This window comes from Astatotilapia calliptera, chromosome 3, assembly GCF_964374335.1.
Source record: "Astatotilapia calliptera chromosome 3, fAstCal68.1, whole genome shotgun sequence".
Classification (NCBI taxonomy): Eukaryota; Metazoa; Chordata; class Actinopteri; order Cichliformes; family Cichlidae; genus Astatotilapia; species Astatotilapia calliptera.
This window is the reverse complement of record NC_137424.1, coordinates 31,658,585-31,730,673: the sequence shown is the minus strand read 5'-3', so window position 1 is coordinate 31,730,673 and position 72,089 is coordinate 31,658,585. Positions and strand designations below refer to the sequence as shown.

At 41.6% G+C, this 72,089-nt stretch overlaps 4 protein-coding genes across 8 annotated transcripts; 1 reads left to right on the top strand and 3 right to left on the bottom strand.

Moving 5' to 3' along the window:
- Positions 1-1,659: 1,659 nt before the first annotated feature.
- Positions 1,660-6,090, bottom strand: LOC145426247 (uncharacterized). Of its 3 annotated transcripts, XR_013906969.1 has the most exons (5): positions 5,804-6,090; positions 5,513-5,647; positions 5,078-5,369; positions 2,809-2,962; positions 1,660-2,017 (listed from the first exon to the last, which is right to left on the bottom strand). XR_013906969.1 is itself a non-coding variant. In XM_080299846.1 (3 exons), exons 1-3 carry the CDS (start codon positions 5,887-5,889, stop codon positions 5,167-5,169), a joined length of 351 nt encoding a protein of 116 aa, XP_080155972.1. In that variant the 5' UTR covers positions 5,890-6,090; the 3' UTR covers positions 4,153-5,166. The 3 variants fall into 3 exon arrangements, 1 of the variants encoding a protein (XP_080155972.1); XR_013906968.1 differs by lacking the exons at positions 1,660-2,017; positions 2,809-2,962 and having other exon boundaries at positions 4,153-5,369; XM_080299846.1 differs by lacking the exons at positions 1,660-2,017; positions 2,809-2,962 and having other exon boundaries at positions 4,153-5,369; positions 5,877-6,090.
- Positions 6,091-20,988: 14,898 nt separating this feature from the next.
- On the top strand, positions 20,989-22,413 carry LOC113012018 (uncharacterized). The gene has a single exon (XM_080299838.1). It carries the CDS (start codon positions 21,082-21,084, stop codon positions 22,168-22,170), a length of 1,089 nt encoding a protein of 362 aa, XP_080155964.1. The 5' UTR covers positions 20,989-21,081; the 3' UTR covers positions 22,171-22,413.
- A 9,323-nt stretch (positions 22,414-31,736) lies between these two features.
- Positions 31,737-36,072, bottom strand: LOC145426238 (uncharacterized). 3 transcript variants are annotated; one of them, XR_013906965.1, is made up of 5 exons: positions 35,786-36,072; positions 35,495-35,629; positions 35,044-35,335; positions 32,780-32,933; positions 31,737-31,990 (listed from the first exon to the last, which is right to left on the bottom strand). XR_013906965.1 is itself a non-coding variant. In XM_080299832.1 (3 exons), the coding sequence occupies exons 1-3, from the start codon at positions 35,869-35,871 to the stop codon at positions 35,133-35,135; spliced, it is 351 nt and encodes a 116-aa protein (XP_080155958.1). In that variant the 5' UTR covers positions 35,872-36,072; the 3' UTR covers positions 34,119-35,132. The 3 variants fall into 3 exon arrangements, 1 of the variants encoding a protein (XP_080155958.1); XR_013906964.1 differs by lacking the exons at positions 31,737-31,990; positions 32,780-32,933 and having other exon boundaries at positions 34,119-35,335; XM_080299832.1 differs by lacking the exons at positions 31,737-31,990; positions 32,780-32,933 and having other exon boundaries at positions 34,119-35,335; positions 35,859-36,072.
- A 10,568-nt stretch (positions 36,073-46,640) lies between these two features.
- LOC145426245 (neuroligin-2-like) lies at positions 46,641-56,748 on the bottom strand (the record flags this gene model as incomplete). Its single annotated transcript, XM_080299839.1, has 4 exons — positions 46,641-51,473; positions 51,779-52,145; positions 52,934-53,087; positions 56,584-56,748. Coding segments are annotated over 4 exons (1,515 nt in total), but the record flags the coding sequence as incomplete, so codon positions are not given.
- Between the last annotated feature and the right edge of the window lie 15,341 nt (positions 56,749-72,089).

Sequence of the window (72,089 nt, the reverse complement as noted above, 5' to 3'; positions counted from 1 at the left end):
TGATGCAGATGTGATATCACACTCACACAGCGACTGCCACTCCCACACACACACACACACACACACACACACACACACACACACACACACACACACACACAAGGGGGTCAGACAGGAGCAGCATCAGTCTCTGCTCTGTTTTGTTAATAACGTAGAAAAATAATTTTGTACAGTCAAGCTACATCGACGGACGCTTTACCTCACGTACCCTAAAATGAAAAAGTAGTGACAGTAAGATGAAGGCTGCACATGACACCATGACTGAGTTCACAGCTGTTGCTTTGATTCTAACGTTTAAGACTTTTGGCATCGACTCCGTTTTAATAAATGAGTGCTGGGAGGCGTCGTTTGACTTCAGGAGCTCCTGCGATGCTCTTACTCTGCGGGAGAAAACCAAAAACCAAAAGTAGCAAACATGGAGCGATATGACTCGTTTAGATTTTGGGAAACGTGCATCGACAGGTACAGTGTCCTTTTCCCCGCGTCTTTAAAAATAATTCATGCATAGATCCCCCACTGAGAAAACCCTTTTATATACTTTCTCCTTTGTACACATTTTATATAGAACTATATATAATATCATTTCTCTATATCTATATTTTCAGAAAAATTATTTCCACACAATAAAAAACAACAATTAAACAAATGCTTCAAACAAAACAACAAAAAAAGAAGATGAAAGAAAGAAAAACACAACTGAGGCCAGTTTGGCACTTTGTCACGAGAACATGACAGAACTCTGTTAGTTGACGGTAAATAGCGATACTTTATTTTTCTTTCGTTTTTCTTCTCCCTCGATGAGAAATGAAACACAGCAGTACTTACTTGGCACCTAAAAATGCTGGTAGAATGAAAGATATCAGTGTTTTCATGGTTATATGTTTAGTATACGCCTCCCGCCTCCAAACTGCTCAGCAGATCGGGAATTTTTAGAGAAGAACAGGAGGGAGGCGTGTCAAATGAGAGTGGAGTAGTCGCGGGTGTCTCCGGGAAAGAGGTCCTGGGGCGGGCGCTCTGAGCCCTCGGGCTCGGGATCTGACGGGAAGGTAGGGTAAGGATGACGAGTGGTTCGAGGAACGTTGTTCCTGGGCCTCGTGGTGCCGGGGTCACGACCTGCAGGGGAGCGCGTAGTGGTGGGAAAGAGCACGTCGTGCAGGCTGTGAAGATGAGGGACTAATTCCAGCCAAAAGGCCACTTTGTTAGCTCTGTAGTTGTCTCTGACACGAGGTTTCAAACCGATGTGAAGGTACTGCTTGTCCTTCGAGTTGAACTTGGTCCAGATGACCTCCTCGAAGCGGTTGGGCTTGGTATGAATGAACTTGGTGTCCTGAGGGACGGGCAGGTTGGGGTCCCTGGTGGAGCATAAAGGTTAAACGTTTCAGTTCAAAGTTATATTCAGTCTCCATTATAAGTAACATGTGGCATCAATACACTGAATACAGACAGGAGGCCCATTCTCTGTGCAACCTTTCAACTATCTAAGACCAACCGGCTGCTCTGGGATCTGGATGCTTTTGGTGAACCAGTATGTTCAATTCTTCAAAGCCACACGAGAATTAAACTAGCAACCTAGATTCAAGTATTCAAGATGACTAGAAGGCTGTCAGAGAACATACAGTAACGTGTAGAGTTTACACTACGACATGAGGCCTACCCAGTCTTTGCGAAGTTAGTCCAGTAAGTCATGACCACTGCGCTCAGCATCACATCGTTCTTGGAGAAGTTGCACGGGAACAGGTCCGTGGCACCGATCATCGGTACGCCGAACACGTAAGGTATCTCGTCTCCGCGGCGTCGGCCCACTCGGGCCGCGTCTCCGTCTGGCAGTGGTGGTAGAACGTGTAAAAGTAAACTGGGGACTGAAACTCAGCATGGAGTTTGGCAGTGGCCACAGCTGGTGCCACCCACTGGTGGTCCGTAAACAGGGCCAACAGAGTCTTCCGCCGCATGTCGCCATTGTCCCTGTCCGCCCAGTCTGTGTACATGAACTTAATGGTCTCCCTCAGGATGTCTTTGCCTGGTGAAGAAGCACAGGAGGAGACAAAAGGAGGGGGAAGAAAGATAAAAGTGAAAAACTGCTAAGAGTAAAGTAACAGCAGTGCGAGACATTTTTTAAGAGATCGGTCTGATGAAAAGATATGAAACCAAAGCAAATGTTGGTGAGATGAACCAAGAGCCAGGAAGCGAGTGAAAAATCTAGAGAGGAAAAAAAAGTCTTTCAGATAACAGAAGGAGTGACAGGCACAGAGAGGAAGCATGACTGCATTATCCAAACATGTCTGTACTGTGACTGTGGTCCGGCTGTGACGGGTTCGCAGGCCGATCTGTCAGAAACACAGACACTGAGACTGGGAGCCGACTACCTGGGGGATGATAGCATTACTGCCCACAGAGCCTCAAAGGTTAAGGCGCAGACACGCCGTGATGTGGATGAGTGGCTCTCTTTAGCACGCTTGTCTTGTTTGATGCACTTCACTGGGCTCACATGTTACTGATTCCATTCTTTACTCGCATGTTTTAAACGCTTAAAGCACTTTCACAGGTCTTTATATTCTTTTGAAAATTCATGTGAACTCAAGCTGTCAGAACTGTAATGTAAGCTTTGATAATTGTCCACATTTGTCATTTTGATGATTATCCGTTTATTTTAATCCATTTATTACAGTAAACAGAAAAAAACTAACAGATCAACAAACGCGGCTCCTAATAAGACAAAACCTGATGATGCTGCAAAATGCAGTTAAGTGAGAGGAGGCTGTAAAATGGAATAACTGAAAAAGTGGCAGTGTACAGAGGTGGCGTCCTCACCCTCTGGGTATCCGTAGAGGTTGTCAACAAAGTTGGAGATGGTGTAGTCGAACGCCGCAGCTGAGATGCCGTCGTTGTCCTCACTGTCGTCCACAAACTTCAGCCCCTCTCCCTGGTTCACTCCTATCAGGATGTCATAGTTGAGGAACTCCCCCTGGTGGAGAAAATGAGGAAGAACATGCTGAGTGCTGGAACAGAGCCTGTGTGCATCACAAGTCTATAACAGGAAGTGCGGCTGAAACACAGCTTTGTGAATTGGCAGCATTTCATTTCCCAGTAAACAAAATAAAGATTAGCTGTTGCCATGAAAGTCCTGCTATAAACTGTAATAATAACTGTAAGCACTTTTTAAGCACATTCAAGGTCGATTTTCAAGCTTTTCCAGCACATTACCAAAAACAGATGAAAGCATGTTTCACTTTCACTAACAGAGGCGAGGCTGCCGGATACTGATGCCACCAGGCCCTCTGACCACCACCAGTAGGCAACGGGTGAAGTGTCTTACCCAAGGACACAACGACCAAGACTGTCCAAGCCGGGGCTCAAACCAGGAACCTTCCGATTACAAGGTGAACCCCTAACTCTTGAGCCACGATCGCCCAGTGGGGACATTTCATTTTCCAGCAGGAAGCTTTTTGTTAAACCCTTTAGATCAGGGGTCGGCAACCGCACGCGGCTCTTTAGTCCTTATGGTGCGGCTCTGCGTGGTTTATGAAAATAAATTTTTTTTACTTGTAGTTCTAAATTGGAAGATTATTGTGATTTTGCAATATACAAATATACAAATAAAACACTGAAATTTTAAGTTAAGTTTGAAAACAGTTTAAAAAAAATAGGGCTTTGGAGTTGACATCACGCCGCAGTGCATTGTGGGATCACGGCGCCATGTCAGTAGGCCAGAAAGCAAAACAAGCACACGGTGTTGGAGTGTTGGATTCGGGACTGCCAGAACCATGCTCAAAATCAGCGCAAAAGACAAAGGGCTGTATCGCGACCGATTGTGCAAGACGCCAAGAGACGGTACTTTGAAAAAATTGTTACGGGCGCCAACCACTGTGACCTCGTTGTGTGGACACAGAGAGACCTTGCCGTCTTCCCTGCTGTGGATTTCTGGAAACCGCGCTTAAAGCAAGCACAAGACTTCTTTCGTAAAGTGTGCCTTCCTGAACTTGTTGGGAAATACTTCTCGAAACAACGTGCTGCTCTAAATAGCCTGTAATGTTTCATGTTGTGGTTAAAGATTGATGACAGCTGTGTGGTGCGATGTAAAGAGTTTGCATTTCATTTTTATGTGATTGCTGTGTACATGTGAATAGATCTATAATAAAGAAAAACAAACAAATATACTATTCTTTTTTGTTTTATTAAAACAACTTCACACAAAGTACAACTATTTACAATGTACTGTACATCCAAAAAAACAGCTTTAAGAATACTCAACAGGAGCAAGTGTCATTTGGCCCTGGTTTGACAACAACACTGGGGCACATATTAACAAAAACACAGCAAACCTTAACGATCTTATCAATCGTCACATGATAAGAGTAATCGGATTGGCATTGTAGTGTGTAACATTTTGAACTTGTTGCGCAAACTACCTGTTACTCGCTCAACATGAATTCTCAGGTGGGCACGTCGTAGCCTTTTGTGAAAGCTGGAATCTTGACCTGTGCACACATCATTCCTGCAGCATCTCTGATGTCAAAGCCTCTGTCAGCCAATACTACGTCCCCTGGTAACAGCTTTTGAAGAATGCCACATCTCTCTGTGATGTGTTTATCTGATGCACGACCCCCCCATCCCCTGGAAATGAAAGAAATAGCTCCATGGGGTGTAATCCCGATGAGGTATTTTATGGTGTGTGTACCCTTGTAATGAGAGTATGTTTGTGCGCGTGCCTTTAAATTAGATGGTCTTTCTGTTCGAATCTCAAAACAGTCAACAATGATGGCTACTCCTTTTCCAAAAGTTTCAGTAAACTGTGGAGGCATTGTCGCCTGCAGACAGTGCCTCTCAGGCCAGTGCACCAGTGCTCCTAAGCGGGCATACAAAACATCAATGGTATCGGTGAAGACAGAAGACAGTGTTTTGTGGGACACATCGAATAGATGAAAAGATGCTGGACTGGAAGATCAAGTCTCAGACGCATTAGTGTGAGTAAGAGCATTTGGAAACCTGTCAGTTTCTTTGATATTGGCAGGAAATCTTTGACAGTGTTGAAGAGGGACATTAAGACAGCATAACAATGTAGTCCAGTGTAATATCTTACTTTTTCGGTATCGTCCTTTAAGAAAGTTTCATTCAGCTCTGTCTTTTGCAACTGTGCTCGAAGCAGTCTGTTCTCCTCCAACAGCCGGTTTATTTCTGCTCTGCCCTGTTGACTGCACACACAATCCTTCGTCTGCCCTTCAGCTTCCGTGACGCTGTCACTCCATCACCACTGTCCACATTTGCAGCTGGTACGTCAACCTCCACTTGTCCAACACAATTGCTGTCCACTGCCTCCATGACATGTTTATTTTGTTGTTGTTCTTCTGTCAGACCTTCATCGATCATCAAGCCTGTAAGATAAAAATAGTGCATAGACAAAAAGTTAATGTACACCAATATTCCAATGACAGGTGTGTGATTCATCTTTAAGTTATGTGTGGATTAGTGTACCATAAGAGCAATTTAGTATGTTTTTGGAGGGGGGGGTGTTTACCTGCAATGGGTGCTCTTTTTCGCTTCTGTTGCATACGCCTTGCGTGCCGGTCCGAGTCTGACACAGGTTTGTCGTCGTGCCCCAGTGTTGGTGCCCAGTCTGGATTTGTTACATCCATTTCATATGCTGGTTTGCCTGAAATAATGCCAAATCAAAAGCTACTCAGTCGACATGACGTGGTTGTGCAGCATCACACGTTAGCATGTTTTATCTCATTATCTATGACCGCAGCGCATTGAGAAAAAACACTAAAAGCCTTTTAATAGTGATATGAATTAATTTAGAACTCACCGGAGAGAAAATGCCGCGAGCAAACCAACAAAAAGCTGGAGATTGCACGTAACTCGATATCCGCTCGTCTCACCGCTGCAATCCATGCCTGGCGTCTTTGTTTGGTGATATCGGATACATGGGATCCCTCACGTCGCCGCCAGGATGGAAAACGATGAAAAGAGCCCATTATCCAGTTTCTTGCCTTCACGATCGTGAGATCTAACGTTGCAACCGACTACACAACACGTACGAACCATAGCTGAAGCTGTCATGGCGGCGGGGGGCGTGGCCCGCCTCCTGTGACATCACGCTCCAGAGCGACAATCTCATTGGCTTAGGGAGTGATGATGTCATAGATCTTAAGAATCCTTTGGTGTTTTTCTATAAATAGGGGTGAGCAACAGCAAGTTTCAGTTCGTTTCAGCAGCAGCATCAGAAACCATCCACGAGCTGAGAAATCATCCTGGAGAAGAAAAGCGCTCCTGGAAAAGTAAGAAAGTACGTAAAGAAGAAATGGTTCCACTTGTTCCAGAGGAGAGACGCTACGGCTTCCTCACCTGATGTAGCCTCGTCTTGCTCCACCTCTGTTAACCCCACCAACCAGTCCCGGCAGTTGACTGTCCCCTCCTGAGCCTGGTTCTACCGGAGGTTTGTCCTCGTTTACAGGCAGTTTTTCCTCCCCACTGTCACCAAGTGGAGAGGAAACCAGTCCAACGCTGGTCTCTCAATCTCCCGTTGGAGAGCCAAAGATGCATGCTGACGTGAGGAGTCCTGCGTAAAACGACGAATTTTGCCCATTTTACATTTAAACGCAACCAAAGATGTTTTAAATGGATGAGGAATCATCCATTTAAAACATCTTTGCGAGTCATTTTTTTGTGATCGTCTAACCAAGCCTGCTGACGTGAGGAGTCACGATCGTGAGGAATTTTGCGCATTTTACATTTAAACGCAACCAAAGATGTTTTAAATGGATGAGGAATCATCCATGTAAAACATCTTTGCGAGTCATTTTTTTGTGATCGTCTAACCATGCATGCTGACGTGAGGAGTCACGATCGCGAGGAACTTTGCGCATTTTACATTTAAACGCAACCAAAGATGTTTTAAATGGATGATTCCTCATCCATTTAAAACATCTTTGCGAGTCATTTTTTTGTGATCGTCTAACCAAGCATGCTTGAGGAGTCACGATCGTGAAGAATTTTGCGCATTTTACATTTAAACGCAACCAAAGATGTTTTAAATGGATGAGGAATCATCCACTTAAAACATCTTTGCGAGTCATTTTTTTGTGATTGTCTAACCAAGCATGCTGACGTGAGGAGTCCTGCGTAAAATGAGGAATTTTGCGCATTTTACATTTAAACTCCACCAAAGATGTTTTAAATGGATGAGGAATCATCCATGTAAAACATCTTTGCGAGTCATTTTTTTGTGATCGTCTAACCAAGCCTGCTGACGTGAGGAGTCACGATCGCGAGGAACTTTGCGCATTTTACATTTAAACGCAACCAAAGATGTTTTAAATGGATGATTCCTCATCCATTTAAAACATCTTTGCGAGTCGTTTTGTTGTGATCGTCTAACCAAGCCTGCTGACGTGAGGAGTCACGATCGTGAAGAATTTTGCGCATTTTACATTTAAACGCAACCAAAGATGTTTTAAATGGATGAGGAATCATCCACTTAAAACATCTTTGCGAGTCATTTTTTTGTGATCGTCTAACCAAGCCTGCTGACGTGAGGAGTCACGATCGCGAGGAATTTTGCGCATTTTACATTTAAACGCAACCAAAGATGTTTTAAATGGATGAGGAATCATCCATTTAAACATATTTGCGAGTCATTTTTTTGTGATCGTCTAACCAAGCCTGCTGACGTGAGGAGTCACGATCGCGAGGTATTTTGCGCATTTTACATTTAAACGCCACCAAAGATGTTTTAAATGGATGAGGAATCATCCATTTAAAACATCTCTGCGAGTCATTTTTTTGTGATCGTCTAACCAAGCCTGCTGACATGAGGAGTCACGATCGTGAAGAATTTTGCACATTTTACATTTAAATGACTCACAAAGATGTTTTAAATGGATGATTCCTCATCCACTTAAAACATCTTTGTGAGTCATTTTTTTGTGATCGTCTAACCAAGCCTGCTGACGTGAGGAGTCACGATCGCGAGGAATTTTGCTCATTTTACATTTAAACGCAACCAAAGATGTTTTAAATGGATGAGGAATCATCCACTTAAAACATCTTTGCGAGTCGTTGTTTTGTGATCGTCTAACCAAGCCTGCTGACGTGAGGAGTCACGATCGCGAGGAATTTTGCACATTTTACATTTAAACGCAACCAAAGATGTTTTAAATGGATGAGGAATCATCCATTTAAACATATTTGCGAGTCATTTTTTTGTGATCGTCTAACCAAGCCTGCTGACGTGAGGAGTCACGATCGCGAGGAATTTTGTGCATTTTACATTTAAACCCAACCAAAGATGTTTTAAATGGATGATTCCTCATCCATTTAAAACATCTTTGCGAGTCATTTTTTTGTGATCGTCTAACCAAGCATGCTGACGTGAGGAGTCACGATCGCGAGGAATTTTGCGCATTTTACATTTAAACCCAACCAAAGATGTTTTAAATGGATGAGGAATCATCCACTTAAAACATCTTTGCGAGTCATTTTTTTGTGATCGTCTAACCAAGCCTGCTGACGTGAGGAGTCACGATCGCGAGGAATTTTGCGCATTTTACATTTAAACTCCACCAAAGATGTTTTAAATGGATGATTCCTCATTCATGTAAAACATCTTTGCGAGTCATTTTTTTGTGATCGTCTAACCAAGCCTGCTGACGTGAGGAGTCATGATCGCGAGGAACTTTGCGCATTTTACATTTAAACGCAACCAAAGATGTTTTAAATGGATGATTCCTCATCCATTTAAAACATCTTTGCGAGTCATTTTTTTGTGATCGTCTAACCAAGCATGCTTGAGGAGTCACGATCGTGAAGAATTTTGCGCATTTTACATTTAAACGCAACCAAAGATGTTTTAAATGGATGAGGAATCATCCACTTAAAACATCTTTGCGAGTCATTTTTTTGTGATCGTCTAACCAAGCCTGCTGACGTGAGGAGTCACGATCGTGAGGAATTTTGCGCATTTTACATTTAAACGCAACCAAAGATGCTTTAAATGGATGAGGAATCATCCACTTAAAACATCTTTGCGAGTCATTTTTTTGTGATCGTCTAACCAAGCCTGCTGATGTGAGGAGTCACGATCGCGAGGAATTTTGCGCATTTTACATTTAAACGCAACCAAAGATGTTTTAAATGGATGAGGAATCATCCACTTAAAACATCTTTGCGAGTCATTTTTTTGTGATCGTCTAACCAAGCCTGCTGATGTGAGGAGTCACGATCGCGAGGAATTTTGCGCATTTTACATTTAAATGCAACCAAAGATGTTTTAAATGGATGAGGAATCATCCATTTAAAACATCTTTGCGAGTCATTTTTTTGTGATCGTCTAACCAAGCCTGCTGACGTGAGGAGTCACGATCGCGAGGAATTTTGTGCATTTTACATTTAAACGCAACCAAAGATGTTTTAAATGGATGAGGAATCATCCACTTAAAACATCTTTGCGAGTCATTTTTTTGTGATCGTCTAACCAAGCCTGCTGACGTGAGGAGTCACGATCGCGAGGAATTTTGTGCATTTTACATTTAAACGCAACCAAAGATGTTTTAAATGGATGAGGAATCATCCATTTAAAACATCTCTGCGAGTCATTTTTTTGTGATCGTCTAACCAAGCCTGCTGACATGAGGAGTCACGATCGTGAGGAATTTTGCACATTTTACATTTAAACGCAACCAAAGATGTTTTAAATGGATGAGGAATCATCCATTTAAAACATATTTGCAAGTCGTTTTAATGTTGTCGGGTAACCAAGCATGCTGATGTGAGGAGTCACGATCACGATGAATTTTGCCCATTTTACATTTAAACTCCACCAAAGATGTGTTAAATGGATGAGGAATCATCCATTTAAAACCCCCAACCAGTCCCGGCAGTTGACTGTCCCTCCTGAGCCTGGTTCTGCCGGAGGTTTCTGCCCGTTTAAAGGCAGTTTTTCCTCCCCAATGTCGCCAAGTGCTTGCTCAGAGGGGATTGTTGGGGTTTTCTCTCCTCTGCCTTTTTTCTTCATTTATTTGTTTGTTTAACTTTTTTCACCTTATCTAAATAATAAACCAATTAAATTTATCCTTTGAGTATTTTTCATCTCATCTTTACATTTTCAAACATTCAGATCTGTCTTTTATTTTCTTCTTGAAACCTCATAAATGGTGAACTAAAGACCCAGAATATGGTTTGAAACATAGTTTCAGCTGAAACTGGCATAACATTGTGCGTGTGCGTGTGTGTGTGTGTGTGTGTGTGTGTGTGTGTGTGTGTGTGTGTGTGTGTGTGTGTGTGTCACTAGTTTGGTCATCATGTTTAGACTCATTCACTCCAACGTTATTTAGGCCAAATCTTTAAAACTGTATGATTGCATACACATTTTCAATTCACTTCAATCGCACAAATAATTATTTGCAGTATCTTATTTATTATGAGAATGTCATGCCTGATCATTTGTGCCTACACCACCAAAAATGGGGGCAAAAGGGAGGAGATCATGTTTAATCGGCTATAAGAAAAGGTCAGAAATATAAGTGCCGACATGAGCAGTGTCCACAGAAACCTCTGAATCTCAGCTCAAAGCTCAAATAAACCATTTCTACAACCAGCAAACAAAGCAAAGACACCAAACAGTTAAAAGAGCAGTGACATCACCACGAATCTGTGGTCAGGTAATATCCATGTTTTGATTGATGATTTTCTGGAGTTAAATGTGAACCGAAGCATATTTTGGGTGTTATATGCTATTAAATACTTTTAAATAAATTAGGTGTGGAAATAAAAAAATCTAAATTTCCTCTGTTTGAGTCACAGAAACTTTGACATAGTAACATTTGCAGTAAGTCCTAAATGTTCACCTTTAAAGTGTTTGTGCTAATAACACCATGTGCAGTAAGACAGGCATGGAGAACAGCACTGACTGGGAGAGGCTTTGAACAGCTGACACACTCAGTTCAGTTCAACATATCAGACTTTAAGAATGCACAAGCACCTAAAATCTATTCATTTAGTCTATCATCTGTGATATTATCATGTAAAATGATGATGTATCGTTCACCTCCATTATTTAAACAAGTAGCCCTTAAGTATTTAATATTCATATGTTAAAACACTTAAATTTGTCTGTTGTCTCACTGGCTGATAGTGCCCCACAGGCCTCAGTGTGAGCTTGATGCCATTATAATGTTACAGTTGTTTAATGTGTAGGTGCTCATGATATAGACCACAGGGTCTGTGTAGATACAGGTGGGACACAACACAGAAACTTGTCACTAACATATGTTCCTCTCTCGTGATCAGTAACATCAGTTTTCACTGCAGTGATACAAACCATGAATTACACCCGTATAAAATCCTCCCAAATCAAAACAGCTCACTGATGCAGATCCTCTGCAGTGCCTCTCTTGGTTCTTTTAAAAATTCCTGCATGTGTGAGTTGCTGAAGCACACCCCGCCGTTCCCCCTTTTTGAAAACAAAGGAACGGTGGGACTGAGGCAATTTTACCTCAGGATGGCCAGTCACCACATACCAGTGATTCAGCAAAACTCACCTGAGGAATCCAGCCTGACAACGCCAAATTGTTGAGGAAAATTTAACAATAACCTGCACCCAGTGAGCTTGATTTGAAGCGGGTTTAATAAACACATTACAATGTGGAGAGAGCTTCCCAGTGAAACACCAGGACCATCTCTGAATTGTGGCCACCGCCCTTACATCTTATATACAGACACACAGACAAAGAACATTCCACAAACTCTTACATGTTATTTTGAATCAGCAGTGATACATCCTACACTTCCTCTATTCAACTGTAACTACACAAAGCAGCCATGAATGTCCAGCACACACGTGTGTGCGTGTGTAGAGAGAGAGAGCTCACAAAATTAGGTGGTGTTCTTCATTGTAATAGTAAAGGTAACATGGGTCCCCACCGTTTCTCAAAGACTTGTTTCTGTAGTCTGAGTATGTAATTTGTTCCATCAGACAGACACTCACTGGATCCATAGATTATATCTGGTTTTAACCATCTGATAGTTATGCATTTTAGGGCTGCAGTGAGTCATATATTTAGCAAGTAAGTTTTGGCTTTGCAGTCAATATGTTCTGCAATCCTTCCCAACACTGCTACTGTAGGACTTAGTGGAATATTTACCTTGGAAAATGTCTTTGAGAGCATCAAATATCTGCCTCCAGAATACACAGAGTTTAGGGCAGAGCCAGAATATATGAGTGTGGTTGGCAGAGTGTGTCCCACAGTTCCTCCAGCATGAACTCAGATGTGTTGGACCCATCTTAGCAGTTATTTCTGGAGTTCTGTTGAATCTGGTACATTAATGCCCCCTTTATTTTGGGCAAGTGCAGGGTTTTGAGTCTAATTCTAGGCCGCTGTTTAGCCTACATGAAGTTAGAAATTCTTCAATACAGCTTGGACTCTCCACCATTTGACCCTTAGAACTGAAGAAGCTTCTCGGATGAGAGGTGAAACGTCTTCAAGTAACTCAAAGAAGTCCAGACGCTTTTCTTTCCAAGCTCCTTAGACTACGATGACCTGGATGACTGAGAACCTTCACAGACTTCTCCACACTTTAAATGCGCTCTAATGATGGGAACGTGTGGTAACATTCAGTCTTAACTGAAATAACATATTGCATCTATAAATGGGATTAAAATGTTTACCAAAGACTAACGTTTTTCATTCAGAACAAACAGCAGATTTCAGGTTAGGGCTGCACAACTAGTTTGTCCAATATTAAAATGACAGTTGTTTGTCACAATTATTCACAGATTGTTGTGGCAAAATGTGTTTTGATTGCACTGTCATGTCAGAATACTGCTTTCACCTTTACTTTGTGCTACACTCATGTTAATTAATCTTCATAAATTAATGTTTGCAAACACAAAATATAAAGTTTTCCACTCTGCTATTTGTACCTGCACAATAGATGTGAATAAAACTCAAACCTATACGAGCTCCTTCTCCGTTTCCCTGCAACATTTTGTATAGATCTAACTTTTTGCCACATAAATAACCTTCTGATGTGTTTACAGAAAATGTATTTGATAGTAGCTTATTTTGTAACTTTTAGTGGGCCTATGCAATGTTCCCTCTAAGCTGCGCACGTGCGCAATTGCGCACTGCTGGCACAGTCTCTGCGCACAGAAATTCTGCGTTGCGCACCAAAAAAATTCTAACCTGAATTGAAATTAAAATTAATACTTTAACAATTCTGTTTTGCAGTGTTGGTCAGTAAGTGACTGGCTGCTCCCATATGGGAACGATGCCACCTTATCCCATAGTCCAGCCAATAATGCGTATATGCGCAGCTAATCAACGTTGTTGGCAGGCTATGACAGCGTCCTTATGTGCAGACACCAGTGTTTTAGCTGGCAAAGCGGCGTGGCTGATGTGGAGTGAAGCCATGTTAATGACAACGTGTACAACCATTGGAGATGTGAGCAGGACAGACGGAACAATTGACGGAAAAATTGGGGACTTTACACCAGTTTTTAAATTGTGTTGCTAGACCACGTAAAACCAGAGTTGTGATAAAAACATCTGCAATGTTTTGTTTTCTTTCTGAATACTATCGTTGTTTATATTTACTGCAGGAAGAAACGGTAAAAACGGCGTTTTATAAGGAAAACACTCGAAAGCGCTCTCCACCTGTGAGCAAAAACAAACCCCACCCCCCTCTGCCTTTCCTATTCGTCCAAAAAAGTACCATGTCGACCAATCAAAGAATGATATGGCAACGTGGCGTCTAGTTGTTAAGAAACGGGGGGAAGTTTTAGGAGTGACGGCGGTGCTTTGAGATGTGAGAGATTTGCAACGTTTAGCGCAAATCTTGTGTAGTTAGTGTGTAGTGTAGTCAATAGTTTTGTTGTGTGTGTCAGAACAATGAGGCGACTGCTGAATGTTACAGGTGTTACAGGAGTGATGCATCTCCTGCTGTCAGGCCTGCAGGTATCAGGCTGTTGTTCTTTTCCTTTATCTCATAGTGGACAGAAATTATTTTTTGGAGGGGAACAAATAATTTGTGTGGCATCAGATTTGATGCAGAACAGCTGATTGTTCTGTAAATAGTTTGAAATGTTTATTTAAAAACGCCTTGGCTGCATTTAAAAAAATAGCTGCAAAAAACTTTGTTTGCCAAACTGAGTTACTTTTTTGAAGAAGTAACTATATAATTAATTGCTCAGCATTGGTCATTATTTACTATATTTTGTAGACAGAGAGTTACAGACTCTCTCCCAGACCACAGACTCATGATACAAGTCAGAGCTGTATAAAAGAAAAAAGAAAGTTGTGTTTTCGAAATTGGAGTTCAAGTTATTTTTACTTCCAATAGTGTTAACATACTGCACAGGTCATGAACAAGATTTTTTTTACATTTTCATTGTAAATGGGCTAAAGCAGTTAATTAAAAGTAGTCTAACATAAATGTAAACGCTGTAATTTGATTCTTTTAATAAACCATGTAACTTGGATGGATTCGATGCCGGCGTGACCACAGTGCACACGTCTGATGTCGCTCATTGGTCCAAGGGATCGCTCAGGGAGTTTGTGTGTTCGCTCAGACACGTGAAAAATTAGAGGGAACATTGGGCCTATGACATTCAGTACCCAGTTATTAAAATGTTAAGTGTAAATCATCCCCAGCCCACAATAGCAGCTGAATTTACTACGATTTCAGATCTTTTTACATGTCAATAAGAAACCACCGATGTGTAAAACAGGCTGACAACAGAATGACGTAAACCACACTGCTGCAACTGTGCAGCTCTCAGGTTTGATCTATTGTTTCTCTCTATTTTTATGACATTTTTCACTGTGGATTACAACAACATCAACATTAGAAAATACATTTATAGTAGGTGATCATTAATCACTATTATTGGCACTATTAAAGGGCCCCAAAAATCAAACTTTGCTTAGGGCACCACGGAGGGCCAACCCTTTTTACACTTCAACAATTGTACACAAAATACAATCATCCATCCTTCTATCTATTTAGCTGCCGACCTCCCAGCAATACATGTAAAAGCTTTATTTTACACTGACTCTGGTCATCTTTATCTATCATAAAAATTTGCTTCACGATCTGAAACATGTAAGTGTGTCAAATATGCAAACAGCTAAGAAATCAGGATGGGCTAAATCGTTTCTTACTGCACTTCTGTTAGGCGACTGAATAAAAACACAAAGTCAGCAGTCTGGCTATGAATGTCTTTAATGTTTCCCAGATCAGAATCACAGCATACAGTGTATAATAACTTCTAAAGTAAACAGAAATATCATCACCTCATTTATTTATATAATTTTACTTTACTTTTTTTAATAATCATCTTTTTTTTATTCCATTATTTAACATTTTTCTTCATCTCAAGTCTCGAGTTTCTGAGTTCAACAAAGAAAGTAGAAAGAAGACAACAGGTGCAGATTTGCAATGGACACCAAGCTGAGGGTTTCTCTGTGGGTGTCACTGTCTCTGTGCACGTTTGACACTGTGGACGTGACACAGGATCATCCAATCATGAAGTTTTGCTTTGCTGACAGTTTCTAAGTGTTGGAATAAAATAAATCCAGCAGTTATACCACAGAAAGGACAAAGTGTGGCTCTAACAGCTGTTGAACACACACAGACTGTGATGTTCTCCACACGTCACCCATCGCTCTGCACTTTTCCAGCATCCAACTGTTTTTCTGCTACATAACATCACTGCAGGAGAAAAACAACGGACAGACAGACAGACAGCACAGTGTGACACGAGCAGGTCAGACCACCTGTGTGATCTCATGAGTCTGTGAGGATATGAGGCATCTTATGGTATCAAAGCCCTGGAGTCTGTCAAACATGGCTACATGTAAACACTGCTACATGTTAGGTGAGCTAACATTTAACTGACTGCACTTTTTTCAGTCTCAGTTTAGGTCATTTATGTCCTTACTGCGAATCACTGAAAGGCAAAGCTGGCTTTTATCGCTCTGATGTTACGCACATCATGCAGCACAGATTCATCTCTGATCACAAGACTCATATTTCAAAATAAAAGCGAGCTAAGGCTTGAAAAGAGGACGACGATTTTATGATAATAGCAGAGAAAAGAGCAACGAAAGGATTTAAAACTTGATGAAAATGTTTTTTCTCACTGAAAACTAGCAAATGCTAATAAACAGCATGACTGGCCCTCTGCTGTGAGGGGGCTTCAGTGGAGATGACTTCTGCTACAGCGACCTTCCTGCTACAGGATGGTCACATGATAACGATCAACGTTATGACAAAAATAAAATAAATGTTGAAGAAACAAAGACAAAACTGATCGGTGGTAAGGATGAACTCATTTGAAACCTCAAGCTAACGGCCATTTTTTTTCTTCTCATTACAAACTGCACCTGTTGTCTTTTGTCATCACAAAATAAGCATATCATTCATTCACTCCAAAAAACCCCAAAAAAACAAAACATAAAATAAACAAGAAACTTAATATTTACAAATATTTTGTCTGTTTTTTTTCTTACACTTAAAAATGTACAGTTCTGATCTTCCAGATGTTTCGTCTCCATCCGTCTCCCAGTTTGGTATTTTCTTCTCTGTCCAGTGACCTCAGAGTGAGCGCTGAATGTGCCACAATGGCGCCCTCTAGTGTTAGCTTATAAAACAGACAAGGAGAAAGAACAGAGCCGAATGAAAGGACTCGTTTGTGTTCTCTCCTCTGCTGTAGCTGTGTGGTGCTGAGGTTAACTACACAACCCCTCGCCGCCTCCTTATACACAGGAGTGAGTACAAAAGGGTTCGTACGGACGCATCAGCCGGCCGTCCTTCTGCTCGACACTGTTAGCTGAAAGATGATCGGATCATCCTCTGTCCTGTATTTAAGGCTGAGAGTCTTTGTCCAGTCTCTTTTCCACAGCTACTGTCCACAGCACTGATCTACCTGCAGCACAGCCCCAGTCAGTTGTTTTATGATTTACATTGTGCACGTTTCCCTTCCAGTGAGCTTACAAAACCTCTGACAGGAGAAGTCAGGCATGTGTTTCCCCCACCTCCCCTTTTAGGCAGTAATAAAATAGAAAACAAACAATCAAACAGGCTAAAGCTAGAGCACAAGCAAAGACAGCACCGGTGACTAAGTTCTCCCATACTGGACGTACGCTACCACGTGGGCTCAAACAGCAGCACATCAGCTCAGTTTACATACTGTTGACATCTTCATCAGAGGATCAGCAGGGAGCGCTGCTGAGCTGCAGTCGTCTCCACCAGAGTGACGGAGCAGGAATCACAAACAGCACAAACCCACCGTGTTGTTTCTTCCCTGTTCAGGAGATCTGAGCCCCCATCCCTTTTTGTCATGTTGCAGCTCTGCACTGCAGGCCCTGAACGCCTCCCGGTTACCCTCAGTGTGCTTAGAGTTTAATTTACAACCGACGAGCTCACAGATCATCTGCAGGCAGGTGAACGAACCCTTAATGTGAGGATAATAGCAGAGCTGACCTGAGGTCAGAAATAGTCAGGAACGGTGTCGACACAGTGAAGTCAGGTGTTTGGGAATTTGTCTGATTATCAGTTTGGGGGGGTCGGTGTTAAATAACAAAGGTGGTGTAGGATGGAGAGAGGAGGAGGGAGGGAGCAGTGATGATATGGAGGAAGGTGATTGGTTAAGCAGCAGGAAGGAGCTCATGCTGGAGTCTGAGTTTTTACTGTTGGCCTTTTTCTGCTTTTTGTTTATTGTTGTCTGACGCGGGCCCGCCTACGCTTGAGTGATGCAGATGTGATATCACACTCACACAGCGACTGCCGCTCCTACACACACACACACACACACACACACACACACACACACACACACACACACACACACACACACACACACACACGTGCCATACACAAGGGGGTCAGACAGGAGCAGCATCAGTCTCTGCTCTGTTTTGTTAATAACGTAGAAAAATAATTTTGTACAATCAAGCTACATCGACGGACGCTTTACCTCACGTACCCTAAAATGAAAAAGTAGTGACAGTAAGATGAAGGCTGCACATGACACCATGACTGAGTTCACAGCTGTTGCTTTGATTCTAACGTTTAAGACTTTTGGCATCGACTCCGTTTTAATAAATGAGTGCTGGGAGGCGTCGTTTGACTTCAGGAGCTCCTGCGATGCTCTTACTCTGCGGGAGAAAACCAAAAACCAAAAGTAGCAAACATGGAGCGATATGACTCGTTTAGATTTTGGGAAACGTGCATCGACAGGTACAGTGTCCTTTTCCCCGCGTCTTTAAAGCTGCCAACTCTGCCTCAGCTTTCATACGAACAGATGAAGTTGAAGATCTTGAAGAAGTTTTGTGGCTTTCAACATTTGAAACTGCAAGAAACTCCATTCCGGGTTTCTCTGAGGCGTGGGCTTTCATCATCAGAGTTCATCCTTTAACCTATAACAATTAAAATATTCTCAAGTATGATCAACGGTTAATTACAGCACCGGCCGGAGTACCGGGAGCAGTTTGGAAGAACAAAAAGACGCGGAGACTGTTCTAAATTGTCATCCCAAACTAACTCAAAGTTTATTCTTTGTGCAGCAGTTTTTATAGGCAGACAACAAGTTTCAGTTCAGACCCTGCCCACTGGGTGGGGTGGTGTCCTTCGACAGTTGGAATCCTTTGTTCAGCAAGGGCAATAAAGATGCACTCACAAGGCCTATAAATCTTATACAGAGGTCTCCTACATCCGTGAGTTCTGACACAACCCAGATGGTCTTCACATAAACATCTTCTGCAAGGGAGTGATAAGTAAAAGAGTGATTTGTTGGTGTTTTCCCTCCAACCTTAGTATCTACTTTCACACCATAAAATCTTCAGTTGACACAGCAAGAGGAGATGAGGTTAAAACAAAGGGCATTGCAGAAACAGGGTCCTTTGTATAATATCATCAAAAACAATACTCAGTAAATGCTACCATGGTATCAAAATATCACAACAGAAACACTATCACTTGGCTTGATATCATCCTCCACTTCTGTCTCAGTATTTGATGCAACATTGTTTTCCAATAAATTGATTTGCTTTGGACAAACAGCAGGATTTTGTTCTCTTTGATTTATCCAGTTCTGAATTTCATTTAAAAACACATTTGTGTATTTCATGATACTTGAAAAGCATTCCTCTTGTTTTATTACTTCCTCTGGCACCAAAGACAACACCTCAACATGTGAACTTGAAGCCTTTTCGCACAGTGCCTTTAAATCCACCAAATACTGCTTAATTTGAGAAAGATTTTCATTGTGTTGCATGAGCGCTTTCATTTTTTGTATTAGTCCTTTCATTTTATTAACATATATTTTGCATTCATTTTGTGATTTTTCGATTTTATTCAACAATGCCTTTCCAGTCATTTTTCTTTCTCTCTTTCCCCCCAAATCATTAGAGGAACAATCATCATCACCTGTTTGACTCATGATTTTCCCGTTTGTTTGTTCGATTTTTTATTTATTTATTTATTTATTTTAATCTTCAGTGATCATCCATTAAAACATATATCCACTGGAAGCCACAATAGACTTTGACCATAAAATCCTTTCAACGTAACGGCACTTTAATTGTCCATTTGAACATCATCCAAGCAGCATAATTAATAAGACGCAGCGCAGTCATCAATCCAAGAGCGCAGCCAAAAACATTGCACATTTAACCAACATTCATTCCATTCAGTGTCTCCTCTTAAAACATCTCAGCGCTAATGCAATGTCGCTTCCTTTTCCACAACCAGACATGCACAGGTATTCTTACCTGCGCTCCTCAGAATTGCGTCAGGTGTGTCGGTGCTGCTGGGCTCACTCATTCAGATGCGCTGCACTTACTTGGCGTCTTTCAGGTTCCTTGATCTGATTTCTTTGATCCTGCTTGTGGCTGGCTTCTCCAGAATGCCGTTTTTTGTTGACTAAAGATGTAGCGACTTCCACAGTCGCTAGAGGCCGGGGATGGAGCCTGCCTATTTGCCTGACGCGCTGTCAACTTTACGCAATAATGCGAGAGGTGGAACTGTTTGCTTGTTTATTAAAGTGCTTTGAGAGTTTACAGAGTAATGTCATCGGCTCCTGATTCAGACTCTTAATGGGGACATTTCATTTTCCAGCAGGAAGCTTTTTGTTATAGCCTTTAGATCAGGGGTCGGCAACCTGCGGCTCCGGAGCCTCATGCGGCTCTTTAGTCCTTATAGTGCGGCTCTGCGTGGTTTGGGAAAATAAATTAGTATTTAGCTGAAGTGTATTTTATTTATGCCAGTTCTTTTTTTTTTACTTGTAGTTCTAAATTGCAAGATTATTGTGATTTTGCAATATACAAATAAAATTATATTTTGTTATTTTTTCATCGCTCAAAATAAGCATCACACTCGCGGAAGCCGGTGTACCCGGCGAAACACCGTGCATTTATCGAGCCTTTCAACCCCAGATAGGCCAATTATGGCTCTTTGGGTCTTAAAGGTTGCTGACCCCTGCTTTAGATGAACAGAGTTTTTTAATTAAATACATACTCTTTAATAAATGTTCTCTTTTATAAAAAGTAGGATAATTAAAAAAACTTTTATTATACCTTTATTAGAAAAAAAACTGTCTTGTTTTCTGTTGTCTGTTATGTAATATTAGGGATGTTTGTGACAATTAATTTCTTCATCGGCTGGACTAACCAATAGTCCACAACTAGGAAACAATGAAATTTTAAGTTAAGTTTGAAAACAGTTTAAAAAAAAACACCCCATTCCAAAACGTCTTGTGACAATCTCATTGGAGTGATGATGTCATAGAACGTCATAAGTCCTTTGATGTTTTTCCTTAAATAGGGGTGAGAAACAGCAAGATTTAGTTCGTTTCAGCAGCATCTGTGTTTGCAGCATACAAAACGTTCACCACAGAAACATTTGGAAAGCTCTTCAAAGTCATCGTATAGAAACTCCAACATGTTTCCAAGAAAAAAACAACCAATTCAAAAAGATTATGCCGCCTCTCCTTCCTGGAGTGGCCAGCCAATTTCCCCAAATGGCGTCTCATCCTCCCAAAGGGCATTAGAGGAGAGTAGGAAGGAAAACTACCTTCTCCAGAAAAAAATGCAACAAATTGAAGAAGAAAAACGTCAACTGGAGGACAAGTGTAGACGAATGGAAGCCCAAAATAAAGAGCTGGAAGAAAGACAACAGCGCCAGCCGGACATAAACATTATTAATGAGGGCTGGGGAATCAAGTTTGCTCAGGCCCGAGAGCAGATTGTGCACCTCAATAAAGAAAACAGGCAAAAGCGCGCAGAACTAAAAGAAATGACCAACCAGCTCCAAGACAAGAAAACGATGACTGATAAGATACAACGGGATCTCCAACACATGGACCGAAAAAATCAGCTCCTCCAAAGACAGCTCCATGAAGCTGTGGAAGAAAAGAATAAATTCCTCCAACAGAAGGAAGAGCAGGACAAAAAGCAACAAGACATGCAGCACAAACTGAAGAGCATGCAGGAAAAATACCGCATGCTGAAAGAAAGCCTGGATGAAACACTGCGCCAAAATAAAGACCTTCTTCAACAGAAAGAGCAACAGCAGGAAAGCCTGAAAGAAGGAAAACGCATCGTCCAGGACTTTCAGTCTAAAAATCTAAAACTGCAAGAGTTTTGTAATCAGCTGGAGGACAAAGCAACTAAAGTGGAAGAAGAAAGGGACAAACTGGAGAAACGCTGCTCACAGATGCAGAAAAGGATCGATCAGATAGCGAGAAACAACTCCGAGCTCGTTAAGGGGCGTTTGGTGGAATTCAATAACTTGAAGAGTGAACACACTCAAATGCAGTCACAAAAACAACAAGAAGACAAAATACATGAAGACAAAAATCAAGAAATCAAGAAAAGAAAGAAGCAGTTAAAAGACAAGCACAAAGAGGTCCAACAGAGAAATGCAGACATGCACAAGGACAAGCTGATACAGGAGGCAACATCCAAACAACTCAAAGACAAGCTTGAAGAACAACAAGCAGCATTGGAAGAGGTGGAACAAAGATGTGAGAAACTTGAAGAAAAAAAACGCAGAAACCATCGACGAGCTGAGAAATCTCATCGTGGAGAAAAAAGCGCTCGTGGAAAAGTGCATGAAAAAAAAGAAAAAATGGTTCCACTTGTTCCAGAGGAGAGACGCTACTGCTTCCTCACCTGATGTAGCCTCGTCTTGCTCCACCTCTGTTAACCCCCCCCCCCCCCAGCCAGTCCCGGCAGTTGACTGTCCCCTCCTGAGCCTGGTTCTGCCGGAGGTTTCTGCCCGTTTAAAGGCAGTTTTTCCTCCCCACTGTCGCCAAGTGCTTGCTCAGAGGGGATTGTTGGGGTTTTCTCTCCTAACTTCTTTCCTTATTTCTTCATTTTACCTTGTTTCTTCATTTACTTGTTTAACTTCTTTCATTATTACTTCATTTTACCTTTTTTCTTCATTTACTTGTTTAACTTCTTTCATTATTACTTCATTTTACCTTGTTTCTTCATTTACTTGTTTAACTTCTTTCATTATTACTTCATTTTACCTTGTTTCTTCATTTACTTGTTTAACTTCTTTCATTATTACTTCATTTTACCTTGTTTCTTCATTTACTTGTTTAACTTTTTCATTATTACTTCATTTTACCTTGTTTCTTCATTTACTTGTTTAACTTCTTTCATTATTACTTCATTTTACCTTGTTTCTTCATTTACTTGTTTAACTTCTTTCATTATTACTTCATTTTACCTTGTTTCTTCATTTACTTGTTTAACTTCTTTCATTATTACTTCATTTTACCTTTTTTCTTCATTTACTTGTTTAATTTCTTTCATTATTACTTCATTTTACCTTGTTTCTTCATTTACTTGTTTAACTTCTTTCATTATTACTTCATTTTACCTTTTTTCTTCATTTACTTGTTTAACTTCTTTCATTATTACTTCATTTTACCTTGTTTCTTCATTTACTTGTTTAACTCCTTTCATTATTACTTCATTTTACCTTGTTTCTTCATTTACTTGTTTAACTTCTTTCATTATTACTTCATTTTACCTTGTTTCTTCATTTACTTGTTTAACTTCTTTCATTATTACTTCATTTTACCTTGTTTCTTCATTTACTTGTTTAACTCCTTTCATTATTACTTCATTTTACCTTTTTTCTTCATTTACTTGTTTAACTTCTTTCATTATTACTTCATTTTACCTTGTTTCTTCATTTACTTGTTTAACTTTTTCATTATTACTTCATTTTACCTTGTTTCTTCTTTTACTTGTTTAACTTCTTTCATTATTACTTCATTTTACCTTGTTTCTTCATTTACTTGTTCAACTTCTTTCATTATTACTTCATTTTACCTTGTTTCTTCATTTACTTGTTCAACTTCTTTCATCATTACTTCATTTTACCTTGTTTCTTCATTTACTTGTTTAACTTCTTTCATTATTACTTCATTTTACCTTGTTTCTTCATTTACTTGTTTAACTTCTTTCATTATTACTTCATTTTACCTTGTTTCTTCTTTTACTTGTTTAACTTTTTCATCATTACTTCATTTTACCTTGTTTCTTCATTTACTTGTTTAACTTCTTTCATTATTACTTCATTTTACCTTGTTTCTTCTTTTACTTGTTCAACTTCTTTCATTATTACTTCATTTTACCTTGTTTCTTCATTTACTTGTTTAACTTTTTCATTATTACTTCATTTTACCTTGTTTCTTCTTTTACTTGTTTAACTTCTTTCATTATTACTTCATTTTACCTTGTTTCTTCCTTTACTTGCTTGTTATTCTTATCTAAATAATAAACCAATTAAATTTATCCTTTGAGTATTTTTCATCTCATCTTTACAGAATCTTTCCAAAACATTTTCAAACATTCAGATCTGTCTTTTATTTTCTTCTTGAAACCTCATAAATGGTGAACTAAAAACCCGGATTATGGTTTGAAACATAGTTTCAGCTGAAACTGGCATAACATGCTGTGTGTGTGTGTGTGTGTGTGTGTGTGTGTGTGTGTGTGTGTGTGTGTGTGTGTGTGTGTGTGTGTGTGTGTGTGTGTGTGTGTGTGTGTGTGTGGAGAGAGAGAGAGAGCTCACAAAATTAGGTGGTGTTCTTCATTGTAATAGGAAAGGTAACATGGGTCCCCACCGTTTCTCAAAGACTTGTTTCTGTAGTCTGAGTATGTAATTTGTTCCATCAGACAGACACTCACTGGATCCATAGATTATATCTGGTTTTAACCATCTGATAGTTATGCATTTTAGGGCTGCAGTGAGTCATATATTTAGCAGGTAACTTTTGGCTTTGCAGTCAATATGTTCTGCAATCCTTCCCAACACTGCTACTGTAGGACTTAGTGGAATATTTACCTTGGAAAATGTCTTTGAGAGCATCAAATATCTGCCTCCAGAATACACAGAGTTTAAGGCAGAGCCACAATATATGAGTGTGGTTGGCAGAGTGTGTCCCACAGTTCCTCCAGCATGAACTCAGATGTGTTGGACCCATCTTAGCAGTTATTTCTGGTGTTCTGTAGAATCTGGTACATTAACGCCCCCTTTATTTTGGGCACTGCAGGGTTTTGAGTCTAATTCTAGGCCGCTGTTTAGCCTACATGAAGTTAGAAATTCTTCAATACAGCTTGGACTCTCCACCATTTGACCCTTAGAACTGAAGAAGCTTCTCGGATGAGAGGTGAAACGTCTTCAAGTAACTCAAAGAAGTCCAGACGCTTTTCTTAGCAAGCTCCTTAGACTACGATGACCTGGATGACTGAGAACCTTCACAGACTTCTCCACACTTTAAATGCGCTCTAATGATGGGAACGTGTGGTAACATTTAGTCTTAACTGAAATAACATATTGCATCTATAAATGGGATTAAAATGTTTACCAAAGACTAACGTTTTTCATTCAGAACAAACAGCATATTTCAGGTTAGGGCTGCACAACTAGTCTGTCCAATATTAAAGTGACAGTTGTTTGTCACAATTATTCACAGATTGTTGTGGCAAAATGTGTTTTGATTGCACTGTCATGTCAGAATACTGCTTCCACCTTTACTTTGTGCTACACTCATGTTAATTAATCTTCATAAATTAATGTTTGCAAACACAAAATATAAAGTTTTCCACTCTGCTATTTGTACCTGCACAACAGATGTGAATAAAACTCAAACCTATACGAGCTCCTTCTCTGTTTCCCTGCAACATTTTGTATAGATCTAACTTTTTGCCACATAAATAACCTTCTGATGTGTTTACAGAAAATGTATTTGATAGTAGCTTATTTTGTAACTTTTAGTGGGCCTATGCAATGTTCCCTCTAAGCTGCGCACGTGCGCAATTGCGCACTGCTGGCACAGTCTCTGCGCACAGAAATTCTGCGTTGCGCACCAAAAAAAATCTAACCTGAATTGAAATTAAAATTAATACTTTAACAATTCTGTTTTGCAGTGTTGGTCAGTAAGTGACTGGTTGCTCCCATATGGGAACGATGCCACCTTATCCCATAGTCCAGCCAATAATGCGTATATGCGCAGCTAATCAACGTTGTTGACAGGCTATGACAGCGTCCTTATGTGCCGACACCAGTGTTTTAGCTGGCAAAGCGGCGTGGCTGATGTGGAGTGAAGCCATGTTAATGACAACGTGTACAACCATTGGAGATGTGAGCAGGACAGACGGAACAATTGACGGAAAAATTGGGGACTTTACACCAGTTTTTAAATTGTGTTGATAGACCACGTAAAACCAGAGTTGTGATAAAAACATCTGCAATGTTTTGTTTTCTTTCTGAATACTATCGTTGTTTATATTTACTGCAGGAAGAAACGGTAAAAACGGCGTTTTATAAGGAAAACACTCGAAAGCGCTCTCCACCTGTGAGCAAAAACAAACCCCACCCCCCTCTGCCTTTCCTATTCGTCCAAAAAAGTACCATGTCGACCAATCAAAGAATGATATGGCAACGTGGCGTCTAGTTGTTAAGAAACGGGGGAAAGTTTTAGGAGTGACGGCGGTGCTTTGAGATGTGAGAGATTTGCAACGTTTAGCGCAAATCTTGTGTAGTTAGTGTGTAGTGTAGTCAATAGTTTTGTTGTGTGTGTCAGAACAATGAGGCGACTGCTGAATGTTACAGGTGTTACAGGAGTGATGCATCTCCTGCTGTCAGGCCTGCAGGTATCAGGCTGTTGTTCTTTTCCTTTATCTCATAGTGGACAGAAATTATTTTTTGGAGGGGAACAAATAATTTGTGTGGCATCAGATTTGATGCAGAACAGCTGATTGTTCTGTAAATAGTTTGAAATGTTTATTTAAAAACGCCTTGGCTGCATTTAAAAAAAATAGCTGCAAAAAACTTTGTTTGCCAAACTGAGTTACTTTTTTGAAGAAGTAACTATATAATTAATTGCTCAGCATTGGTCATTATTTACTATATTTTGTAGACAGAGAGTTACAGGACTCTCTCCCAGACCACAGACTCATAATACAAGTCAGAGCTGTATAAAAGAAAAAAGAAAGTTGTGTTTTCGAAATTGGAGTTCAAGTTATTTTTACTTCCAGTAGTGTTAACATACTACACAGGTCATGAACAAGATTTTTTTTTACATTTTCATGGTAAATGGGCTAAAGCAGTTAATTAAAAGTAGTCTAACATAAATGTAAATGCTGTAATTTGATTCTTTTAATAAACCATGTAACTTGGATGGATTCGATGCCGGCGTGACCACAGTGCACACGTCTGATGTCGCTCATTGGTCCAAGGGATCGCTCAGGAAGTTTGTGTGTTCGCTCAGACACGTGAAAAATTAGAGGGAACATTGGGCCTCTGACATTCAGTACCCAGTTATTAAAATGTTAAGTGTAAATCATCCCCAGCCCACAATAGCAGCTGAATTTACTACGATTTCAGATCTTTTTACATGTCAATAAGAAACCACCGATGTGTAAAACAGGCTGACAACAGAATGACGTAAACCACACTGCTGCAACTGTGCAGCTCTCAGGTTTGATCTATTGTTTCTCTCTGTTTTTATGACATTTTTCACTGTGGATTACAACAACATCAACATTAGAAAATGAAATACATTTATAGTAGGTGATCATTAATCACTATTATTGGCACTATTAAAGGGCTCCAAAAATCAAACTTTGCTTAGGGCACCACGGAGGGCCAACCCTTTTTACACGATTGTACACAAAATACAATCATCCATCCTTCTATCTATTTATTTTCTTCCGCTTATATAATTCAGCATCACAGGGAAGCTGGATCCCAGTTGTTTTTCACAGAGGGCCAAGCAGTGGAGGGAGCTGCCGACCTCCCAGCAATACATGTAAAAGCTTTATTTTACACTGACTCTGGTCATCTTTATCTATCATAAAAATGTTCTTCATGATCTGAAACATGTAAGTGTGTCAAATATGCAAACAGCTAAGAAATCAGGATGGGCTAAATCGTTTCTTACTGCACTTCTGTTAGGCGACTGAATAAAAACACAAAGTCAGCAGTCTGGCTATGAATGTCTTTAATGTTTCCCAGATCAGAATCACAGCATACAGTGTATAATAACTTCTAAAGTAAACAGAAATATCATCACCTCATTTATTTATATAATTTTACTTTACTTTTTTTAATAATCATCTTTTTTTTATTCCATTATTTAACATTTTTCTTCATCTCAAGTCTCGAGTTTCTGAGTTCAACAAAGAAAGTAGAAAGAAGACAACAGGTGCAGATTTGCAATGGACACCAAGCTGAGGGTTTCTCTGTGGGTGTCACTGTCTCTGTGCACGTTTGACACTGTGGACGTGACACAGGATCATCCAATCATGAAGTTTTGCTTTGCTGACAGTTTCTAAGTGTTGGAATAAAATAAATCCAGCAGTTATACCACAGAAAGGACAAAGTGTGGCTCTAACAGCTGTTGAACACACACAGACTGTGATGTTCTCCACACGTCACCCATCGCTCTGCACTTTTCCAGCATCCAACTGTTTTTCTGCTACATAACATCACTGCAGGAGAAAAACAACGGACAGACAGACAGCACAGTGTGACACGAGCAGGTCAGACCACCTGTGTGATCTCATGAGTCTGTGAGGATATGAGGCATCTTATGGTATCAAAGCCCTGGAGTCTGTCAAACATGGCTACATGTAAACACTGCTACATGTTAGGTGAGCTAACATTTAACTGACTGCACTTTTTTCAGTCTCAGTTTAGGTCATTTATGTCCTTACTGCGAATCACTGAAAGGCAAAGCTGGCTTTTATCGCTCTGATGTTACGCACATCATGCAGCACAGATTCATCTCTGATCACAAGACTCATATTTCAAAATAAAAGCGAGCTAAGGCTTGAAAAGAGGACGACGATTTTATGATAATCGCAGAGAAAAGAGCAACGAAAGGATTTAAAACTTGATGAAAATGTTTTTTCTCACTGAAAACTAGCAAATGCTAATAAACAGCATGACTGGCCCTCTGCTGTGAGGGGGCTTCAGTGGAGATGACTTCTGCTACAGCGACCTTCCTGCTACAGGATGGTCACATGATAACGATCAACGTTATGACAAAAATCAAATAAATGTTGAAAAAACAAAGACAAAACTGATCGGTGGTAAGGATGAACTCATTTGAAACCTCAAGCTAACGGCCATTTTTTTCTTCTCATTACAAACTGCACCTGTTGTCTTTTGTCATCACAAAATAAGCATATCATTCATTCACTCCAAAAAACCCCAAAAAAACAAAACATAAAATAAACAAGAAACTTAATATTTACAAATATTTTGTCTGTTTTTTTTCTTACACTTAAAAATGTACAGTTCTGATCTTCCAGATGTTTCGTCTCCATCCGTCTCCCAGTTTGGTATTTTCTTCTCTGTCCAGTGACCTCAGAGTGAGCGCTGAATGTGCCACAATGGCGCCCTCTAGTGTTAGCTTATAAAACAGACAAGGAGAAAGAACAGAGCCGAATGAAAGGACTCGTTTGTGTTCTGTCCTCTGCTGTAGCTGTGTGGTGCTGAGGTTAACTACACAACCCCTCGCCGCCTCCTTATACACAGGAGTGAGTACAAAAGGGTTCGTACGGACGCATCAGCCGGCCGTCCTTCTGCTCGACACTGTTAGCTGAAAGATGATCGGATCATCCTCTGTCCTGTATTTAAGGCTGAGAGTCTTTGTCCAGTCTCTTTTCCACAGCTACTGTCCACAGCACTGATCCACCTGCAGCACAGCCCCAGTCAGTTGTTTTATGATTTACATTGTGCACGTTTCCCTTCCAGTGAGCTTACAAAACCTCTGACAGGAGAAGTCAGGCATGTGTTTCCCCCACCTCCCCTTTTAGGCAGTAATAAAATAGAAAACAAACAATCAAACAGGCTAAAGCTAGAGCACAAGCAAAGACAGCACCGGTGACTAAGTTCTCCCATACTGGACGTACGCTACCACGTGGGCTCAAACAGCAGCACATCAGCTCAGTTTACATACTGTTGACATCTTCATCAGAGGATCAGCAGGGAGCGCTGCTGAGCTGCAGTCGTCTCCACCAGAGTGACGGAGCAGGAATCACAAACAGCACAAACCCACCGTGTTGTTTCCACCCTGTTCAGGAGATCTGAGCCCCCATCCCTTTTTTTCATGTTGCAGCTCTGCACTGCAGGCCCTGAACGCCTCCCGGTTACCCTCAGTGTGCTTAGAGTTTAATTTACAACCGACGAGCTCACAGATCATCTGCAGGCAGGTGAACGAACCCTTAATGTGAGGATAATAGCAGAGCTGACCTGAGGTCAGAAATAGTCAGGAACGGTGTCGACACAGTGAAGTCAGGTGTTTGGGAATTTGTCTGATTATCAGTTTGGGGGGGGGTCGGTGTTAAATAACAAAGGTGGTGTAGGATGGAGAGAGGAGGAGGGAGGGAGCAGTGATGATATGGAGGAAGGTGATTGGTTAAGCAGCAGGAAGGAGCTCATGCTGGAGTCTGAGTTTTTACTGTTGGCCTTTTTCTGCTTTTTGTTTATTGTTGTCTGACGCGGGCCCGCCTACGCTTGAGTGATGCAGATGTGATAAGTCAGAATACACATGTGGCAGACACAAGGGGGTCAGACAGGAGCAGCATCAGTCTCTGCTCTGTTTTGTTAATAACGTAGAAAAATAATTTTGTACAGTCAAGCTACATCGACGGACGCTTTACCTCACGTACCCTAAAATGAAAAAGTAGTGACAGTAAGATGAAGGCTGCACATGACACCATGACTGAGTTCACAGCTGTTGCTTTGATTCTAACGTTTAAGACTTTTGGCATCGACTCCGTTTTAATAAATGAGTGCTGGGAGGCGTCGTTTGACTTCAGGAGCTCCTGCGATGCTCTTACTCTGCGGGAGAAAACCAAAAACCAAAAGTAGCAAACATGGAGCGATATGACTCGTTTAGATTTTGGGAAACGTGCATCGACAGGTACAGTGTCCTTTTCCCCGCGTCTTTAAAAATAATTCATGCATAGATCCCCCACTGAGAAAACCCTTTTATATACTTTCTCCTTTGTACACATTTTATATAGAACTATATATAATATCATTTCTCTATATCTATATTTTCAGAAAAATTCTTTCCACACAATAAAAAACAACAATTAAACAAATGCTTCAAACAAAACAACAAAAGAAGAGAAGATGAAAGAAAGAAAAACACGACTGAGGCCAGTTTGGCACTTTGTCACGAGAACATGACAGAACTCTGTTAGTTGACTGTAAATAGCGATACTCTATTTTTCTTTCGTTTTTCTTCTCCCTCGATGAGAAATGAAACACAGCAGTACTTACTTGGCACCTAAAAATGCTGGTAGAATGAAAGATATGAGTGTTTTTATAGTTATATGTTTAGTGTACGCCTCCCCCCTCCAAACTGCTCAGCAGATTGGGAATTTTTAGAGAAGAACAGGAGGGAGGCGTGTCAAATGAGAGTGGAGTAGTCGCGGGTGTCTCCGGGAAAGAGGTCCTGGGGCGGGCGCTCTGAGCCCTCGGGCTCGGGATCTGACGGGAAGGTAGGGTAAGGATGACGAGTGGTTCGAGGCCTCGTGGTGCCGGGATCACGGCCTGCGGGGGAGCGCGTAGTGGTGGGAAAGAGCACGTCGTGCAGGCTGTGAAGATGAGGGACTAATTCCAGCCAAAAGGCCACTTTGTTAGCTCTGTAGTTGTCTCTGACACGAGGTTTCAAACCGATGTGAAGGTACTGCTTGTCCTTCGAGTTGAACTTGGTCCAGGTGACCTCCTCGAAGCGGTTGGGCTTGGTATGAATGAACTTGGTGTCCTGAGGGACGGGCAGGTTGGGGTCCCTGGTGGAGCATAAAGGTTAAACGTTTCAGTTCAAAGTTATATTCAGTCTCCATTATAAGTAACATGTGGAATCAATACACTGAATACAGACAGGAGGCCCATTCTCTGTGCAGCCTTTAAACTATCTAAGACCAACCGGCTGCTCTGGGATCTGCATGCTTTTGGTCAACCAGTATGTTCAATTCTTCAAAGCCACACGAGAATTAAACTAGCAACCCAGATTCAAGTATTCAAGATGACTAGAAGGCTGTCAGAGAACATACAGTAACGTGTACAGTTTACACTACGACATGAGGCCTACCCAGTCTTTGCGAAGTTAGTCCAGTAAGTCATGACCACAGCGCTCAGCATCACATCGTTCTTGGAGAAGTTGCTCGGGAGCAGGTCCGTGGCACCGATCATCGGTACGCCGAACACGTAAGGTATCTCGTCTCCGCGGCGTCGGCCCACTCGGGCCGCGTCTCCGTCTGGCAGTGGTGGTAGAACGTGTAAAAGTAAACTGGGGACTGAAACTCAGCATGGAGTTTGGCAGTGGCCACAGCTGGTGCCACCCACTGGTGGTCCGTAAACAGGGCCAACAGAGTCTTCCGCCGCATGTCGCCGTTGTCCCTGTCCGCCCAGTCTGTGTACATGAACTTAATGGTCTCCCTCAGGATGTCTTTGCCTGGTGAAGAAGCACAGGAGGAGACAAAAGGAGGGGGAAGAAAGATAAAAGTGAAAAACTGCTAAGAGTAAAGTAACAGCAGTGCAAGACATTTTTTAAGAGATCGGTCTGATCAAAAGATGTGAAACCAAAGCAAATGTTGGTGAGATGAACCAAGAGCCAGGAAGCGAGTGAGAAATCTAGAGAGGAAAAAAAAAAAGTCTTTCAGATAACAGAACGAGTGACAGGCACAGAGAGGAAGCATGACTGCATTATCCAAACATGTCTGTACTGTGACTGTGGTCCGGCTGTGACGGGTTCGCAGGCCGATCTGTCAGAAACAGCGACACTGAGACTGGGAGCCGACTACCTGGGGGATGATAGCATTACTGCCCACAGAGCCTCAAAGGTTAAGGCGCAGACACGCCGTGATGTGGATGAGTGGCTCTCTTTAGCACGCTTGTCTTGTTTGATGCACTTCACTGGGCTCACATGTTACTGATTCCATTCTTTACTCGCATGTTTTAAACGCTTAAAGCACTTTCACAGGTCTTTATATTCTTTTGAAAATTCATGTGAACTCAAGCTGTCAGAACTGTAATGTAAGCTTTGATAATTGTCCACATTTGTCATTTTGATGATTATCCGTTTATTTTAATGAATACAGCAAACAGAAAAAAACTAACAGATCAACAAACGCGGCTCCTAATAAGACAAAACCTGATGATGCTGCAAAATGCAGTTAAGTGAGAGGAGGCTGTAAAATGGAATAACTGAAAAAGTGGCAGTGTACAGAGGTGGCGTCCTCACCCTCTGGGTATCCGTAGAGGTTGTCAACAAAGTTGGAGATGGTGTAGTCGAACGCCGCAGCTGAGATGCCGTCGTTGTCCTCACTGTCGTCCACAAACTTCAGCCCCTCTCCCTGGTTCACTCCTATCAGGATGTCATAGTTGAGGAACTCCCCCTGGTGGAGAAAATGAGGAAGAACATGCTGAGTGCTGGAACAGAGCCTGTGTGCATCACAAGTCTATAACAGGAAGTGCGGCTGAAACACAGCTTTGTGAATTGGCAGCATTTCATTTCCCAGTAAACAAAATAAAGATTAGCTGTTGCCATGAAAGTCCTGCTATAAACTGTAATAATAACTGTAAGCACTTTTTAAGCACATTCAAGGTCGATTTTCAAGCTTTTCCAGCACATTACCAAAAACAGATGAAAGCATGTTTCACTTTCACTAACAGAGGCGAGGCTGCCGGATACTGATGCCACCAGGCCCTCTGACCACCACCAGTAGGCAACAGGTGAAGTGTCTTACCCAAGGACACAACGACCAAGACTGTCCAAGCCGGGGCTCAAACCAGCACCCTTCCGATTACAAGGCGAACCCCTAACTCTTGAGCCACGATCGCCCAGTGGGGACATTTCATTTTCCAGCAGGAAGCTTTTTGTTAAACCCTTTAGATCAGGGGTCGGCAACCGCACGCGGCTCTTTAGTCCTTATGGTGCGGCTCTGCGTGGTTTATGAAAAGAAATTTTTTTTACTTGTAGTTCTAAATTGGAAGATTATTGTGATTTTGCAATATACAAATATACAAATAAAACACTGAAATTTTAAGTTAAGTTTGAAAACAGTTTAAAAAAAATAGGGCTTTGGAGTTGACATCACGCCGCAGTGCATTGTGGGATCACGGCGCCATGTCAGTAGGCCAGAAAGCAAAACAAGCACACAGTGTTGGAGTGTTGGATTCGGGACTGCCAGAACCATGCTCAAAATCAGCGCAAAAGACAAAGGGCTGTATCGCGACCGATTGTGCAAGACGCCAAGAGACGGTACTTTGAAAAAATTGTTACGGGCGCCAACCACTGTGACCTCGTTGTGTGGACACAGAGAGACCTTGCCGTCTTCCCTGCTGTGGATTTCTGGAAACCGCGCTTAAAGCAAGCACAAGACTTCTTTCGTAAACTGTGCCTTCCTGAACTTGTTGGGAAATACTTCTCGAAACAACGTGCTGCTCTAAATAGCCTGTAATGTTTCATGTTGTGGTTAAAGATTGATGACAGCTGTGTGGTGCGATGTAAATAGTTTGCATTTCATTTTTATGTGATTGCTGTGTACATGTGAATAGATCTAAAGAAAAACAAACAAATATACTATTCTTTTTTGTTTTATTAAAACAACTTCACACAAAGTACAACTATTTACAATGTACTGTACATCCAAAAAAACAGCTTTAAGAATACTCAACAGGAGCAAGTGTCATTTGGCCCTGGTTTGACAACAACACTGGGGCACATATTAACAAAAACACAGCAAACCTTAACGATCTTATCAATCGTCACATGATAAGAGTAATCGGATTGGCATTGTAGTGTGTAACATTTTGAACTTGTTGCGCAAACTACCTGTTACTCGCTCAACGTGAATTCTCAGGTGGGCACGTCGTAGCCTTTTGTGAAAGCTGGAATCTTGACCTGTGCACACATCATTCCTGCAGCATCTCTGATGTCAAAGCCTCTGTCAGCCAATACTACGTCCCCTGGTAACAGCTTTTGAAGAATGCCACATCTCTCTGTGATGTGTTTATCTGATGCACGACCCCCCCATCCCCTGGAAATGAAAGAAATAGCTCCATGGGGTGTAATCCCGATGAGGTATTTTATGGTGTGTGTACCCTTGTAATGAGAGTATGTTTGTGCGCGTGCCTTTAAATTAGATGGTCTTTCTGTTCGAATCTCAAAACAGTCAACAATGATGGCTACTCGTTTTCCAAAAGTTTCAGTAAACTGTGGAGGCATTGTCGCCTGCAGACAGTGCCTCTCAGGCCAGTGCACCAGTGCTCCTAAGCGGGCATACAAAACATCAATGGTATCGGTGAAGACAGAAGACAGTGTTTTGTGGGACACATCGAATAGATGAAAAGATGCTGGACTGGAAGATCAAGTCTCAGACGCATTAGTGTGAGTAAGAGCATTTGGAAACCTGTCAGTTTCTTTGATATTGGCAGGAAATCTTTGACAGTGTTGAAGAGGGACATTAAGACAGCATAACAATGTAGTCCAGTGTAATATCTTACTTTTTCGGTATCGTCCTTTAAGAAAGTTTCATTCAGCTCTGTCTTTTGCAACTGTGCTCGAAGCAGTCTGTTCTCCTCCAACAGCCGGTTTATTTCTGCTCTGCCCTGTTGACTGCACACACAATCCTTCGTCTGCCCTTCAGCTTCCGTGACGCTGTCACTCCATCACCACTGTCCACATTTGCAGCTGGTACGTCAACCTCCACTTGTCCAACACAACTGCTGTCCACTGCCTCCATGACATGTTTATTTTGTTGTTGTTCTTCTGTCAGACCTTCATCGATCATCAAGCCTGTAAGATAAAAATAGTGCATAGACAAAAGGTTAATGTACACCAATATTCCAATGACATGTGTGTGATTCATCTTTAAGTTATGTGTGGATTAGTGTACCATAAGAGCAATTTAGTATGTTTTTGGAGGGGGGGGGGGGGGGGGGGGGGTGTGTTTACCTGCAATGGGTGCTCTTTTTCGCTTCTGTTGCATACGCCTTGCGTGCCGGTCCGAGTCTGACACAGGTTTGTCGTCGTGCCCCAGTGTTGGTGCCCAGTCTGGATTTGTTACATCCATTTCATATGCTGGTTTGCCTGAAATAATGCCAAATCAAAAGCTACTCAGTCGACATGACGTGGTTGTGCAGCATCACACGTTAGCATGTTTTATCTCATTATCTATGACCGCAGCGCATTGAGAAAAAACACTAAAAGCCTTTTAATAGTGATATGAATTAATTTAGAACTCACCGGAGAGAAAATGCCGCGAGCAAACCAACAAAAAGCTGGAGATTGCACGGAACTCGATATCCGCTCGTCTCACCGCTGCAATCCATGCCTGGCGTCTTTGTTTGGTGATATCGGATACATGGGATCCCTCACGTCGCCGCCAGGATGGAAAACGATGAAAAGAGCCCATTATCCAGTTTCTTGCCTTCACGATCGTGAGATCTAACGTTGCAACCGACTACACAACACGTACGAACCATAGCTGAAGCTGTCATGGCGGCGGGGGGCGTGGCCCGCCTCCTGTGACATCACGCTCCAAAGCTACAATCTCATTGGCTTAGGGAGTGATGATGTCATAGATCTTAAGAATCCTTTGATGTTTTTCTTTAAATAGGAGTGAGCAACAGCAAGTTTCAGTTCGTTTCAGCAGCAGCATCAGAAACCATCCACGAGCTGAGAAATCATCCTGGAGAAAAAAGCGCTCCTGGAAAAGTAAGAAAGTACGTAAAGAAGAAATGGTTCCACTTGTTCCAGAGGACAGACGCTACGGCTTCCTCACCTGATGTAGCCTCGTCTTGCTCCACCTCTGTTAACCCCACCAACCAGTCCCGGCAGTTGACTGTCCCCTCCTGAGCCTGGTTCTGCCGGAGGTTTGTCCTCGTTTACAGGCAGTTTTTCCTCCCCACTGTCACCAAGTGGAGAGGAAACCAGTCCAACGCTGGTCTCTCAATCTCCCGTTGGAGAGCCAAAGATGCATGCTGACGTGAGGAGTCCTGCGTAAAACGACGAATTTTGCCCATTTTACATTTAAACTCCCCCAAAGATGTTTTAAATGGATGAGGAATCATTCACTTAAAACATCTTTGCGAGTCGTTTTGTTGTGATCGTCTAACCAAGCCTGCTGACGTGAGGAGTCCTGCGTAAAACGAGGAATTTTGCGCATTTTACATTTAAACGCAACCAAAGATGTTTTAAATGGATGAGGAATCATCCACTTAAAACATCTTTGCGAGTCATTTTTTTGTGATCGTCTAACCAAGCCTGCTGACGTGAGGAGTCACGATCGCGAGGAATTTTGCTCATTTTACATTTAAACGCAACCAAAGATGTTTTAAATGGATGATTCCTCATCTATTTAAAACATCTTTGCGAGTCATTTTTTTGTGATCGTCTAACCAAGCATGCTTGAGGAGTCACGATCGTGAAGAATTTTGTGCATTTTACATTTAAACGCAACCAAAGATGTTTTAAATGGATGAGGAATCATCCACTTAAAACATCTTTGCGAGTCGTTTTGTTGTGATCGTCTAACCAAGCCTGCTGACGTGAGGAGTCACGATCGCGAGGAATTTTGCGCATATTACATTTAAATGCAACCAAAGATGTTTTAAATGGATGAGGAATCATTCACTTAAAACATCTTTGCGAGTCGTTTTGTTGTGATCGTCTAACCAAGCATGCTGACGTGAGGAGTCACGATCGTGAGGAATTTTGCGCATTTTACATTTAAATGCAACCAAAGATGCTTTAAATGGATGAGGAATCATCCACTTAAAACATCTTTGCGAGTAATTTTTTTGTGATCGTCTAACCATACATGCTGACGTGAGGAGTCCTGCGTAAAACGAGGAATTTTGCGCATTTTACATTTAAACGCCACCAAAGATGCTTTAAATGGATGAGGAATCATCCATGTAAAACATCTTTGCGAGTCATTTTTTTGTGATCGTCTAACCAAGCATGCTGACGTGAGGAGTCACGATCGTGAGGAATTTTGCGCATTTTACATTTAAATGCAACCAAATATGCTTTAAATGGATGAGGAATCATCCATGTAAAACATCTTTGCGAGTCATTTTTTTGTGATCGTCTAACCAAGCATGCTGACGTGAGGAGTCACGATCGCGAGGAATTTTGCTCATTTTACATTTAAACGCAACCAAAGATGTTTTAAATGGATGATTCCTCATCCATTTAAAACATCTTTGCGAGTCATTTTTTTGTGATCGTCTAACCATGCATGCTGACGTGAGGAGTCACGATCGCGAGGAATTTTGCGCATTTTACATTTAAACGCAACCAAAGATGTTTTAAATGGATGAGGAATCATTCATTTAAAACATCTTTGCGAGTCATTTTTTTGTCATCGTATAACCAAGCCTGCTGACGTGAGGAGTCACGATCGCGAGGAATTTTGCGCATTTTACATTTAAACGCAACCAAAGATGTTTTAAATGGATGAGGAATCATCCACTTAAAAAATCTTTGCGAGTCATTTTTTTGTGATCGTCTAACCAAGCCTGCTGACGTGAGGAGTCACGATCGCGAGGAATTTTGCGCATTTTACATTTAAACGCAACCAAAGATGTTTTAAATGGATGAGGAATCATCCATTTAAAACATCTCTGCGAGTCATTTTTTTGTGATCGTCTAACCAAGCCTGCTGACGTGAGGAGTCACGATCGCGAGGAATTTTGCGCATTTTACATTTAAACGCCACCAAAGATGTTTTAAATGGATGAGGAATCATCCACTTAAAACATCTCTGCGAGTCATTTTTTTGTGATCGTCTAACCAAGCCTGCTGACGTGAGTAGTCACGATCGCGAGGAATTTTGCGCATTTTACATTTAAACGCAACCAAAGATGTTTTAAATGGATGAGGAATCATCCACTTAAAACATCTTTGCGAGTCATTTTTTTGTGATCGTCTAACCAAGCATGCTGACGTGAGGAGTCACGATCGCGAGGAATTTTGCGCATTTTACATTTAAACGCAACCAAAGATGTTTTAAATGGATGAGGAATCATCCATTTAAAACATCTCTGCGAGTCATTTTTTTGTGATCGTCTAACCATGCATGCTGACGTGAGGAGTCACGATCGCGAGGAATTTTGCGCATTTTACATTTAAACGCCACCAAAGATGTTTTAAATGGATGAGGAATCATCCATTTAAAACATCTCTGCGAGTCATTTTTTTGTGATCGTCTAACCAAGCCTGCTGACGTGAGTAGTCACGATCGCGAGGAATTTTGCGCATTTTACATTTAAACGCAACCAAAGATGTTTTAAATGGATGAGGAATCATCCACTTAAAACATCTTTGCGAGTCATTTTTTTGTGATCGTCTAACCAACCTGCTGACGTGAGGAGTCACGATCGCGAGGAATTTTGCTCATTTTACATTTAAACGCAACCAAAGATGTTTTAAATGGATGAGGAATCATCCACTTAAAACATCTCTGCGAGTCATTTTTTTGTGATCGTCTAACCAAGCATGCTGACGTGAGGAGTCACGATCGCGAGGAATTTTGCGCATTTTACATTTAAACGCAACCAAAGATGTTTTAAATGGATGAGGAATCATCCATTTAAAACATCTCTGCGAGTCATTTTTTTGTGATCGTCTAACCAAGCCTGCTGACGTGAGGAGTCACGATCGCGAGGAATTTTGCGCATTTTACATTTAAACGCAACCAAAGATGTTTTAAATGGATGAGGAATCATCCACTTAAAACATCTTTGCGAGTCATTTTTTTGTGATCGTCTAACCAAGCCTGCTGACGTGAGGAGTCACGATCGCGAGGAATTTTGCTCATTTTACATTTAAACGCAACCAAAGATGTTTTAAATGGATGATTCCTCATCCATTTAAAACATCTTTGCGAGTCATTTTTTTGTGATCGTCTAACCAAGCCTGCTGACGTGAGGAGTCACGATCGTGAGGAATTTTGCGCATTTTACATTTAAACGCAACCAAAGATGTTTTAAATGGATGAGGAATCATCCACTTAAAACATCTTTGCGAGTCATTTTTTTGTGATCGTCTAACCAACCTGCTGACGTGAGGAGTCACGATCGCGAGGAATTTTGCTCATTTTACATTTAAACGCAACCAAAGATGTTTTAAATGGATGAGGAATCATCCACTTAAAACATCTTTGCGAGTCATTTTTTTGTGATCGTCTAACCAAGCCTGCTGACGTGAGGAGTCACGATCGCGAGGAATTTTGCGCATTTTACATTTAAACGCAACCAAAGATGTTTTAAATGGATGATTCCTCATCCATTTAAAACATCTTTGCGAGTCATTTTTTTGTGATCGTCTAACCAAGCCTGCTGACGTGAGGAGTCACGATCGTGAGGAATTTTGCGCATTTTACATTTAAACGCAACCAAAGATGTTTTAAATGGATGAGGAATCATCCACTTAAAACATCTTTGCGAGTCATTTTTTTGTGATCGTCTAACCAACCTGCTGACGTGAGGAGTCACGATCGCGAGGAATTTTGCTCATTTTACATTTAAACGCAACCAAAGATGTTTTAAATGGATGAGGAATCATCCACTTAAAACATCTTTGCGAGTCATTTTTTTGTGATCGTCTAACCAAGCCTGCTGACGTGAGGAGTCACGATCGCGAGGAATTTTGCGCATTTTACATTTAAACGCAACCAAAGATGTTTTAAATGGATGAGGAATCATCCATTTAAAACATCTCTGCGTGTCATTTTTTTGTGATCGTCTAACCAAGCCTGCTGACGTGAGTAGTCACGATCGCGAGGAATTTTGCGCATTTTACATTTAAACGCAACCAAAGATGTTTTAAATGGATGAGGAATCATCCACTTAAAACATCTTTGCGAGTCATTTTTTTGTGATCGTCTAACCAAGCCTGCTGACGTGAGGAGTCACGATCGCGAGGAATTTTGCTCATTTTACATTTAAACGCAACCAAAGATGTTTTAAATGGATGAGGAATCATCCACTTAAAACATCTTTGCGAGTCATTTTTTTGTGATCGTCTAACCAAGCCTGCTGACGTGAGGAGTCACGATCGCGAGGAATTTTGCTCATTTTACATTTAAACGCAACCAAAGATGTTTTAAATGGATGAGGAATCATCCACTTAAAACATCTTTGCGAGTCATTTTTTTGTGATCGTCTAACCAAGCCTGCTGACGTGAGGAGTCACGATGGCGAGGAATTTTGCGCATTTTACATTTAAATGCAACCAAAGATGTTTTAAATGGATGATTCCTCATCCATTTAAAACATCTTTGCGAGTCATTTTTTTGTGATCGTCTAACCAAGCCTGCTGACATGAGGAGTCACGATCGTGAGGAATTTTACCCATTTTACATTTAAACTCCACCAAAGATGTTTTAAATGGATGAGGAATCATCCATTTAAAACATATTTGCAAGTCGTTTTAATGTTGTTGGGTAACCAAGCATGCTGACGTGAGGAGTCACGATCGCTAGGAATTTTGCGCATTTTACATTTAAATGCAACCAAAGATGTTTTAAATGGATGAGGAATCATCCATTTAAAACATATTTGCAAGTCGTTTTAATGTTGTCGGGTAACCAAGCATGCTGACGTGAGGAGTCACGATCACGATGAATTTTGCCCATTTTACATTTAAATGCAACCAAAGATGTTTTAAAAGGATGAGGAATCATCCATTTAAAACCCCCAACCAGTCCCGGCAGTTGACTGTCCCTCCTGAGCCTGGTTCTGCCGGAGGTTTCTGCCCGTTTAAAGGCAGTTTTTCCTCCCCACTGTCGCCAAGTGCTTGCTCAGAGGGGATTGTTGGGGTTTTCTCTCCTCTGCCTTTTTTCTTCATTTATTTGTTTGTTTAACTTTTTTCACCTTATCTAAATAATAAACCAATTAAATTTATCCTTTGAGTATTTTTCATCTCATCTTTACATTTTCAAACATTCAGATCTGTCTTTTATTTTCTTCTTGAAACCTCATAAATGGTGAACTAAAGACCCAGAATATGGTTTGAAACATAGTTTCAGCTGAAACTGGCATAACATTGTGCGTGTGTGTGTGTGTGTGTGTGTGTGTGTGTGTGTGTGTGTCACTAGTTTGGTCATCATGTTTAGACTCATTCACTCCAACGTTATTTAGGCCAAATCTTTAAAACTGTATGATTGCATACACATTTTCAATTCACTTCAATCGCACAAATAATTATTTGCAGTATCTTATTTATTATGAAAATGTCATGCCTGATCATTTGTGCCTACACCACCAAAAATGGGGGCAAAAGGGAGGAGATCATGTTTAATCGGCTATAAGAAAAGGTCAGAAATATAAGTGCCGACATGAGCAGTGTCCACAGAAACCTCTGAATCTCAGCTCAAAGCTCAAATAAACCATTTCTACAACCAGCAAACAAAGCAAAGACACCAAACAGTTAAAAGAGCAGTGACATCACCACGAATCTGTGGTCAGGTAATATCCATGTTTTGATTGATGATTTTCTGGAGTTAAATGTGAACCGAAGCATATTTTGGGTGTTATATGCTATTAAATACTTTTAAATAAATTAGGTGTGGAAATAAAAAAATCAAAATTTCTTCTGTTTGAGTCACAGAAACTTTGACATAGTAACATTTGCAGTAAGTCCTAAATGTTCACCTTTAAAGTGTTTGTGCTAATAACACCATGTGCAGTAAGACAGGCATGGAGAACAGCACTGACTGGGAGAGGCTCTGAACAGCTGACACACTCAGTTCAGTTCAACATATCAGACTTTAAGAATGCACAAGCACCTAAAATCTATTCATTTAGTCTATCATCTGTGATATTATCATGTAAAATGATGATGTATCGTTCACCTCCATTGTTTAAACAAGTAGCCCTTAAGTATTTAATATTCATATGTTAAAACACTGAAATTTGTCTGTTGTCTCACTGGCTGATAGTGCCCCACAGGCCTCAGTGTGAGCTTGATGCCATTATAATGTTACAGTTGTTTAATGTATAGGTGCTCATGATATAGACCACAGGGTCTGTGTAGATACAGGTGGGACACAACACAGAAACTTGTCACTAACATATGTTCCTCTCTCGTGATCAGTAACATCAGTTTTCACTGCAGTGATACAAACCATGAATTACACCCGTATAAAACCCTCCCAAATCAAAACAGCTCACTGATGCAGATCCTCTGCAGTGCCTCTCTTGGTTCTTTAAAAAATTCCTGCATGTGTGAGTTGCTGAAGCACACCCCGCCGTTCCCCCTTTTTGAAAACAAAGGAACGGTGGGACTGAGGCAATTTTACCTCAGGATGGCCAGTCACCACATACCAGTGATTCAGCAAAACTCACCTGAGGAATCCAGCCTGACAACGCCAAATTGTTGAGGAAAATTTAACAATAACCTGCACCCAGTGAGCTTGATTTGAAGCGGGTTTAATAAACACATTACAATGTGGAGAGAGCTTCCCAGTGAAACACCAGGACCATCTCTGAATTGTGGCCACCGCCCTTACATCTTATATACAGACACACAGACAAAGAACATTCCACAAACTCTTACATGTTATTTTGAATCAGCAGTGATACATCCTACACTTCCTCTATTCAACTGTAACTACACAAAGCAGCCATGAATGTCCAGCACACACGTGTGTGTGTGTGTAGAGAGAGAGAGCTCACAAAATTAGGTGGTGTTCTTCATTGTAATAGTAAAGGTAACATGGGTCCCCACCGTTTCTCAAAGACTTGTTTCTGTAGTCTGAGTATGTAATTTGTTCCATCAGACAGACATGGATCCATAGATTATATCTGGTTTTAACCATCTGATAGTTATGCATTTTAGGGCTGCAGTGAGTCATATATTTAGCAAGTAACTTTTGGCTTTGCAGTCAATATGTTCTGCAATCCTTCCCAACACTGCTACTGTAGGACTTAGTGGAATATTTACCTTGGAAAATGTCTTTGAGAGCATCAAATATCTGCCTCCAGAATACACAGAGTTTAGGGCAGAGCCAGAATATATGAGTGTGGTTGGCAGAGTGTGTCCCACAGTTCCTCCAGCATGAACTCAGATGTGTTGGACCCATCTTAGCAGTTATTTCTGGTGTTCTGTAGAATCTGGCACATTAATGCCCCCTTTATTTTGGGCAACTGCAGGATTTTGAGTCTAATTCTAGGCCGCTGTTTAGCCTACATGAAGTTAGAAATTCTTCAATACAGCTTGGACTCTCCACCATTTGACCCTTAGAACTGAAGAAGCTTCTCGGATGAGAGGTGAAACGTCTTCAAGTAACTCAAAGAAGTCCAGACGCTTTTCTTTGCAAGCTCCTTAGACTACGATGACCTGGATGACTGAGAACCTTCACAGACTTCTCCACACTTTAAATGCGCTCTAATGATGGGAACGTGTGGTAACATTTAGTCTTAACTGAAATAACATATTGCATCTATAAATGGGATTAAAATGTTTACCAAAGACTAACGTTTTTCATTCAGAACAAACAGCATATTTCAGGTTAGGGCTGCACAACTAGTCTGTCCAATATTAAAGTGACAGTTGTTTGTTACAATTATTCACAGATTGTTGTGGCAAAATGTGTTTTGATTGCACTGTCATGTCAGAATACTGCTTCCACCTTTACTTTGTGCTACACTCATGTTAATTAATCTTCATAAATTAATGTTTGCAAACACAAAATATAAAGTTTTCCACTCTGCTATTTGTACCTGCACAATAGATGTGAATAAAACTCAAACCTATACGAGCTCCTTCTCCGTTTCCCTGCAACATTTTGTATAGATCTAACTTTTTGCCACATAAATAACCTTCTGATGTGTTTACAGAAAATGTATTTGATAGTAGCTTATTTTGTAACTTTTAGTGGGCCTATGCAATGTTCCCTCTAAGCTGCGCACGTGCGCAATTGCGCACTGCTGGCACAGTCTCTGCGCACAGAAATTCTGCGTTGCGCACCAAAAACAATCTAACCTGAATTGAAATTAAAATTAATACTTTAACAATTCTGTTTTGCAGTGTTGGTCAGTAAGTGACTGGCTGCTCCCATATGGGAACGATGCCACCTTGTCGCATAGTCCAGCCAATAATGCGTATATGCGCAGCCAATCAACGTTGTTGGCAGGCTATGACAGCGTCCTTATGTGCCGACACCAGTGTTTTAGCTGGCAAAGCGGCGTGGCTGATGTGGAGTGAAGCCATGTTAATGACAACGTGTACAACCATTGGAGATGTGAGCAGGACAGACGGAACAATTGACGGAAAAATTGGGGACTCTATACCAGTTTTTAAATTGTGTTGATAGACCACGTAAAACCAGAGTTGTGATAAAAAAAATGCAATGTTTTGTTTTCTTTCTGAATACTATCGTTGTTTATATTTACTGCAGGAAGAAACGGTAAAAACGGCGTTTTATAAGGAAAACACTCGAAAGCGCTCTCCACCTGTGAGCAAAAACAAACCCCACCCCCCTCTGCCTTTCCTATTCGTCCAAAAAAGTACCATGTCGACCAATCAAAGAATGATATGGCAACGTGGCGTCTAGTTGTTAAGAAACGGGGGGAAGTTTTAGGAGTGACGGCGGTGCTTTGAGATGTGAGAGATTTGCAACGTTTAGCGCAAATCTTGTGTAGTTAGTGTGTAGTGTAGTCAATAGTTTTGTTGTGTGTGTCAGAACAATGAGGCGACTGCTGAATGTTACAGGTGTTACAGGAGTGATGCATCTCCTGCTGTCAGGCCTGCAGGTATCAGGCTGTTGTTCTTTTCCTTTATCTCATAGTGGACAGAAATTATTTTTTGGAGGGGAACAAATAATTTGTGTGGCATCAGATTTGATGCAGAACAGCTGATTGTTCTGTAAATAGTTTGAAATGTTTATTTAAAAACGCCTTGGCTGCATTTAAAAAAATAGCTGCAAAAAACTTTGTTTGCCAAACTGAGTTACTTTTTTGAAGAAGTAACTATATAATTAATTGCTCAGCATTGGTCATTATTTACTATATTTTGTAGACAGAGAGTTACAGGACTCTCTCCCAGACCACAGACTCATAATACAAGTCAGAGCTGTATAAAAGAAAAAAGAAAGTTGTGTTTTCGAAATTGGAGTTCAAGTTATTTTTGCTTCCAATAGTGTTAACATACTGCACAGGTCATGAACAAGATTTTTTTTTACATTTTCATGGTAAATGGGCTAAAGCAGTTAATTAAAAGTAGTCTAACATAAATGTAAACGCTGTAATTTGATTCTTTTAATAAACCATGTAACTTGGATGGATTCGATGCCGGCGTGACCACAGTGCACACGTCTGATGTCGCTCATTGGTCCAAGGGATCGCTCAGGGAGTTTGTGTGTTCGCTCAGACACGTGAAAAATTAGAGGGAACATTGGGCCTCTGACATTCAGTACCCAGTTATTAAAATGTTAAGTGTAAATCATCCCCAGCCCACAATAGCAGCTGAATTTACTACGATTTCAGATCTTTTTACATGTCAATAAGAAACCACCGATGTGTAAAACAGGCTGACAACAGAATGACGTAAACCACACTGCTGCAACTGTGCAGCTCTCAGGTTTGATCTATTGTTTCTCTCTGTTTTTATGACATTTTTCACTGTGGATTACAACAACATCAACATTAGAAAATGAAATACATTCATAGTAGGTGATCATTAATCACTATTATTGGCACTATTAAAGGGCTCCAAAAATCAAACTTTGCTTAGGGCACCACGGAGGGCCAACCCTTTTTACACTTCAACAATTGTACACAAAATACAATCATCCATCCTTCTATCTATTTATTTTCTTCCGCTTATATAATTCAGCATCACAGGGAAGCTGGATCCCAGTTGTTTTTCACAGAGGGCCAAGCAGTGGAGGGAGCTGCCGACCTCCCAGCAATACATGTAAAAGCTTTATTTTACACTGACTCTGGTCATCTTTATCTATCATAAAATTTTGCTTCACGATCTGAAACACGTAAGTGTGTCAAATATGCAAACAGCTAAGAAATCAGGATGGGCTAAATCGTTTCTTACTGCACTTCTGTTAGGCGACTGAATAAAAACACAAAGTCAGCAGTCTGGCTATGAATGTCTTTAATGTTTCCCAGATCAGAATCACAGCATACAGTGTATAATAACTTCTAAAGTAAACAGAAATATCATCACCTCATTTATTTATATAATTTTACTTTACTTTTTTTAATAATCATCTTTTTTTTATTCCATTATTTAACATTTTCTTCATCTCAAGTCTCGAGTTTCTGAGTTCAACAAAGAAAGTAGAAAGAAGACAACAGGTGCAGATTTGCAATGGACACCAAGCTGAGGGTTTCTCTGTGGGTGTCACTGTCTCTGTGCACGTTTGACACTGTGGACGTGACACAGGATCATCCAATCATGAAGTTTTGCTTTGCTGACAGTTTCTAAGTGTTGGAATAAAATAAATCCAGCAGTTATACCACAGAAAGGACAAAGTGTGGCTCTAACAGCTGTTGAACACACACAGACTGTGATGTTCTCCACACGTCACCCATCGCTCTGCACTTTTCCAGCATCCAACTGTTTTTCTGCTACATAACATCACTGCAGGAGAAAAACAACGGACAGACAGACAGACAGCACAGTGTGACACGAGCAGGTCAGACCACCTGTGTGATCTCATGAGTCTGTGAGGATATGAGGCATCTTATGGTATCAAAGCCCTGGAGTCTGTCAAACATGGCTACATGTAAACACTGCTACATGTTAGGTGAGCTAACATTTAACTGACTGCACTTTTTTCAGTCTCATTTTAGGTCATTTATGTCCTTACTGCGAATCACTGAAAGGCAAAGCTGGCTTTTATCGCTCTGATGTTACGCACATCATGCAGCACAGATTCATCTCTGATCACAAGACTCATATTTCAAAATAAAAGCGAGCTAAGGCTTGAAAAGAGGACGACGATTTTATGACAATCGCAGAGAAAAGAGCAACGAAAGGATTTAAAACTTGATGAAAATGTTTTTTCTCACTGAAAACTAGCAAATGCTAATAAACAGCATGACTGGCCCTCTGCTGTGAGGGGGCTTCAGTGGAGATGACTTCTGCTACAGCGACCTTCCTGCTACAGGATGGTCACATGATAACGATCAACGTTATGACAAAAATCAAATAAATGTTGAAAAAACAAAGACAAAACTGATCGGTGGTAAGGATGAACTCATTTGAAACCTCTAGCTAACGGCCATTTTTTTCTTCTCATTACAAACTGCACCTGTTGTCTTTTGTCATCACAAAATAAGCATATCATTCATTCACTCCAAAAAAAACCCCCAAAAAAACAAAACATAAAATAAACAAGAAACTTAATATTTACAAATATTTTGTCTGTTTTTTTTCTTACACTTAAAAATGTACAGTTCTGATCTTCCAGATGTTTCGTCTCCATCCGTCTCCCAGTTTGGTATTTTCTTCTCTGTCCAGTGACCTCAGAGTGAGCGCTGAATGTGCCACAATGGCGCCCTCTAGTGTTAGCTTATAAAACAGACAAGGAGAAAGAACAGAGCCGAATGAAAGGACTCGTTTGTGTTCTCTCCTCTGCTGTAGCTGTGTGGTGCTGAGGTTAACTACACAACCCCTCGCCGCCTCCTTATACACAGGAGTGAGTACAAAAGGGTTCGTACGGACGCATCAGCCGGCCGTCCTTCTGCTCGACACTGTTAGCTGAAAGATGATCGGATCATCCTCTGTCCTGTATTTAAGGCTGAGAGTCTTTGTCCAGTCTCTTTTCCACAGCTACTGTCCACAGCACTGATCCACCTGCAGCACAGCCCCAGTCAGTTGTTTTATGATTTACATTGTGCACGTTTCCCTTCCAGTGAGCTTACAAAACCTCTGACAGGAGAAGTCAGGCATGTGTTTCCCCCACCTCCCCTTTTAGGCAGTAATAAAATAGAAAACAAACAATCAAACAGGCTAAAGCTAGAGCACAAGCAAAGACAGCACCGGTGACTAAGTTCTCCCATACTGGACGTACGCTACCACGTGGGCTCAAACAGCAGCACATCAGCTCAGTTTACATACTGTTGACATCTTCATCAGAGGATCAGCAGGGAGCGCTGCTGAGCTGCAGTCGTCTCCACCAGAGTGACGGAGCAGGAATCACAAACAGCACAAACCCACCGTGTTGTTTCTACCCTGTTCAGGAGATCTGAGCCCCCATCCCTTTTTGTCATGTTGCAGCTCTGCACTGCAGGCCCTGAACGCCTCCCGGTTACCCTCAGTGTGCTTAGAGTTTAATTTACAACCGACGAGCTCACAGATCATCTGCAGGCAGGTGAACGAACCCTTAATGTGAGGATAATAGCAGAGCTGAACTGAGGTCAGAAATGGTCAGGAACGGTGTCGACACAGTGAAGTCAGGTGTTTGGGAATTTGTCTGATTATCAGATTGGGGGGGGGGGGGGGGGGGGTCGGTGTTAAATAACAAAGGTGGTGTAGGATGGAGAGAGGAGGAGGGAGGGAGCAGTGATGATATGGAGGAAGGTGATTGGTTAAGCAGCAGGAAGGGGCTCATGCTGGAGTCTGAGTTTTTACTGTTGGCCTTTTTCTGCTTTTTGTTTATTGTTGTCTGACGCGGGCCCGCCTACGCTTGAGTGATGCAGATGTGATATCACACTCACACAGCGACTGCCACTCCCACACACACACACACACACACACACACACACACACACACACACACACACACACAAGTCAGAATACACATGTGCCATACACAAGGGGGTCAGACAGGAGCAGCATCAGTCTCTGCTCTGTTTTGTTAATAACGTAGAAAAATAATTTTGTACAATCAAGCTACATCGACGGACGCTTTACCTCACGTACCCTAAAATGAAAAAGTAGTGACAGTAAGATGAAGGCTGCACATGACACCATGACTGAGTTCACAGCTGTTGCTTTGATTCTAACGTTTAAGACTTTTGGCATCGACTCCGTTTTAATAAATGAGTGCTGGGAGGCGTCGTTTGACTTCAGGAGCTCCTGCGATGCTCTTACTCTGCGGGAGAAAACCAAAAACCAAAAGTAGCAAACATGGAGCGATATGACTCGTTTAGATTTTGGGAAACGTGCATCGACAGGTACAGTATCCTTTTCCCCGCGTCTTTAAAAATAATTCATGCATAGATCCCCCACTGAGAAAACCCTTTTATATACTTTCTCCTTTGTACACATTTTATATAGAACTATATATAATATCATTTCTCTATATCTATATTTTCAGAAAAATTATTTCCACACAATAAAAAACAACAATTAAACAAATGCTTCAAACAAAACAACAAAAAGAGAAGATGAAAGAAAGAAAAACATGACTGAGACCAGTTTGGCACTTTGTCACGAGAACATGACAGAACTCTGTTAGTTGACGGTAAATAGCGATACTTTATTTTTCTTTCGTTTTTCTTCTCCCTCGATGAGAAATGAAACACAGCAGTACTTACTTGGCACCTAAAAATGCTGGTAGAATGAAAGATATCAGTGTTTTTATAGTTATATGTTTAGTGTACGCCTCCCCCCTCCAAACTGCTCAGCAGATCGGGAATTTTTAGAGAAGAGCAGGAGGGAGGCGTGTCAAATGAGAGGAAGAGAGCAGTAGTAAAACAGGGATGTAGAAAAGAGAAGCATAATGTGCACATAACACACAGGAGATGGAAAAAGAGATGACGCCAACGTAAAAAAGAGAAAACAGCGAGGAGCGAGAGAGCATTCGTCCCTTTGACAAATGTTGGAGGTCTTGAGCCTGGAAACAGCAGACCGTCTTTGAAAACAGTATCTTTGAAAGATCTGAGTCACCCACCCCACCCACACCCCAAACTGCTCATCTGCTGCTGTACACTTCAGTTGCACCTCCACATGCCACCAGTGGAGGGAGCTGCCAAGTTTTACAGCACATGACGCAGCAGGTGTAGTTGCTTTTGGAGAAAGAAGAGAATAAGAGGACAGAACGAAGGCCCACGTCTAGAGGCCTCCCTTCCAGAGCGGTAGCAGAGCCAGTGTTCCTGGTCCCTAGGTGGCGCTGTGTCGGGCCTGTCCCTACTATACCCTGGTGGTGGAGTGGGGGTGGGGCAGGGTGTTGTTGTGGCCGGTGGAGGGGAATGTGTTGAAGGCGTGAAGAGGCTGCATGCTGGTGATGGTGCTGGGGATCATGGTGATGGTGTTTGGCGTCATCAGCGGGACGTCGTCGGGGGCGCGGCGCAGTGCCAGGGTGTAGTCGGGAGGGCAGGCGGGCCGCAGGATGTCGTGGGGTCGCAGGGGCTCCATGTCGTGGTGAGCGTCGTGCTCCGAGTGCTTCATCTGCAGGGACATGATCTCCTCCTCCTGGCTGTGAGCCAGGTCGTTGGCGGGGCCGCCCCGCGGAGGGGACAGCCGGTGCCGGCGCATCTCGTGCCGCTTGTCACGCTTGTAGTAAAGGGCGGCGAAGGCCAGGATGTTGAGGAAGAGGAGCGACGCTCCAACTGCAACTGTCACGCTCAGTTCGGTGGAGTAGTCGCGGGTGTGTCTGTGAAAGAGGTCCTGGGGCGGGCGCTCTGAGCCCTCGTGCTCGGGATCTGACGGGAAGGTAGGGTAAGGATGACGAGTGGTTCGAGGAACGTTGTCTCTGGGCCTCATGGTGCCGGGGTCACGACCTGCAGGGGAGCGCGTAGTGGTGGGAAAGAGCACGTCGTGCAGGCTGTGAAGATGAGGGACTAATTCCAGCCAAAAGGCCACTTTGTTAGCTCTGTAGTTGTCTCTGACACGAGGTTTCAAACCGATGTGAAGGTACTGCTTGTCCTTCGAGTTGAACTTGGTCCAGATGACCTCCTCGAAGCGGTTGGGCTTGGTATGAATGAACTTGGTGTCCTGAGGGACGGGCAGGTTGGGGTCCCTGGTGGAGCATAAAGGTTAAACGTTTCAGTTCAAAGTTATATTCAGTCTCCATTATAAGTAACATGTGGCATCAATACACTGAATACAGACAGGAGGCCCATTCTCTGTGCAACCTTTCAACTATCTAAGACCAACCGGCTGCTCTGGGATCTGGATGCTTTTGGTCAACCAGTATGTTCAATTCTTCAAAGCCACACGAGAATTAAACTAGCAACCCAGATTCAAGTATTCAAGATGACTAGAAGGCTGTCAGAGGACATACAGTAACGTGTACAGTTTACACTACTCTGACATGAGGCCTACCCAGTCTTTGCGAAGTTAGTCCAGTAAGTCATGACCACAGCGCTCAGCATCACATCGTTCTTGGAGAAGTTGCACGGGAACAGGTCCGTGGCACCGATCATCGGTACGCCGAACACGTAAGGTATCTCGTCTCCGTGCGCGGCGTCGGCCCACTCGGGCCGCGTCTCCGTCTGGCAGTGGTGGTAGAACGTGTAAAAGTAAACTGGGGACTGAAACTCAGCATGGAGTTTGGCAGTGGCCACAGCTGGTGCCACCCACTGGTGGTCCGTAAACAGGGCCAACAGAGTCTTCCGCCGCATGTCGCCGTTGTCCCTGTCCGCCCAGTCTGTGTACATGAACTTAATGGTCTCCCTCAGGATGTCTTTGCCTGGTGAAGAAGCACAGGAGGGGACAAAAGGAGGGGGAAGAAAGATAAAAGTGAAAAACTGCTAAGAGTAAAGTAACAGCAGTGCAAGACATTTTTTAAGAGATCGGTCTGATCAAAAGATATGAAACCAAAGCAAATGTTGGTGAGATGAACCAAGAGCCAGGAAGCGAGTGAGAAATCTAGAGAGGAAAAAAAACAGTCTTTCAGATAACAGAACGAGTGACAGGCACAGAGAGGAAGCATGACTGCATTATCCAAACATGTCTGTACTGTGACTGTGGTCCGGCTGTGACGGGTTCGCAGGCCGATCTGTCAGAAACAGCGACACTGAGACTGGGAGCCGACTACCTGGGGGATGATAGCATTACTGCCCACAGAGCCTCAAAGGTTAAGGCGCAGACACGCCGTGATGTGGATGAGTGGCTCTCTTTAGCACGCTTGTCTTGTTTGATGCACTTCACTGGGCTCACATGTTACTGATTCCATTCTTTACTCGCATGTTTTAAACGCTTAAAGCACTTTCACAGGTCTTTATATTCTTTTGAAAATTCATGTGAACTCAAGCTGTCAGAACTGTAATGTAAGCTTTGATAATTGTCCACATTTGTCATTTTGATGATTATCCGTTTATTTTAATGAATACAGCAAACAGAAAAAAAATAACAGATCAACAAACGCGGCTCCTAATGAGACAAAACCTGATGATGCTGCAAAATGCAGTTAAGTGAGAGGAGGCTGTAAAATGGAATAACTGAAAAAGTGGCAGTGTACAGAGGTGGCGTCCTCACCCTCTGGGTATCCGTAGAGGTTGTCAACAAAGTTGGAGATGGTGTAGTCGAACGCCGCAGCTGAGATGCCGTCATTGTCCTCACTGTCGTCCACAAACTTCAGCCCCTCTCCCTGGTTCACTCCTATCAGGATGTCATAGTTGAGGAACTCCCCCTGGTGGAGAAAATGAGGAAGAACATGCTGAGTGCTGGAACAGAGCCTGTGTGCATCACAAGTCTATAACAGGAAGTGCGGCTGAAACACAGCTTTGTGAATTGGCAGCATTTCATTTCCCAGTAAACAAAATAAAGATTAGCTGTTGCCATGAAAGTCCTGCTATAAACTGTAATAATAACTGTAAGCACTTTTTAAGCACATTCAAGGTCGATTTTCAAGCTTTTCCAGCACATTACCAAAAACAGATGAAAGCATGTTTCACTTTCACTAACAGAGGCGAGGCTGCCGGATACTGATGCCACCAGGCCCTCTGACCACCACCAGTAGGCAACAGGTGAAGTGTCTTACCCAAGGACACAACGACCAAGACTGTCCAAGCCGGGGCTCAAACCAGCACCCTTCCGATTACAAGGCGAACCCCTAACTCTTGAGCCACGATCGCCCAGTGGGGACATTTCATTTTCCAGCAGGAAGCTTTTTGTTAAACCCTTTAGATCAGGGGTCGGCAACCGCACGCGGCTCTTTAGTCCTTATGGTGCGGCTCTGCGTGGTTTATGAAAAGAAATTTTTTTTACTTGTAGTTCTAAATTGGAAGATTATTGTGATTTTGCAATATACAAATATACAAATAAAACACTGAAATTTTAAGTTAAGTTTGAAAACAGTTTAAAAAAAAATAGGGCTTTGGAGTTGACATCACGCCGCAGTGCATTGTGGGATCACGGCGCCATGTCAGTAGGCCAGAAAGCAAAACAAGCACACAGTGTTGGAGTGTTGGATTCGGGACTGCCAGAACCATGCTCAAAATCAGCGCAAAAGACAAAGGGCTGTATCGCGACCGATTGTGCAAGACGCCAAGAGACGGTACTTTGAAAAAATTGTTACGGGCGCCAACCACTGTGACCTCGTTGTGTGGACACAGAGAGACCTTGCTGTGATTCGCGTCTTCCCTGCTGTGGATTTCTGGAAACCGCGCTTAAAGCAAGCACAAGACTTCTTTCGTAAAGTGTGCCTTCCTGAACTTGTTGGGAAATACTTCTCGAAACAACGTGCTGCTCTAAATAGCCTGTAATGTTTCATGTTGTGGTTAAAGATTGATGACAGCTGTGTGGTGCGATGTAAATAGTTTGCATTTCATTTTTATGTGATTAAGATAAGATAAGATAAGATAAGATAAGATAACTCTTTATTGTCATTGCACAGTCATACATAGTACAGTAGTACAATGAAATTGGAAAAACTGTCCTACGTCGGCACTACATATAACACAACACGACACGATATGACACATCACAACGTAACAAACAACACAACACAGTATATTAACTTAGTATAAAAAAGAAGAATAAGTGTATGTGTATTGCACACTGTTATTATTGCACATTAATTATTATTGCACCTTGTTATAAATATAAATATTATTGTTATCGTTTTAAACATTGTTACCTCCCCCTAAAAAGTCCAGGGAGGTATCCAGTCAGGTCAGCTATTTACATTGATCAGGGCTATTGCCCTGTTGTAAAAGCTGTCCTTGAGTCTATTTGTTCGGGACCTCAGCAGCCTGAACCTCCTGCCAGACGGCAGCAGCTTAAACACCCGGTGTCCTGGGTGTGTGCAGTCCCGTAGGATGCTGCGTGCCCTCTTGAGACAGCGAGTGCTGTACAGGTCCTTCAGGGAGGGAAGAGGATGTCCAATGATTTTTTGGGCCATGTTGATGACCCTCTGGAGTGCCTTTCTGTGTGCTGTGGTGCAGCTGGAGAACCACACACCGATGCAATATGTCAGCACACTTTCAATGGAGCAGCGGTAGAAGACGGTCAGCAGCTCCTTCTTCAGGTCCATTTTTCTGAGGATTCTCAGAAAGTGGAGACGCTGTTGGGCCTTCTTTAAGACCGCAGAGGTGTTAGAGCTCCATTGGAGGTCTGTGTCTATGTGCACACCCAGAAACTTGAAACTGGAGACCCTTTCCACGCACTCCCCGTTGATGCTGACAGGCTGCAGCTCGGACTTCCTCCTTCTGAAGTCAACTACCAGTTCTTTTGTTTTGGTGGTATTGAGGTCCAGGTTGTTGTCTGCACACCAATCTGACAGCCTCTGAACTTCAGCTCTGTATGCAGTCTCATCTCCCCCTGAGATGAGCCCCACCACAGTGGTATCATCTGCAAACTTGATGACTGTGTTGTCTGGGTGGGAACTAACACAGTCATGTGTGTACAGAGTGTACAGTAGGGGACTCAGTACACAGCCTTGTGGAGAGCCGGTGTTGAGGCTGAGGGCTGAGGAAAGATGAGGCCCCACTCTAACTCTCTGTACACGGTCTGAGAGGAAGTCTCTGATCCAGCGGCAGGTGGTGGAAGGAAGTCCAATTTCCAGCAGTTTATCTATTAGTCTGTCCGGGAGTATCGTATTGAAAGCAGAGCTAAAGTCAACAAAGAGCAGCCTGGCGTAACGGCCCTGCACTTCCAGGTGAGAGATGGTGGTGTGGAGCGTTGTAGCAATGGCATCTTCAGTTGATCTGATTGCTGTGTACATGTGAATAGATCTATAATAAAGAAAAACAAACAAATATACTATTCTTTTTTGTTTTATTAAAACAACTTCACACAAAGTACAACTATTTACAATGTACTGTACATCCAAAAAAACAGCTTTAAGAATACTCAACAGGAGCAAGTGTCATTTGGCCCTGGTTTGACAACAACACTGGGGCACATATTAACAAAAACACAGCAAACCTTAACGATCTTATCAATCGTCACATGATAAGAGTAATCGGATTGGCATTGTAGTGTGTAACATTTTGAACTTGTTGCGCAAACTACCTGTTACTCGCTCAACATGAATTCTAAGGTGGGCACGTCGTAGCCTTTTGTGAAAGCTGGAATCTTGACCTGTGCACACATCATTCCTGCAGCATCTCTGATGTCAAAGCCTCTGTCAGCCAATACTACGTCCCCTGGTAACAGCTTTTGAAGAATGCCACATCTCTCTGTGATGTGTTTATCTGATGCACGACCCCCCCATCCCCTGGAAATGAAAGAAATAGCTCCATGGGGTGTAATCCCGATGAGGTATTTTATGGTGTGTGTACCCTTGTAATGAGAGTATGTTTGTGCGCGTGCCTTTAAATTAGATGGTCTTTCTGTTCGAATCTCAAAACAGTCAACAATGATGGCTACTCGTTTTCCAAAAGTTTCAGTAAACTGTGGAGGCATTGTCGCCTGCAGACAGTGCCTCTCAGGCCAGTGCACCAGTGCTCCTAAGCGGGCATACAAAACATCAATGGTATCGGTGAAGACAGAAGACAGTGTTTTGTGGGACACATCGAATAGATGAAAAGATGCTGGACTGGAAGATCAAGTCTCAGACGCATTAGTGTGAGTAAGAGCATTTGGAAACCTGTCAGTTTCTTTGATATTGGCAGGAAATCTTTGACAGTGTTGAAGAGGGACATTAAGACAGCATAACAATGTAGTCCAGTGTAATATCTTACTTTTTCGGTATCGTCCTTTAAGAAAGTTTCATTCAGCTCTGTCTTTTGCAACTGTGCTCGAAGCAGTCTGTTCTCCTCCAACAGCCGGTTTATTTCTGCTCTGCCCTGTTGACTGCACACACAATCCTTCGTCTGCCCTTCAGCTTCCGTGACGCTGTCACTCCATCACCACTGTCCACATTTGCAGCTGGTACGTCAACCTCCACTTGTCCAACACAACTGCTGTCCACTGCCTCCATGACATGTTTATTTTGTTGTTGTTCTTCTGTCAGACCTTCATCGATCATCAAGCCTGTAAGATAAAAATAGTGCATAGACAAAAGGTTAATGTACACCAATATTCCAATGACATGTGTGTGATTCATCTTTAAGTTATGTGTGGATTAGTGTACCATAAGAGCAATTTAGTATGTTTTTGGAGGGGGGGGGGGTGTTTACCTGCAATGGGTGCTCTTTTTCGCTTCTGTTGCATACGCCTTGCGTGCCGGTCCGAGTCTGACACAGGTTTGTCGTCGTGCCCCAGTGTTGGTGCCCAGTCTGGATTTGTTACATCCATTTCATATGCTGGTTTGCCTGAAATAATGCCAAATCAAAAGCTACTCAGTCGACATGACGTGGTTGTGCAGCATCACACGTTAGCATGTTTTATCTCATTATCTATGACCGCAGCGCATTGAGAAAAAACACTAAAAGCCTTTTAATAGTGATATGAATTAATTTAGAACTCACCGGAGAGAAAATGCCGCGAGCAAACCAACAAAAAGCTGGAGATTGCACGGAACTCGATATCCGCTCGTCTCACCGCTGCAATCCATGCCTGGCGTCTTTGTTTGGTGATATCGGATACATGGGATCCCTCACGTCGCCGCCAGGATGGAAAACGATGAAAAGAGCCCATTATCCAGTTTCTTGCCTTCACGATCGTGAGATCTAACGTTGCAACCGACTACACAACACGTACGAACCATAGCTGAAGCTGTCATGGCGGCGGGGGGCGTGGCCCGCCTCCTGTGACATCACGCTCCAAAGCTACAATCTCATTGGCTTAGGGAGTGATGATGTCATAGATCTTAAGAATCCTTTGATGTTTTTCTTTAAATAGGAGTGAGCAACAGCAAGTTTCAGTTCGTTTCAGCAGCAGCATCAGAAACCATCCACGAGCTGAGAAATCTCATCCTGCAGAAAAAAGCGCTCCTGGAAAAGTAAGAAAGTACATAAAGAAGAAATGGTTCCACTTGTTCCAGAGGACAGACGCTACGGCTTCCTCACCTGATGTAGCCTCGTCTTGCTCCACCTCTGTTAACCCCACCAACCAGTCCCGGCAGTTGACTGTCCCCTCCTGAGCCTGGTTCTGCCGAAGGTTTGTCCTCGTTTACAGGCAGTTTTTCCTCCCCACTGTCACCAAGTGGAGAGGAAACCAGTCCAACGCTGGTCTCTCAATCTCCCGTTGGAGAGCCAAAGATGCATGCTGACGTGAGGAGTCCTGCGTAAAACGACGAATTTTGCCCATTTTACATTTAAACTCCACCAAAGATGTTTTAAATGGATGAGGAATCATCCACTTAAAACATCTTTGCGAGTCGTTTTGTTGTGATCGTCTAACCAAGCATGCTGACGTGAGGAGTCACGATCGCGAGGAATTTTGCGCATATTACATTTAAATGCAACCAAAGATGTTTTAAATGGATGAGGAATCATTCACTTAAAACATCTTTGCGAGTCGTTTTGTTGTGATCGTCTAACCAAGCATGCTGACGTGAGGAGTCCTGCGTAAAACGAGGAATTTTGCGCATTTTACATTTAAACGCAACCAAAGATGTTTTAAATGGATGATTCCTCATCCATTTAAAACATCTTTGCGAGTCATTTTTTTGTGATTGTCTAACCAAGCATGGTGACGTGAGGAGTCCTGCGTAAAACGAGGAATTTTGCGCATTTTACATTTAAACGCAACCAAAGATGTTTTAAATGGATGATTCCTCATCCATTTAAAACATCTTTGCGAGTCATTTTTTTGTGATCGTCTAACCAAGCCTGCTGACGTGAGGAGTCACGATCGCGAGGAATTTTGCGCATTTTACATTTAAACGCAACCAAAGATGTTTTAAATGGATGATTCCTCATCCATTTAAAACATCTCTGCGAGTCATTTTTTTGTGATCGTCTAACCAAGCATGTTTGAGGAGTCACGATCGTGAAGAATTTTGCGCATTTTACATTTAAACGCAACCAAAGATGTTTTAAATGGATGAGGAATCATCCACTTAAAACATCTTTGCGAGTCGTTTTGTTGTGATCGTCTAACCAAGCCTGCTGACGTGAGGAGTCACGATCGCGAGGAATTTTGCGCATATTACATTTAAATGCAACCAAAGATGTTTTAAATGGATGAGGAATCATTCACTTAAAACATCTTTGCGAGTCGTTTTGTTGTGATCGTCTAACCAAGCATGCTGACGTGAGGAGTCACGATCGTGAGGAATTTTGCGCATTTTACATTTAAATGCAACCAAAGATGTTTTAAATGGATGAGGAATCATTCACTTAAAACATCTCTGCGAGTCATTTTTTTGTGATCGTCTAACCATACATGCTGACGTGAGGAGTCCTGCGTAAAACGAGGAATTTTGCGCATTTTACATTTAAACGCCACCAAAGATGCTTTAAATGGATGAGGAATCATCCACTTAAAACATCTTTGCGAGTCATTTTTTTGTGATCGTCTAACCATGCATGCTGACGTGAGGAGTCACGATAGCGAGGAACTTTGCGCATTTTACATTTAAACGCAACCAAAGATGTTTTAAATGGATGAGGAATCATTCATTTAAAACATCTTTGCGAGTCATTTTTTTGTGATCGTATAACCAAGCATGCTGACGTGAGGAGTCACGATCGCGAGGAATTTTGTGCATTTTACATTTAAACGCAACCAAAGATGTTTTAAATGGATGAGGAATCATCCACTTAAAACATCTTTGCGAGTCATTTTTTTGTGATCGTCTAACCAAGCCTGCTGACATGAGGAGTCACGATCGTGAAGAATTTTGCGCATTTTACATTTAAATGCAACCAAAGATGTTTTAAATGGATGAGGAATCATCCACTTAAAACATCTTTGCGAGTCATTTTTTTGTGATCGTCTAACCAAGCCTGCTGACATGAGGAGTCACGATCGTGAAGAATTTTGCGCATTTTACATTTAAACGCCACCAAAGATGTTTTAAATGGATGAGGAATCATCCACTTAAAACATCTTTGCGAGTCATTTTTTTGTGATCGTCTAACCAAGCCTGCTGACGTGAGGAGTCACGATCGTGAGGAATTTTGCGCATTTTACATTTAAACGCAACCAAAGATGTTTTAAATGGATGAGGAATCATCCACTTAAAACATCTTTGCGAGTCATTTTTTTGTGATCGTCTAACCAAGCCTGCTGACGTGAGGAGTCACGATCGCGAGGAATTTTGCTCATTTTACATTTAAACGCAACCAAAGATGTTTTAAATGGATGAGGAATCATCCACTTAAAACATCTTTGCGAGTCATTTTTTTGTGATCGTCTAACCAAGCCTGCTGACGTGAGGAGTCACGATCGCGAGGAATTTTGCGCATTTTACATTTAAACGCAACCAAAGATGTTTAAATGGATGAGGAATCATCCACTTAAAACATCTTTGCGAGTCATTTTTTTGTGATCGTCTAACCAAGCCTGCTGACGTGAGGAGTCACGATCGTGAGGAATTTTGCGCATTTTACATTTAAACGCAACCAAAGATGTTTTAAATGGATGAGGAATCATCCACTTAAAACATCTTTGCGAGTCATTTTTTTGTGATCGTCTAACCAAGCCTGCTGACGTGAGGAGTCACGATCGTGAAGAATTTTGCGCATTTTACATTTAAACGCCACCAAAGATGTTTTAAATGGATGAGGAATCATCCACTTAAAACATCTTTGCGAGTCATTTTTTTGTGATCGTCTAACCAAGCCTGCTGACGTGAGGAGTCACGATCGTGAGGAATTTTGCGCATTTTACATTTAAACGCAACCAAAGATGTTTTAAATGGATGAGGAATCATCCATTTAAAACATCTCTGCGAGTCATTTTTTTGTGATCGTCTAACCAAGCCTGCTGACGTGAGGAGTCACGATCGCGAGGAATTTTGCGCATTTTACATTTAAATGCAACCAAAGATGCTTTAAATGGATGAGGAATCATCCATTTAAAACATCTCTGCGAGTCATTTTTTTGTGATCGTCTAACCATACATGCTGACGTGAGGAGTCCTGCGTAAAACGAGGAATTTTGCGCATTTTACATTTAAATGCAACCAAAGATGCTTTAAATGGATGAGGAATCATCCACTTAAAACATCTTTGCGAGTCATTTTTTTGTGATCGTCTAACCAAGCCTGCTGACGTGAGGAGTCACGATCGCGAGGAATTTTGCTCATTTTACATTTAAACGCAACCAAAGATGTTTTAAATGGATGAGGAATCATCCACTTAAAACATCTTTGCGAGTCATTTTTTTGTGATCGTCTAACCAAGCCTGCTGACGTGAGGAGTCACGATCGCGAGGAATTTTGCGCATTTTACATTTAAATGCAACCAAAGATGCTTTAAATGGATGAGGAATCATCCATTTAAAACATCTCTGCGAGTCATTTTTTTGTGATCGTCTAACCATACATGCTGACGTGAGGAGTCCTGCGTAAAACGAGGAATTTTGCGCATTTTACATTTAAATGCAACCAAAGATGCTTTAAATGGATGAGGAATCATCCACTTAAAACATCTTTGCGAGTCATTTTTTTGTGATCGTCTAACCAAGCCTGCTGACGTGAGGAGTCACGATCGCGAGGAATTTTGCGCATTTTACATTTAAACGCAACCAAAGATGTTTTAAATGGATGAGGAATCATCCATTTAAAACATCTCTGCGAGTCATTTTTTTGTGATCGTCTAACCAAGCCTGCTGACGTGAGGAGTCACGATCGCGAGGAATTTTGCTCATTTTACATTTAAACGCAACCAAAGATGTTTTAAATGGATGAGGAATCATCCACTTAAAACATCTTTGCGAGTCATTTTTTTGTGATCGTCTAACCAAGCCTGCTGACGTGAGGAGTCACGATCGCGAGGAATTTTGCGCATTTTACATTTAAACGCAACCAAAGATGTTTTAAATGGATGAGGAATCATCCACTTAAAACATCTTTGCGAGTCATTTTTTTGTGATCGTCTAACCAAGCCTGCTGACGTGAGGAGTCACGATCGTGAGGAATTTTGCGCATTTTACATTTAAACGCAACCAAAGATGTTTTAAATGGATGAGGAATCATCCACTTAAAACATCTTTGCGAGTCATTTTTTTGTGATCGTCTAACCAAGCCTGCTGACGTGAGGAGTCACGATCGTGAGGAATTTTGCGCATTTTACATTTAAACGCAACCAAAGATGTTTTAAATGGATGAGGAATCATCCACTTAAAACATCTTTGCGAGTCATTTTTTTGTGATCGTCTAACCAAGCCTGCTGACGTGAGGAGTCACGATCGTGAAGAATTTTGCGCATTTTACATTTAAACGCCACCAAAGATGTTTTAAATGGATGAGGAATCATCCACTTAAAACATCTTTGCGAGTCATTTTTTTGTGATCGTCTAACCAAGCCTGCTGACGTGAGGAGTCACGATCGCGAGGAATTTTGCGCATTTTACATTTAAACGCAACCAAAGATGTTTTAAATGGATGAGGAATCATCCATTTAAAACATCTCTGCGAGTCATTTTTTTGTGATCGTCTAACCAAGCCTGCTGACGTGAGGAGTCACGATCGCGAGGAATTTTGCTCATTTTACATTTAAACGCAACCAAAGATGTTTTAAATGGATGAGGAATCATCCACTTAAAACATCTTTGCGAGTCATTTTTTTGTGATCGTCTAACCAAGCCTGCTGACGTGAGGAGTCACGATCGCGAGGAATTTTGCTCATTTTACATTTAAACGCAACCAAAGATGTTTTAAATGGATGAGGAATCATCCACTTAAAACATCTTTGCGAGTCATTTTTTTGTGATCGTCTAACCAAGCCTGCTGACGTGAGGAGTCACGATCGCGAGGAATTTTGCGCATTTTACATTTAAACGCAACCAAAGATGTTTTAAATGGATGAGGAATCATCCACTTAAAACATCTTTGCGAGTCATTTTTTTGTGATCGTCTAACCAAGCCTGCTGACGTGAGGAGTCACGATCGTGAGGAATTTTGCGCATTTTACATTTAAACGCAACCAAAGATGCTTTAAATGGATGAGGAATCATCCACTTAAAACATCTTTGCGAGTCATTTTTTTGTGATCGTCTAACCAAGCATGCTGACGTGAGGAGTCACGATCGCGAGGAATTTTGCGCATTTTACATTTAAACGCAACCAAAGATGTTTTAAATGGATGAGGAATCATCCACTTAAAACATCTTTGCGAGTCATTTTTTTGTGATCGTCTAACCAAGCATGCTGACGTGAGGAGTCACGATCGCGACGAATTTTGCCCATTTTACATTTAAACGCCACCAAAGATGTTTTAAATGGATGACGAATCATCCATTTAAAACATCTTTGCGAGTCATTTTTTTGTGATCGTCTAACCAAGCCTGCTGACGTGAGGAGTCACGATCGCGAGGAATTTTGCGCATTTTACATTTAAACCCAACCAAAGATGTTTTAAATGGATGAGGAATCATCCATTTAAAACATCTTTGCGAGTCATTTTTTGTGATCGTCTAACCAAGCCTGCTGACGTGAGGAGTCACGATCACGATGAATTTTGCCCATTTTACATTTAAACGCCACCAAAGATGTTTTAAATGGATGAGGAATCATCCATTTAAAACATCTTTGCGAGTCATTTTTTTGTGATCGTCTAACCAAGCCTGCTAACGTGAGGAGTCACGATCGCGAGGAATTTTGCGCATTTTACATTTAAACGCAACCAAAGATGTTTTAAATGGATGAGGAATCATCCATTTAAAACATCTTTGCGAGTCATTTTTTGTGATCGTCTAACCAAGCCTGCTGACGTGAGGAGTCACGATCACGATGAATTTTGCCCATTTTACATTTAAATGCAACCAAAGATGTTTTAAATGGATGAGGAATCATCCATTTAAAACATATTTGCGAGTCGTTTTAATGTTGTTGGGTAACCAAGCATGCTGACGTGAGGAGTCACGATCACGATGAATTTTGCGCATTTTACATTTAAATGCAACCAAAGATGTTTTAAAAGGATGAGGAATCATCCATTTAAAACCCCCAACCAGTCCCGGCAGTTGACTGTCCCTCCTGAGCCTGGTTCTGCCGGAGGTTTCTGCCCGTTTAAAGGCAGTTTTTCCTCCCCACTGTCGCCAAGTGCTTGCTCAGAGGGGATTGTTGGGGTTTTCTCTCCTCTGCCTTTTTTCTTCATTTATTTGTTTGTTTAACTTTTTTCACCTTATCTAAATAATAAACCAATTAAATTTATCCTTTGAGTATTTTTCATCTCATCTTTACATTTTCAAACATTCAGATCTGTCTTTTATTTTCTTCTTGAAACCTCATAAATGGTGAACTAAAGACCCAGAATATGGTTTGAAACATAGTTTCAGCTGAAACTGGCATAACATTGTGCGTGTGTGTGTGTGTGTGTGTGTGTGTGTGTGTGTGTGTGTGTGTGTGTGTGTGTGTGTCTCACTAGTTTGGTCATCATGTTTAGACTCATTCACTCCAACGTTATTTAGGCCAAATCTTTAAAACTGTATGATTGCATACACATTTTCAATTCACTTCAATCGCACAAATAATTATTTGCAGTATCTTATTTATTATGAAAATGTCATGCCTGATCATTTGTGCCTACACCACCAAAAATGGGGGCAAAAGGGAGGAGATCATGTTTAATCGGCTATAAGAAAAGGTCAGAAATATAAGTGCCGACATGAGCAGTGTCCACAGAAACCTCTGAATCTCAGCTCAAAGCTCAAATAAACCATTTCTACAACCAGCAAACAAAGCAAAGACACCAAACAGTTAAAAGAGCAGTGACATCACCACGAATCTGTGGTCAGGTAATATCCATGTTTTGATTGATGATTTTCTGGAGTTAAATGTGAACCGAAGCATATTTTGGGTGTTATATGCTATTAAATACTTTTAAATAAATTAGGTGTGGAAATAAAAAAATCAAAATTTCCTCTGTTTGAGTCACAGAAACTTTGACATAGTAACATTTGCAGTAAGTCCTAAATGTTCACCTTTAAAGTGTTTGTGCTAATAACACCATGTGCAGTAAGACAGGCATGGAGAACAGCACTGACTGGGAGAGGCTCTGAACAGCTGACACACTCAGTTCAGTTCAACATATCAGACTTTAAGAATGCACAAGCACCTAAAATCTATTCATTTAGTCTATCATCTGTGATATTATCATGTAAAATGATGATGTATCGTTCACCTCCATTGTTTAAACAAGTAGCCCTTAAGTATTTAATATTCATATGTTAAAACACTGAAATTTGTCTGTTGTCTCACTGGCTGATAGTGCCCCACAGGCCTCAGTGTGAGCTTGATGCCATTATAATGTTACAGTTGTTTAATGTGTAGGTGCTCATGATATAGACCACAGGGTCTGTGTAGATACAGGTGGGACACAACACAGAAACTTGTCACTAACATATGTTCCTCTCTCGTGATCAGTAACATCAGTTTTCACTGCAGTGATACAAACCATGAATTACACCCGTATAAAACCCTCCCAAATCAAAACAGCTCACTGATGCAGATCCTCTGCAGTGCCTCTCTTGGTTCTTTAAAAAATTCCTGCATGTGTGAGTTGCTGAAGCACACCCCGCCGTTCCCCCTTTTTGAAAACAAAGGAACGGTGGGACTGAGGCAATTTTACCTCAGGATGGCCAGTCACCACATACCAGTGATTCAGCAAAACTCACCTGAGGAATCCAGCCTGACAACGCCAAATTGTTGAGGAAAATTTAACAATAACCTGCACCCAGTGAGCTTGATTTGAAGCGGGTTTAATAAACACATTACAATGTGGAGAGAGCTTCCCAGTGAAACACCAGGACCATCTCTGAATTGTGGCCACCGCCCTTACATCTTATATACAGACACACAGACAAAGAACATTCCACAAACTCTTACATGTTATTTTGAATCAGCAGTGATACATCCTACACTTCCTCTATTCAACTGTAACTACACAAAGCAGCCATGAATGTCCAGCACACACGTGTGTGTGTGTGTAGAGAGAGAGAGCTCACAAAATTAGGTGGTGTTCTTCATTGTAATAGTAAAGGTAACATGGGTCCCCACCGTTTCTCAAAGACTTGTTTCTGTAGTCTGAGTATGTAATTTGTTCCATCAGACAGACATGGATCCATAGATTATATCTGGTTTTAACCATCTGATAGTTATGCATTTTAGGGCTGCAGTGAGTCATATATTTAGCAAGTAACTTTTGGCTTTGCAGTCAATATGTTCTGCAATCCTTCCCAACACTGCTACTGTAGGACTTAGTGGAATATTTACCTTGGAAAATGTCTTTGAGAGCATCAAATATCTGCCTCCAGAATACACAGAGTTTAGGGCAGAGCCAGAATATATGAGTGTGGTTGGCAGAGTGTGTCCCACAGTTCCTCCAGCATGAACTCAGATGTGTTGGACCCATCTTAGCAGTTATTTCTGGTGTTCTGTAGAATCTGGTACATTAACGCCCCCTTTATTTTGGGCAACTGCAGGATTTTGAGTCTAATTCTAGGCCGCTGTTTAGCCTACATGAAGTTAGAAATTCTTCAATACAGCTTGGACTCTCCACCATTTGACCCTTAGAACTGAAGAAGCTTCTCGGATGAGAGGTGAAACGTCTTCAAGTAACTCAAAGAAGTCCAGACGCTTTTCTTTGCAAGCTCCTTAGACTACGATGACCTGGATGACTGAGAACCTTCACAGACTTCTCCACACTTTAAATGCGCTCTAATGATGGGAACGTGTGGTAACATTTAGTCTTAACTGAAATAACATATTGCATCTATAAATGGGATTAAAATGTTTACCAAAGACTAACGTTTTTCATTCAGAACAAACAGCATATTTCAGGTTAGGGCTGCACAACTAGTCTGTCCAATATTAAAGTGACAGTTGTTTGTTACAATTATTCACAGATTGTTGTGGCAAAATGTGTTTTGATTGCACTGTCATGTCAGAATACTGCTTCCACCTTTACTTTGTGCTACACTCATGTTAATTAATCTTCATAAATTAATGTTTGCAAACACAAAATATAAAGTTTTCCACTCTGCTATTTGTACCTGCACAACAGATGTGAATAAAACTCAAACCTATACGAGCTCCTTCTCTGTTTCCCTGCAACATTTTGTATAGATCTAACTTTTTGCCACATAAATAACCTTCTGATGTGTTTACAGAAAATGTATTTGATAGTAGCTTATTTTGTAACTTTTAGTGGGCCTATGCAATGTTCCCTCTAAGCTGCGCACGTGCGCAATTGCGCACTGCTGGCACAGTCTCTGCGCACAGAAATTCTGCGTTGCGCACCAAAAAAAATCTAACCTGAATTGAAATTAAAATTAATACTTTAACAATTCTGTTTTGCAGTGTTGGTCAGTAAGTGACTGGCTGCTCCCATATGGGAACGATGCCACCTTGTCGCATAGTCCAGCCAATAATGCGTATATGCGCAGCCAATCAACGTTGTTGGCAGGCTATGACAGCGTCCTTATGTGCCGACACCAGTGTTTTAGCTGGCAAAGCGGCGTGGCTGATGTGGAGTGAAGCCATGTTAATGACAACGATTTGAGCAGGACAGACGGAACAATTGACGGAAAAATTGGGGACTTTACACCAGTTTTTAAATTGTGTTGATAGGCCACGTAAAACCAGAGTTGTGATAAAAAAAATGCAATGTTTTGTTTTCTTTCTGAATACTATCGTTGTTTATATTTACTGCAGGAAGAAACGGTAAAAACGGCGTTTTATAAGGAAAACACTCGAAAGCGCTCTCCACCTGTGAGCAAAAACAAACCCCACCCCCCTCTGCCTTTCCTATTCGTCCAAAAAAGTACCATGTCGACCAATCAAAGAATGATATGGCAACGTGGCGTCTAGTTGTTAAGAAACGGGGGGAAGTTTTAGGAGTGACGGCGGTGCTTTGAGATGTGAGAGATTTGCAACGTTTAGCGCAAATCTTGTGTAGTTAGTGTGTAGTGTAGTCAATAGTTTTGTTGTGTGTGTCAGAACAATGAGGCGACTGCTGAATGTTACAGGTGTTACAGGAGTGATGCATCTCCTGCTGTCAGGCCTGCAGGTATCAGGCTGTTGTTCTTTTCCTTTATCTCATAGTGGACAGAAATTATTTTTTGGAGGGGAACAAATAATTTGTGTGGCATCAGATTTGATGCAGAACAGCTGATTGTTCTGTAAATAGTTTGAAATGTTTATTTAAAAACGCCTTGGCTGCATTTAAAAAAATAGCTGCAAAAAACTTTGTTTGCCAAACTGAGTTACTTTTTTGAAGAAGTAACTATATAATTAATTGCTCAGCATTGGTCATTATTTACTATATTTTGTAGACAGAGAGTTACAGGACTCTCTCCCAGACCACAGACTCATGATACAAGTCAGAGCTGTATAAAAGAAAAAAGAAAGTTGTGTTTTCGAAATTGGAGTTCAAGTTATTTTTGCTTCCAATAGTGTTAACATACTGCACAGGTCATGAACAAGATTTTTTTTTACATTTTCATGGTAAATGGGCTAAAGCAGTTAATTAAAAGTAGTCTAACATAAATGTAAACGCTGTAATTTGATTCTTTTAATAAACCATGTAACTTGGATGGATTCGATGCCGGCGTGACCACAGTGCACACGTCTGATGTCGCTCATTGGTCCAAGGGATCGCTCAGGGAGTTTGTGTGTTCGCTCAGACACGTGAAAAATTAGAGGGAACATTGGGCCTCTGACATTCAGTACCCAGTTATTAAAATGTTAAGTGTAAATCATCCCCAGCCCACAATAGCAGCTGAATTTACTACGATTTCAGATCTTTTTACATGTCAATAAGAAACCACCGATGTGTAAAACAGGCTGACAACAGAATGACGTAAACCACACTGCTGCAACTGTGCAGCTCTCAGGTTTGATCTATTGTTTCTCTCTGTTTTTATGACATTTTTCACTGTGGATTACAACAACATCAACATTAGAAAATGAAATACATTCATAGTAGGTGATCATTAATCACTATTATTGGCACTATTAAAGGGCTCCAAAAATCAAACTTTGCTTAGGGCACCACGGAGGGCCAACCCTTTTTACACTTCAACGATTGTACACAAAATACAATCATCCATCCTTCTATCTATTTATTTTCTTCCGCTTATATAATTCAGCATCACAGGGAAGCTGGATCCCAGTTGTTTTTCACAGAGGGCCAAGCAGTGGAGGGAGCTGCCGACCTCCCAGCAATACATGTAAAAGCTTTATTTTACACTGACTCTGGTCATCTTTATCTATCATAAAAATTTGCTTCACGATCTGAAACATGTAAGTGTGTCAAATATGCAAACAGCTAAGAAATCAGGATGGGCTAAATCGTTTCTTACTGCACTTCTGTTAGGCGACTGAATAAAAACACAAAGTCAGCAGTCTGGCTATGAATGTCTTTAATGTTTCCCAGATCAGAATCACAGCATACAGTGTATAATAACTTCTAAAGTAAACAGAAATATCATCACCTCATTTATTTATATAATTTTACTTTACTTTTTTTAATAATCATCTTTTTTTTATTCCATTATTTAACATTTTTCTTCATCTCAAGTCTCGAGTTTCTGAGTTCAACAAAGAAAGTAGAAAGAAGACAACAGGTGCAGATTTGCAATGGACACCAAGCTGAGGGTTTCTCTGTGGGTGTCACTGTCTCTGTGCACGTTTGACACTGTGGACGTGACACAGGATCATCCAATCATCATGTTTTGCTTTGCTGACAGTTTCTAAGTGTTGGAATAAAATAAATCCAGCAGTTATACCACAGAAAGGACAAAGTGTGGCTCTAACAGCTGTTGAACACACACAGACTGTGATGTTCTCCACACGTCACCCATCGCTCTGCACTTTTCCAGCATCCAACTGTTTTTCTGCTACATAACATCACTGCAGGAGAAAAACAACGGACAGACAGACAGACAGCACAGTGTGACACGAGCAGGTCAGACCACCTGTGTGATCTCATGAGTCTGTGAGGATATGAGGCATCTTATGGTATCAAAGCCCTGGAGTCTGTCAAACATGGCTACATGTAAACACTGCTACATGTTAGGTGAGCTAACATTTAACTGACTGCACTTTTTTCAGTCTCAGTTTAGGTCATTTATGTCCTTACTGCGAATCACTGAAAGGCAAAGCTGGCTTTTATCGCTCTGATGTTACGCACATCATGCAGCACAGATTCATCTCTGATCACAAGACTCATATTTCAAAATAAAAGCGAGCTAAGGCTTGAAAAGAGGACGACGATTTTATGATAATAGCAGAGAAAAGAGCAACGAAAGGATTTAAAACTTGATGAAAATGTTTTTTCTCACTGAAAACTAGCAAATCCTAATAAACAGCATGACTGGCCCTCTGCTGTGAGGGGGCTTCAGTAGAGATGACTTCTGCTACAGCGACCTTCCTGCTACAGGATGGTCACATGATAACGATCAACGTTATGACAAAAATCAAATAAATGTTGAAAAAACAAAGACAAAACTGATCGGTGGTAAGGATGAACTCATTTGAAACCTCTAGCTAACGGCCATTTTTTTCTTCTCATTACAAACTGCACCTGTTGTCTTTTGTCATCACAAAATAAGCATATCATTCATTCACTCCAAAAAACCCCAAAAAAACAAAACATAAAATAAACAAGAAACTTAATATTTACAAATATTTTGTCTGTTTTTTTTCTTACACTTAAAAATGTACAGTTCTGATCTTCCAGATGTTTCGTCTCCATCCGTCTCCCAGTTTGGTATTTTCTTCTCTGTCCAGTGACCTCAGAGTGAGCGCTGAATGTGCCACAATGGCGCCCTCTAGTGTTAGCTTATAAAACAGACAAGGAGAAAGAACAGAGCCGAATGAAAGGACTCGTTTGTGTTCTCTCCTCTGCTGTAGCTGTGTGGTGCTGAGGTTAACTACACAACCCCTCGCCGCCTCCTTATACACAGGAGTGAGTACAAAAGGGTTCGTACGGACGCATCAGCCGGCCGTCCTTCTGCTCGACACTGTTAGCTGAAAGATGATCGGCTCATCCTCTGTCCTGTATTTAAGGCTGAGAGTCTTTGTCCAGTCTCTTTTCCACAGCTACTGTCCACAGCACTGATCCACCTGCAGCACAGCCCCAGTCAGTTGTTTTATGATTTACATTGTGCACGTTTCCCTTCCAGTGAGCTTACAAAACCTCTGACAGGAGAAGTCAGGCATGTGTTTCCCCCACCTCCCCTTTTAGGCAGTAATAAAATAGAAAACAAACAATCAAACAGGCTAAAGCTAGAGCACAAGCAAAGACAGCACCGGTGACTAAGTTCTCCCATACTGGACGTACGCTACCACGTGGGCTCAAACAGCAGCACATCAGCTCAGTTTACATACTGTTGACATCTTCATCAGAGGATCAGCAGGGAGCGCTGCTGAGCTGCAGTCGTCTCCACCAGAGTGACGGAGCAGGAATCACAAACAGCACAAACCCACCGTGTTGTTTCCACCCTGTTCAGGAGATCTGAGCCCCCATCCCTTTTTTTCATGTTGCAGCTCTGCACTGCAGGCCCTGAACGCCTCCCGGTTACCCTCAGTGTGCTTAGAGTTTAATTTACAACCGACGAGCTCACAGATCATCTGCAGGCAGGTGAACGAACCCTTAATGTGAGGATAATAGCAGAGCTGACCTGAGGTCAGAAATAGTCAGGAACGGTGTCGACACAGTGAAGTCAGGTGTTTGGGAATTTGTCTGATTATCAGATTGGGGGGGTCGGTGTTAAATAACAAAGGTGGTGTAGGATGGAGAGAGGAGGAGGGAGGGAGCAGTGATGATATGGAGGAAGGTGATTGGTTAAGCAGCAGGAAGGAGCTCATGCTGGAGTCTGAGTTTTTACTGTTGGCCTTTTTCTGCTTTTTGTTTATTGTTGTCTGACGCGGGCCCGCCTACGCTTGAGTGATGCAGATGTGATATCACACTCACACAGCGACTGCCACTCCTACACACACACACACACACACACACACACACACACACACACACACACACACACACACGTGCCATACACAAGGGGGTCAGACAGGAGCAGCATCAGTCTCTGCTCTGTTTTGTTAATAACGTAGAAAAATAATTTTGTACAGTCAAGCTACATCGACGGACGCTTTACCTCACGTACCCTAAAATGAAAAAGTAGTGAC

Coding starts and splice junctions, on each gene's coding strand:
- LOC145426247 (XM_080299846.1), bottom strand. Junction 5,370..5,512: donor AAAAAGAGCACCCATTGCAG/GTAAACACCCCC, acceptor TTTATCTTACAG/GCTTGATGATCGATGAAGGT.
- LOC145426238 (XM_080299832.1), bottom strand. Junction 35,336..35,494: donor AAAAAGAGCACCCATTGCAG/GTAAACACACCC, acceptor TTTATCTTACAG/GCTTGATGATCGATGAAGGT.
- LOC113012018 (XM_080299838.1), top strand. CDS start 21,082: ATGCAACAAATTGAAGAAGAAAAACGTCAACTGGAGGACAAGTGTAGA.